This window comes from Passer domesticus, chromosome 1 (genome assembly GCF_036417665.1).
Source record: "Passer domesticus isolate bPasDom1 chromosome 1, bPasDom1.hap1, whole genome shotgun sequence".
NCBI lineage: Eukaryota > Metazoa > Chordata > Aves > Passeriformes > Passeridae > Passer > Passer domesticus.
Genome location: NC_087474.1, coordinates 97,933,819 through 98,005,907, shown reverse-complemented (window position 1 = coordinate 98,005,907; position 72,089 = coordinate 97,933,819). Strand labels below are relative to the sequence as shown.

General features: G+C 36.2%; 2 long non-coding RNA genes across 4 annotated transcripts; one reads left to right on the top strand and one right to left on the bottom strand.

Annotated features, from left to right (window-relative positions):
- Positions 1 to 12,654: 12,654 nt before the first annotated feature.
- On the bottom strand, positions 12,655 to 32,023 carry LOC135306534 (uncharacterized). The gene is made up of 3 exons (XR_010367339.1): positions 31,959 to 32,023; positions 23,766 to 23,854; positions 12,655 to 12,986 (listed from the first exon to the last, which is right to left on the bottom strand). It is a non-coding gene; the product is annotated as an uncharacterized LOC135306534 (long non-coding RNA).
- LOC135306522 (uncharacterized) lies at positions 31,429 to 52,982 on the top strand. 3 transcript variants are annotated; one of them, XR_010367336.1, is made up of 5 exons: positions 31,429 to 31,857; positions 36,158 to 36,457; positions 37,729 to 37,791; positions 39,044 to 39,188; positions 52,766 to 52,982. It is a non-coding gene; the product is annotated as an uncharacterized LOC135306522 (long non-coding RNA). The 3 variants fall into 3 exon arrangements; XR_010367334.1 differs by lacking the exon at positions 31,429 to 31,857 and adding an exon at positions 32,127 to 32,200; XR_010367333.1 differs by lacking the exon at positions 31,429 to 31,857 and having other exon boundaries at positions 32,465 to 36,457.
- The last annotated feature ends 19,107 nt before the right edge of the window (positions 52,983 to 72,089 follow it).

The window sequence follows — 72,089 nt, the reverse complement described above, 5'->3', positions numbered from 1 at the left end:
ATATGTGTAAATACAGATCCTAATTTTATGAGAACTTTTGCTCTTACATAGGTGCTTGCAGTTTTACCACAAACTTCTAAAACTTCTAGTTGTTCAAAATAATTTTTAAGTCCTGCTAGAAGCTTGCAGCTGATGGAGGATTAGAGGTTATGGCACTAAATTGTAACAAAAATCCAAATGTATACTTTCAAAGAGAAATGTGCTCAGCATTTGCTGCCATTACTTTCAGCATTAAGTTTTGGTATGAAGAGCCTCGTGTGCTTGCCAAGTTTTTATAGGCAACCTGTTGTTTGCAAACCAGAGAAATATCCCATTTCCTGACCTTTGCCTTTTTTTGTTCTCACACACAAAATATTTGATTGATGAGAGAAATTTTTAATATTCACGATTAGGCTCATATTCTTTTGCAGTTAAGGTATGACTTTCAACTTAAGCTTCTTGCTTTTCTTAATATTTGCTCTTGGTGTTTTTCTTGAAAATGCATTAAAGAGTAAGTCAGCTGACTTCCTTCATAGGTACTAAATAAAATAGTTGTATGAGTCTGAGTTTGAAAGAGATTTTACTCTTGTGCTATTTTCTGGTATTTTGTTTTTATAAGTAACTGAAATACTTATATTTCAGTTATTTCTAAATACAGATACTATGGTCAAACTAAACCACAATATTTTGAAGAGGAATTTACTCAGTACTCACATACATAAAATGTGATTCTAGTACACCACTCAGTGTTTTTAAAAGAAATTACTGACAAAATAGTAGTTTGTTCTGTTCCAGGTATTCCTTTGTGCTGGTGATTATGTTGCACATCACACTTGTTTATAATCAGGCTGCTGGAATAAAGGAACTGTACCCATTGCACAGTATTTACTCTTTGGGAGAACTGCAACACTTTGTTTTACTACTTGCTGGTTTGTTATTTACACAAAAATAATAAAAATTATTTAATAGCAGAGAGCTATGATAGGTAACTTGTAATAACCTTACTACTTTCATAGTATGTGCTGCAGAAAAATTGCATATAATATAATTAAATAAACACATTTCCTACTAAATTTGAGTATGTTTTGTCATGTAAAAAAGGCCCATTCCTTCACAGGTCAAATAAGTGGACTGATTTGATTTCCAAATGTTTCTTTTGAGTCTTTGTGCTTTCTCAGAAGATTGTCACTCTCTTTCTTACATACAGACCCTGATACGGTAATCCATCCCTTTGTCACACCAAGATGCAATGGTCATAGGATTTTGTGAGATGGTTTTGAATCTTGTATTTAATGTGGCTTGAGAGACCAGTGTTTCACCATCAGCTCATCTTTGCCTCTGATGCAAAGTGCAGTGTAAGGCTCTGGGTTTGACCTAAAAAATGCAGGGTAGAACACTAATTTCTTTCTCTCCATGGCTTTGTACATTGGACTTATTTTTTAACTTGGCCTACCTGCAGGTATTAGTGTTTGCTGAAAAGCTTGGCTTTTTCCCGTGGGGTTTTTGCAGGATGGTGTGGAATTTGACTACAGTTCAGTGTTGGTCATTACAGCATTTCTGTGCAAAAAAAGCATTTCTATTATGCATATTCCTTGGAGCAGTTCATTAGTATTTAAGCACACATATCTTTAGAATAGAAGTGTGACATTTAAATAGACTTAAGTAAGTTGTGGGAGTACGAATAAGTCTAATTTATATTACTGACACCTAGCATAGGAATTTTCTGTCATTTTTTCACATTTCACCATGTTGTTATCTCAAATAACTCATGGCAATGTCAAATGAAGAAAATATGATGTATTTTTGCAAACTCTGACACAGGGGGAAAATTGCTCAAATAATGTTTGATTTCAAAGATGCCCAGTCAGCTGTATGAGAACCTCCTAACACCTCTCAGTGATTATCCTTGGAGAAAAATACAACTGGCCTCAAGCTGAGTTCTGGTTTTGTAAAGGATCTTGTCCTGGGAATACTTGTACTTACCTGTAGAACACATTTTTAAGCCGTTGGCCTAGACCCAGTAAACATTCTGATATCCATTGGATTTTACAATGCAGTTTCCAAACACACACTGGATTGTTGTGGATTCAGACTTTGACCATAGTTAGTCTGAATCATAAATAATTTCACCTCAGTTCATACATTTCCTTTAAGCAGAGTCCCACTTCATCTGATTGATCTGTTTCCTAGGAGTCCTGGATCTTAAGTACAGTCATTGCAAAACCAGGCTTGTAAAAGCATGGTTAAGTATTTCCTGTGTACTAATTCCAAAATGCCTCTTCCATCCTCATTGTTCAGACAGACTATTCTGTTCTTTATTTATGGAAATCATCCCTACATCTGACATTGTAAGAAAAAATATTCACAATTATTAAAAAAATCAAATGGCAGTTTGAATTTGATGCACTTGTATCTCATATATTTGTTCTATGTGACTACTACTTTGAACTAAGACTTATTCCTTTAAATGTTCACTACAATTAGAGAAGAAATTAATTAAGGAAAGAAAGCTTAGTTTTATTTTAATGGAGATAGAAAGAATCTAGCAAGATTAGATGATCCAATTTGGGTACAGAAACAAGATCTTGGGGTGTGGGTGACTTCTCACTAACCCTTACTAACAGAAAAGTGGTTGTTGTGAGTATTCTATCAAATATTCAGTCTCAACACAACTCATAGGTCACACACATCGATACAAATGCCCATCTAGAAGTGACAGACAGAAAACCAGTCAGTCATGGTTACCTCCTTGCAGATGGTTCACTCTTTGAGAGTGCTCTGAAATTGGCAAGGTACAGGTACCCTCCACCATGGAGAACAGTTCTGAGTAGTTTGTCAGATTACGTAGCAGCACATTAAACTGATGATTATGTGAGACAGTCAGGTCTGAAGGGCTCACACAAGGTTTTAGAATACTTTAAACATATCATCCTATCATCCTCTTTTAGAGTAAAACACTGTTGACTAGTGTCTACTCACACTATTACTCTCTTAGGAGAAATAAATACCTGGATGAAAGCCAGGCAGTTTTAGTTTAGCCTGAGATCAGCAGAGCTGATGATCAAAGGAACAAGTGCAACTACATAATGCAGAAGATAGGAACGAGTTAAAGTTTTGTCTTTGTAATCTGGTTGCTTACATTTTGAACATAGTTCCTGGAAAGCAATGCAGATATGAAACTATTTCCCTCACTATCCCCTCCTCATGTCCCCATGGTCCAGCAGACCCTCACAGGTATTTGTGAATGAGGTCAGTTTTAAATGGCTGCAGGATTGCATTTTTGCCTTGTTAATTTTATTTTTGTACAGATTATACAGAAAAAATAGAACTATCTTAAATTTCATTGTTGATTTTTATGACACTTTCAAAATACGTTTATTCATAGAATGTGTGTATAAAGGTTATAAAAACTTTAAAAATAATAGTAGATCCAATTAGCTCAGTGTTTAAAAATCAGGTAAAATAGGTAAAAATGTATAAAATTTTATATGTATATATATGTATATGTATATGTGTATGTATATATACAGTAAACACTTGATAGAAAAATGCTCAGTTTTCTGAGGTTTTGATTCAACTACTAACGCATCAAATACAAACATATCCTGCTAATAAGCCAATGTCAATTTAGAAAAAACTTATGTGAGAAAATATTTCTTTTATTGCATTTAAACATTTTTATAGGATGTTAGAAATTAACATGTTCTTTATTTAGAGCTTCCAACCTTATCATGTTTCTTTGGAAGACTGTACTGCCAGAAAAAGGGAAAAGCATGGAATTATTTGTTTTCAAATATCTATATTGGTTTTTGTGTTTTCCACTATGGAACTTTCTTAAGATTTGAACAGTTCCTGATAGACAAAGGAATAATAAAAATATACAATATTATTTGTATGTTCATGAAATTTGAAAGGAAAAGAGAAAAAGAAAAAATATACAGAATTATAGAAAGGAAACAGGGATATAACTCTCAAAAGAGTTTTATAAACTTTATTATTTTTTGTTCTTGTAACAGGAAAAAATCTTTTCCAAAGAAAAGGAAAGGGTGCTTCACCTTCATCCAGTCATCTGGGAGTTCCTCACTCATTTGTGATTCCTGAATATTTAGTAGCTTCCTTGTATTTATATCATTTTGCTACAAGGCATCCCACTTTTTTTTTTCATTGCTTTTGAAAAGATTGTCTTCTCTTTGAACCTTCCTCTTTTTAGCTCCCAGTTGTTGCTCTGCAAGTGACAGCAAATTGGCCATTTCTGTCAACTCTTCCCATCCCAAACATGATTTTATCATACCTGCCATAGATTTTTTAAATTTTCTAAATTATGGAAACTGAATTAGTTCCTTAGTGATCCATATTCTTGGCAGTTCTCACCCTGCTCTGAACCCTTCCCAATTCAATGATCTCCATGAGAAAGAAGGACAAGAATGAGGGACCTTTTACTGTTCAAGATGTGAATCAGATGTGTTCATTGAGTGACACAGTAATATATATATTTTCCTTCTAATTAATAATGGTTGATTTGCCTTTTTTTTGATTACTAGAGAGTGTCAAGTGGATGTTTTCATAGATTTTTCCATCGCAACCTCAAGATCCCATACTTTAGTGACAGTGGTCAGCTCAGGGACCATATCTTTAAATGGAGAGGTAGGATTTATTTTGCCATAAGCATCAGTCCAGATTTATAAAAAACAAAATAATAATAATAATAATAATAATAATAATAATAATAATAATAATAATAATAATCATCTCATCATCATCATCATCATCATCATCATCATCATCATCATCATTATCATTATTATTATTACCACCAAGGTCCTGAATCAGGGTGAGATTTTTTGGATGTTCTTAAGAATTGGACATGATTTTACCATCCCTAGTAGTGTCATCAGAAAATTTATTGCCTAATTATCCTACTTCCAGGGATATGAAAAGAATGAATCCTAGGCTGACTATTCACAATTCCATCAAAAAACCTCCTTCCATCATAAGAATTGACCATCTCTTTCTGCCCTCTGTTTCCAGCACAGCAATACAGTATTTATCCATGCATAACCCCTTTTATCCCATGACTACATAACTGTCTTGAAAATATTTGGATGTTCATAGAAAATATATTTATTTTCCTATATCTAAATTCTATTGTTGAACTCTGAAGTGTCACATGACTAATTTTACAGTTCTAATAAGAACTAAATAATTCTAATAATAACTGAAAAGGTAAAAGAGTTGTCACCATGGTTGTGTGGAGGAAAACGTGATATTTCTTCAACAAGGTTCAATGTGTTTACTGAAAAAAATGGTTATATTTTGTTTTAAAAGCTTCTCATCATGCTTATGCAGGTACTGCCTCAAATTTAGACTTTTGAACATCAGTTATACTATCAGGTTGTTTCCTATCCTTTATGAAAATTCTGTTTGTTCTACTTAAATATTAATTACTTTATTTCTGGTCAGTTATTATCCCTTGAGAAACCCTGTACAGAATAATTTGATATAATTTTTTTCTGTGTAACAATTAAGGAAAGGAATTATGAATCTCTACTGGACAGGGTTCTCTAGCAGGAATAAATAGAAGAAACTTCATCTTAAAAATGGATGTGTCATAAAAAAACCAGAAAAGTGCAAGCTGGAATCTCTAAGTGTTAGAGACAGCTGCATATAAGTAGTGGGGAGAAGACTAATGTTAAATAGAAGTAAAAACAGCCAAGTATATTTAAAATTATAACTGGAGATAGTTAAAGGATTTTCTCTAGGTCATCACTCATTGACAATTTCTAGAAGAAAATCATACTTTATCATAGTAACAGTAACATGAGAATTCACTTCTTCCAACTTGACCATATCCAATTATGTTGTGCTTTCAGCATTCAGCTGTTTTTCTTTTTGCTTCACTTAAGACACAACATCTGGAGGGCCTCATTAAATGAAAGTTAGATAATCTACTAATGAACTATTTAATTAGGAATTCACCAGCGGGAAAAGCACTAAAGCTGTTATTTGTCTTTTCTCACACTTATTAGCAAGAGAAAAGAAACCACAGAAGTACCTAGAATATTTTTTCATATTTGAAACAAAAATACTTTAAAACAAAGGTACCACAGTGTTTCTAACTGAAGTAGGATTTAGAAAAGTATCCTTATACGGTATGATTTAAAATACTGTAATAGTGACATAAAAGAGTTTATTTAGCTTCCTTCTCATTTTAGATGATTTTGTCATTCTGTTATTCATCCTAAAAACTTAAGAAACAACAAAAGGCATTGCTTTTACACCTTGTCTTTCTGCACTCTTCATACAAGCATCAGTAAGTAAAATGCTTTCATAGCTTCTTTTACATGACTGTCAGATATTAAATATAATTTGACAGTGACCCTGTAGTGCACTCATCCTGGGCTGCTGTAGTATGTACTTCAATCATACTACCACCAGCCTAGTATGAAATACTCCTCTGTGTAATGACGGTATCTGCTTTGGTGAGAATGCTGAAAGAGAACCAATGCTGGATGTCTTCTGAGATGACTACTTCTGCTCAGTATCATCTGGGTTGAGACTCTCTTACCACGTTTCACTAGTGTTCTTTTAAAGTTGTCAGGATGGAATGATTTTCAGTCACTTTGCTGTGCAGTGGAATTAAAATCATGTCCCCATAATATCATATTAATACATTAAAAAGGCAAAGTATTAACCTAATTCTCTCTCTTGTCTCTGCACCCATAATTGTATGTATGACTATCACAATGTTATGGCAATTCTCCAAAACAAAGTACTTGTATTTTGTTCTCCATGAAGCATTTCACTAACTGCTGCATTTACTGTTTCAGTGAATTATTCTGTATGGAGCAGAATGCTCAACCAAACTGACTTTTAAATAATTAAACACCATATGAGCATTAATTTTGATTATTGTTATACTTTTAAGATTGACTTAATTATGTGAAGTAAATCTAAACATTAATTGGAAGAAATAATTTTCCTGGGAGGTTAAAATGTGCTCCTTGTACAGTGATAAGTCTCAAGAAGGTCAAGAGTGTTTTCATGTGAAACACTCTCAATTCGCTTCAGGTTTTTTTAATAGCTTATCTGGAGAGATGGCAGAAGCAAACCACTCTGTATGGGATAGGAAAATAATTCACCAATTGTGATGGAAGAGATTCTGTGTTCACTTGTTTGTTGGTGTGTCTATCTCGCAACTACAAAAATATTTATTTATGTCTTAAGTATCTCAACTAATCTCAGTTTATGTGTTTTATTTTCAGGTGTTTTGATTTATTTTTGTTTTGTTGGGGATTTTTTTGTTTTGTTTGTTTGGTTTTTTTTTTTTTTGTTTTTTAGCAAAGTAAAAATACTTTATGAGTTTGTTCTGTAAAATTACTTTTCTAGGCTAAGACCCAGGGTACTTTAGCTAAGGAGTTCCCAACCTTCTCCAAAATGAACAACTTCTACACTGAGTTTTAGGATTTTCTTAGAATGGTCTTTAAAAAGAAGACACTCATGCATCCACAGAGTTTCATGGTTCCTTCCCAGCATCATGAACAATCCCAGGAACCTGGTATTTTAGAAGAAAGTATTTAACTTTTTACACTCTGGAACAGCTTTTCGGGGTATTATGGCCAAACTGTGGAGCCTCTACTTGTTTAAAGCATTCATCTCATCTAAAAAGCAAAAACCCTATGAACAGAGTGTGCAGCACTGATTTTCTGTCAGTGGCTGAAATCTGTTGATATATGTGGTTGTATATTGTATTTGTGGGGTGCCCTCGTGGCAGGAAGGAATGATGAATCTGACTCCAAGTTCTCAGAAGGTTAATTTATTATTTTATGATACTATATTATATTAAAGAGTACTAAACTATACTATACTAAAGAATACAGAAAGGATACTTACAGAAAGATAAAAAAAGAAACTTATGACTCTCTCCAGAGGCCAGAAACAGCTTGACCCTGATTGGCCAATGAGTCAAAACAATTCACATCAGAAATCAATGAAACAATCACCTGTTGGATAAACAATCTCCAACCACATTCCAAAGCAGCAAAACAGGAGAACCAAATGAGATAATATTGTTTTCCTTTTTCTCTGAGGCTTCTCAGCTTCCCAGGAGAAAAATCCTGGGTGAAAGGGATTTTTCAGGAAATGTGAATGCCACACTTGTATGCATGTCAGCACAGTTTAACTTAAATGATTGAAACACAGACTGTGTACATCGAAACAAACGTAAGCTGGCCTAAATTTTGAGGTTTTGATAATACTCCTCCCTGAGCAAGCCATATTATTTCTTATATACTGGAGCATATTTATATATGCTTCCACTTTCCAGACTTAGGAAGTACAGATTTCATGCCAAACTTCTTCACTGGTGTCTTTCACGTTTAAGCCACCACTCTCAAAAGACATCAAGAAATCCATAGTTCTCATGTTTCAGTTTGCATTCCCAATGAGTATCCAAGAATTTACATCTCTCTGTGTTTGCACAGGCTGCTGTGCCTCCTCAGTAGAACAGAGCCAAAGCTTAATTCTTAAACAAAGGGAGAAATCAAAAGAAAACTTTATGATAATTATTGACTTGAACATGTAACAAAAGTCAAGAAAGACTCTAAGAAACAATTTACAGAAGTTATTAAAGTTACTAATAATTTTTCTGGAGTAGGAAGCTTGCCAGGAGATCTGAAGGGGCTTCAAAAAACATAATTTTATAGTGACAAAAGAATTTTTAATAAGATTTTTGAAAATTTGAAACAGAATTATTCATATTTATGGGTGAAACTTGTGATATCTATCTCAAAATTCAGATATAAATAGGCAGAATTAAGGAAAAAATCAGTAAATTGAACATTAAAATTTTAAAAAATCTTCCTCTCAGATTTTTTATGTTTACTTGGATGAAATATTAACTGTAGCATATAATTTCCCTTGTGACACAAACTGAAGAAGCAGGTTTTTTAGATAATTCAGGAACTATTTTAAATCTCTAAGTTATTGTTACAGAAAATCTGTAAAAATTACAATAAAGGATTAGATAAAACATGAAAAAATATATTAGGGATAAATAGAATAAGGACTATAAAATATGAAGAGTGAATCAACAAAACATCTCAGGAAAGAATCATTGAGTTGTTATAATAAGAATTCCAATCAATTCATGATCAGTGACTTCTTTGAAGAGGTAATCATGTACATAAGTAAGAAAAGCCATTTGATGTAGCCATCTGGTTTTCCAAAAGCATTTCTGTTTGGAGTTTCTTCTCCAAAATTCTTTAACTGACTTGTGAGATAAGAGAAAATCTTCTCACATGGAGCAAAAATTTGTATAGAAAAATCATGTAGAAATAAACTTTCACAGTGGAAGCAGATCACTAATGAAGACTTACATGCGACTAGAGGAAGGTGTCCCTGCACTTTGCAGGGGGCTTGGAACTATCTTTAGATCCCTTCCAACCCAGGATATTCTATGATTCTATGATATATATCTGCTGTTTATCATCCCAATGAATGATTTAAGAAGTGAGTAATAAGGTAAAAAAAACATAGGTTTTGACAAGTTAATAAAGGTTCTAAAATGAAAGAGATCTGCAAAGTACTACAGAGAGACATCATGATGAGGTAAGAGCCACACAACAAATAGCAAATAAAATTTTAGTTAGATGTGTTTGAGGTGATGTGTATTAGGGAACACTCCTCATTTTGCAGTTCAATGAAAAATATGCTCAATGCTAGCTAAAAACCAAAATAAAATATTATGAAGTATGATTGCAAGTGCTGCTCAAAATAGAAGATGTTCATGTTCTGCTTAAATCCTCCATCTACTTCATGAATATTGAATGTAGAATTGGTATCACTTTGAAAAGGAGCACAGGATCTGTAAAAGTCAACAGGGACAATCAGGGGTATGGAATGATTTCCATGCAAGTATATCTGGGACTTTTTGTAAAGGAGATGTCATAGGAGAGATGTGACACAGATCTGTACATTCATGATGGGAAGATGAGAAGAATACTTGCCACCATATTTTCTGCTGCAATAATATTAAAGTCATCAAATGAAGCAAGTCATTGGTAAGTTCCAAATAAGGAAGGCATTTATTTGTATAATGTGTGGTTTTTGTGGAGTTCCCTGCCAAAAGGAAGTTTTTAACATTAAAAATTTATCTGAGGTAAAAAGTGATTGGAAAAAATAATGAAAGAAAATTTATAAGTATGAAGATACTCTTTCTGGCTTAGAAATTTGAATTTTCACTGAGACATGCAGCTCTTCCAGCAGATACATCAGCATGAGATTTTCCTGTTTCCTACCTGTTCCAGGCATGTGTTCCAACTGTTATTGTTAGAGACATTATTACAGGGATCTTTGGTCTGACAAGGTGTTTCTTTCCCAGTTTTTCCACCTGTTTCTTTCCTTCTAGACTCAGGCTGCTCAGAAGCCCGTGGCTCAAAGAACACTATCTCTCACAGACACCAGAAAAATTGGTGTAAGAGCTGAGGTATGAAATTTGTATTTATTCTGTGTTCAAGGGAAATAGTTGAGCCATGTGAAGTCTTGCTTGCCATAAGATTCCATGCGTCAGCTGCTTGTTGAGTGAACCTGATATTTCTGCTGATTTTACTTTCCATTCACACTGTTAACATGAAGAGGAGGAGGTACAGGAAGACTGAGGACTCAGCACAAAGCCTGCTTTATGGGGAGTTGATGATAGGGAGACCCACACTGATGAGTGCGAGAAAAGAAATGCTACATCCAGAGCTGACTCCCCTTCGCATTGCATTGCTGAGACACAAACCAGGAGCGAACTCACAGCTCCAGCACGTAGGCAGTCATAAAGAGTGAGTTACAGTGCACCTCTTCAGGCTGTCAGCATAATTCTTTGTGAGTTTCCTCATGCAGCTTGCCCCATATCCCTTATTTCACTCATAGTGTTGTAAAAGCAGTAAAGGAAGAGGGACGAGAGTGGTGCGTGCTACTGAAAGATACCTGCTGTATTTTTCTTTCTTCTTTGCTATGAAAAACCTGAACACATACACAACAGCTTAAAACAGTAACAAATTGGAAATGAAGACAAATTCCTATTGCAGCATCTGAAGAGAGAAATGTGAGCGAGAGACCACAGCTAGAGCAATTTCCTGTACTGACTAATGAGAAATAAAATATAACAGGCGTGTTTGGAGATGCATCAATTAATGGAAAATGTAAACAGAGGCAAAAAAACCAAAGGGAGAGAAAGACAGGCAGGATAGCTGCCAGTGTAATGTACAGTTTACTGGGGAAATAACCTGGCTGAAGGTGAGGAAGGAAGAATTCTTCAAATGAAAGATTTTACAATATTTTCATGAGCTTTCTCAGTTGCCTGGAGCAAGAGCCCTCCAGGGCACTGTCAATTTCTAAAAGGAGCTTTTGGAAATCTCAGTTCAAAAGTTAAAAAAGCTTCTTGGTAACTCCAAATCAGCTAAAACATGTTACAGAAGGAAGAGGATGTGCCAGTCCATAAGAAAAGTAAGAAATGAATGGGAAGTCTATTGAAATGATTTTTTTTATTTGTCAAGGAAGACAGCAATAGGAAAAGATAAGAGTTATTATTTACTTTCTTAGCTAATAAATAGGGGTCCAAAAGATGGCAGAAAGCCAAGTTGTAGATCATTGTCTAGCTATGATCTCTGTCATGCTAAGTAAATTTATTTGATACAGCAGTAATCACTTGATATATTAACTATGACAAAACCCTATTTTTGAGCAGCTAAAGATTAAAACATTCCAAGTCCAAATTGAGTATAATCAAGACATAAGTAGTTCTCCCTTTATTAGGCCAGACATAAGTTACATAGCCAGAGGGGATATGCCATTGGAAAAAGAAGCATGATTGGTTTTTCTGGTGGCTATTCAGATCTTATCTGAAAATGAAAGGTGAGAGGTAGGTGAGACTGGAGAAGGTAGGCAAAACTGTCAAAGCTATTCAGCTGCCTTGTGGGTTACGGTGTTTTTTTAGATGCAGATCTGTTTTGCACTCCAAACAGACCATTTCAGGCAGGAGTCTAGGAGGTATCTTTGTAAGTGTTTGTGATATTGTGATATATAAAAAATATTCAGTAAAATATGCCTATTTTTTTTTTTTTTTTTTTAAATTTCTTCCCCCAATTTAAACATGGTTTAGAAAATAAGGGCCAGGAGTTGAAAGAATCAAAAAATGTGGGTGATGTCAAGTAACTTGAAGAATATTTAAATGATGGTGTGCTCTGGAAGAAGGAGGGCAGTTCATGCTTATGATTAAATCCAATAATTTTGTTGTAAGGAAAAATGACTACTGCATTTTTAAACTTGAAATACAATGGTATTGCATAACTGACAAGTCTTTAGAATGTATATAAGTCCATCTCTTTTTGCATTACCCTAATATTAACTTCCTTTCAGAACTTTGATGATAATATCAGTTTGTTGACAGAAAAAACAAAATAGATCCTTTCAGCAAACTGTTAAAAACTAGATTAGTTGGTGTTCAGTCACTATAGAAGTCTGCCCATGTGTGTCCACATAGTAAGACCACACCTTGGCAGACAGATCTGATTTTGTATTTCTGAAGAATCCGTATTAGATTTATTTGAAAACCCAGTTTTCCTAAGATAAATTCTCTCCAACTTCCTGGTAGCCTCATAAGATATCAGTTTGTAAGAATCTCCCCAACTTATCTTTTAGAGTGTTTTTGTCTGACAGTTTCCTTTTACATGTAAAAGTTGATGAGCCAGTGGTATTCCTTGTACCTTTCATTTGTCAGATGAGAGCCCTGAGCACAGGATCACAGAGGAAGGGAGGGAGCTGGGAAGGCAGTTGCAGACAGTTGCTTGCTATCACTCCAGATCACCTAGGTGTGGACTAGCTCCAGCAGGAAGACGTGCAATCATATTAGCACAGCTCTGTGCCTGAAGGAATGATCCCTGCTGGATTGAAGTACCTGCTCTGTCTGAAGATGTTTGGCTCCTTTTGTCTTGTAGTTCCCCAACATCTCTGAGGTACAAGGCCTACGGGAGAGGAGAATGAAATGGTCATACTGGCTGAAAAGAACTTTTCCCCTTCTCAGTTAGAAGACTAGCATTGTACCCCAAGAACTTTGGTTGCCATAGTCACTGAGTGGATGGAAAGCTTTGAACCTTGAAGCAAAATCTTCCTCAATTTTTCTACCCCATAAATCTCAGGCAAAATCACCTAATCTTTATGCTTTGATTTCTGAAATCTCTAATAAATCTTGCTGTTAGTGCTTATAATGCTGAACTTAAAATGATAATACTCCCTTATAACATTGATCTTAAAGATTAATATAAACTTCTTAATGACTGCTTACTTTGTTGATTTTGTAAAGCTTGGGAAGATGAAAACACTATGATCACAAATATGTTAATTTGAATGTAAGTGTGCAGTATCTCAGAATTTATTTGCTGTCTCTGACAGAAAAAAGTGCAATCTTGCTGCTACCATCCAGTAAAATTCCAAAATAATGAAATATTTTTTTTTAGAGAAAAAAAAAAATACAGGAATAGTGAGAAAGCACAACCTGCAAAGTGAAACCCATGAGTGAAATTTGCAATCAGAATTTTTGGTATGTTCCTTTTCATTAATGAAATCTGTACTGATGTATTCATATGCTGATGTGTTAATGCCAAAGGACCAGATTGTTAATTTCCTTTTTTTTTTTTGCATCTCAGATTTTTTTTCTAAGTATATAGTTATTTAAAAACATTTAGCAGCAATTAAAAATTTTAATTTGTTAACAATGGAACTGTGTATCCATTCAATAATTTACATAGCTATTTATGATAATATCAGTAAAAGATGGTATTTAATTTGTGACTAATTAATTTATTTTCCAGTCTTTTTGCTTTGCAATGGAAGGGATTTCCACAGGATTCACAACAGTTTGGCAGTGAGTAGCCTACAATTTCTTTTTTTACCTCTCTATGTGAATATTACACCAGGTTTAATTAATCTATTAACATTTTAAGCATAGTTGTTGACTTTCTATTGCTCTTAATAAACAGAAGTATTAAGTACTTCAGATGATGCAGTGATTATTGCTTACAAGATTTTACCATGATTTAAAAGTTTTTCATAATTCCAAATAAATATTTATCATCACCAGTCATAAAAGATAAAAGGAATTTTATCTAAGCTATTAAAATTTTTGGAAGAGCTGCTGTTTCTCTGTAGGTATTAAGCATAAAGTATTGTCCCTTTGGTGAAACAGGGACACCACACTACCCTCTGCCTTTATCTAGTGGCAAGTTCTTTCTCCTTGTACATTTGTTCTTACGAAGGTAAGTACTTTGGGATTTAGCATCATGAAGGACAAACAGCTGTTTTGTAACAAGTTCAAACTGTGCTAATAATTGACAAGACCAGTGTTACTGTGAATCCTGGACAGTGTTTCTTAGCATCAAGTGCAACATGGCTAGATCCATGTATTCCCATTTCAGAATATGAGCACCTGTTTAGACCTGCCCTGTCCCAAAGAAACTTTGTCTTAAAATGCTAGGGGCTCTGCAAGGTGAAGGTAACTGTTTATAGGAGGAATTTTATGGCTTTTCATCCACACCCACACCGACCTCCTTTCAGCTACTGCTCTGCCAGATGCATTTAATTATTGCCATAAACTGTAAACACTACTGCATGACCATTTCCCCTTTAGCAAGATTGTGTGTGTGAAAAAAGTAAACAGATTGTATAACAAAGTGTTCTCTAGCTGTCAGCAAGGGCTTTGAAAATAAAACACTTCCCTCCCGACTCACAATTGGCTGACAGTCGGCACATAATGAATAATAGCTCCTGGGGACCAGCAGAAAGATGTGTGGGAAAACTTTAATTAAAAGCTTGTCAGTACAATTTTACCTGGGTGACATCACCTGACTGAAATCCTGCTGCCGGGCTTTGTTGTCTATAGGATCGCAGGTAGCGCACTTGTTTTGCTGACAGCAAACAATTCAAAAAGTACTTCAAAACACTGGGGGGAAGATGCTATGCTGCCAGTAAAATATAATCTATTTGTGGTGTTCTAATTTTCTAATTAGCAGCTGTAGAAGGCTCTTCTCCATTGTGGGAGGAGGGTGACAAACAGGTTTTTGTAGCTCGTTATCTATGATGCCCTCTTGATTATGCATTTTCTTGACATTCCATTCCAGAAAATTGTGTTCCAAAATCAAATACATTTCCAAATGTAGACAGCTGGGCTTGAGCCAGAAGTAGAGACCTAGCACCAAATTCCCAGCTTGAAACTCTCTTATATATATGAAATCAGAGCACCAAATCCAAACAGACTAGAAGTTCACAGCAAAGGACTTTCTGGCTGTGCAAAATTCCTGAGGAATAGGAACTTCATGCTGGTCCAACACACTAAATCATGCAGTCCAAGGGATGGTAATGGGTTTGATACTGTCCATCTCAAGCTGCTGGTAGCAACGAGGTAGTATACATGCTTTTGTATACTTCTTAATGTAAAATGGGAATGGGAATCTGAAAGCCCAAACTTGGCCCTAAAGTTGCAATTAGTAATATTCATGAAAAGAAACTTTCATCTAACACTGCTGAAATCGTTAATGCTAGTAAAGCTTGGCTATTTTACAAGCAATTTGTAGTAATGGAGAGTAGTTTCTCATAACTTAATGCTAATTAATTCAGTTACATCATGATCTAGCTCAAGTCCTGAGCTGACTTTAATGTGAATAGGCTGGATCTGATCCAAAAGCCACTGAGGCCAAAGGGAGGCCCTTCCACTGATTTTGAGAGAAGTTAGTTTGGGTGTGTAGATGGATGGAATTTACTTACCTGACAGAGGAGAGACTCTCACTGAATTGTGTGTTTGCCTCCTTATGAACATTCTCTCAATTTCCTTAATTTTATGCAATTATGATTGGCCAAATGTTGAGGAATGTATTATATCTAATTAGTGGTGAACAAAAGTAAACAGGAGGTTTATTTTCTCATTACATGCTAAAATTAAATGCTATTCTTGGGCATGTATATGTGAGTAATAACACAAAGCAACTCCCACATAAGACTAAAGTGAAGGTTTCTAAAATCAAACACTTCTAGTACAACCTTTCTGTGCCATACACAGTCTGAAGATTGATCAAAATTTTCTTTTTTTTTTTTTTTTTTTTGTAGGAGAGACTCGAGTCAGGCAAGTGGGAAGGAAAACTGGAGCAATTAGCTACTAATTTTCCTTTTTTTTTTCTGCTCTGAAATGCTGTGCAATAACTCCAAATTCTTTAGTAAGAGATATGCCCATCTGGATAGTGAAAGAAGAGCAGCTGCTTTCATACTCCAAAGGACAAAGAAATGTTATAGTAAAATGTAAAATAGTTGGCATTTGCTTGTCAAAATGCCCATCACTTACTTGGTGACAAAAAATCTTTCTAAATTTCAGTTAGTAATGCCAGAGCTAGATTCATCAAGGCACCTTAAGAAGGAGTTTTGCAGCAACTGAGCATTAGGACTTTCAAGGGAGGCCTGGACTTGAAGTGCTGTGCATGAGCCAGGAGTTTCTGATTAGGCTAAATGATAGTTGGCATTTTGAGGAATTTCCCCAAAGGGGACTAAAATCAATGTGGCCAGGCAGTACCCTAAAGTCAGATCACTGAAAATTCATTGGCACCACGGCATTTCCCTTGTAATTTTTCTGTCTTGTGTAAATGCAAGAGTGAATGTGTAAGGAACTGTGTTTTGGGAACGAGGGGAATAAAAGACACAGCAGATTAGGCTTTCCTGCAAAGAAAGAGATACTACAGCTTTATGTACTTGATGGAGAAGCAGATGTAACTCACTGTTCAAATCCTGAACAGGGGAGCCTTTTCCTGCTTCAGTCACTATTTAATTGTGACATAAAAAGCAAAAAAAAAAGTGAAAAAATTCAAACAGTAGTGTAAAAAATGTGCATTGCACCTAGCCACTTCTTCCTTGAAACATCTCAGGAAATTCTGCATGTAAACTCATAACTCAAACCTAGTTTTCCATGAACTGAGAAGATAGAGACAAGGGCACTTGTGCTTTTAGAGTAGTACAGGCAAAATCCCTTAATGTAGTTCCTCAAATATGCCTGTGCCATGTGTTGAAAAGGATGGAATTTAAGGCATGATTCACTACCATTTATGTCATAATCCTCCTTGCCTTCTTTAGTACCTTTTTGGTTGAATCATCTGAGGAAGCCATGAGTTTTTGGAATTAGTTGAAATTAGTTGAAAACCAGAATTTTCTCACAGTGCAATATTAAATATTTCAGGTGCAGGCTCTTTCATTCATCTGTGTTTATTCTGGCTACCACAATATTGTCACTGTGTCGTTCTTGCCAGCCATTTATTCTTACATCATTATTCAAGAACTCAAGCTTCAGAAAAAAAAATGACCTTTGCTGGCTAACAGTAGTAAATTTGAGGATCAGAATAGAGCAATCTAGCAGGTGTGGAGAGCAGGAAGAGAATATCAGTTGTGTCATGAAACTAGTTTTATGATTTCTTCCCAGTTCTTGTAGTCAAGACTCTTCTTCACATACTCCACAATAACTGTGATTCTCAGCAGGGTTCATGGGGAATGTAGTGGATATTCTTTTCCCTTCAAGCAGTTTTCCTTCATATACACATATATTAGTGATACAGTACAGAGATGGCTGCAGTCTTTCTTGTGCATGTAAATCTAATGTGATATACCACAGTTTTGCATAGATGTAGTGATGTAAGTGAACTGTCTGCTGTTGCTTTTAGTAAGTAAATTCAGGGTCAGATAAACCACTAGGCTATGAGAAGAGAGGGTTTCAGTTACTGGCACAGATTTCCTGTGTGATCTTGAACAAGTAATTTATGATCTGATTCATTAAACTGTAAAGTATTAGATGACTACATTTTAAGCTATTAGCAACATTTTGGTGCATAATTGTAAAGAGTTTTTTAGCTCTTGTGTGTTTTTTCTGCTTTTTATGTTTTGTCTTTTTCTTTTGGTGGGTTCTTTTTTTGGGTTTTGGTTTTTGGTTTTTTTTGGGTGTTTTTGTCGGGGAAGGGGAGTTTTTGGACGGTTCAGGAACAGAAAAAAGCACATGTCAAAGGGACCACTTGGATTTCTAGGCTTGGCAACAAGAAAAGGTTGCATTGAGTGTACAGGCACCCTGTTTGAAATTCCCACAGCATCATGGAGGAAAGAGCCTTTGTCCTTTAGATTTTTGAGCTTAGACATCTCTTCCAAAAAAAGTGGGTTTAGTAGGTAAAAATACATAGTCATCAATAAAATATTAAACCTGTCTATTGCCTACTTTTTTAGTTGCTGGTTTATAATCCTTATGCTTTCTTTATGTAGATGATGGGTTTTTTTCTCTTCAATCCTGTATCTTCCATGAGGCCAAGGAAAAAGAACATGTTATATTTTTCCCTTCCAGCCTGACTGTCAGTAAGGTTAAGTAGGTAAGAAGCAGAATGCTTCTTTGGCTTCTGAAAGACACAGGTTTGGAGTCCTCTGAAAAGGAGTGGCAAAACAAAGTAGCAGTACCATGTTTTTCATAATAAATGGTTCATGTCTTTCTGTTTGCAGAGGCAGTAGCAATGGTTGCTGTGTGTTTTTGGGAGTATGTATGATGGTTCAAGAACAGATGCTTCAAATAACCAACAGGATCAGGCACATCAAGGGCAGCTGAGATTACTCAAGGAACCTCAACAGTGACCAACCTCATATTAGAGGGATCACACTTCTGTAGATGGATTGAATGACTAGGTAACTATGTAATTGTGTAACTTACAGACTTTGAGGTCATCCACTACAATCAAAGTGGTCTTAATGACATCTGAGAAGAAGTCTTCAGGTGGTGGCAAATTTATCCACAGATGAAGACATAACAGCTTCTTGCCTAAGTCCTGCTTTATGTATCTCAATTTTTCAAACTTTCTTCTTTCTTTTTTGATCTATTCATAGGAAGGCTGTGAATTTCTTGTCAATGAGAACAAATATACTCCAAGTATTTCTCCAATCAAAATTTATGAGCTTACTTGTGTAGGTGGGAAATATGTCTTTCTGTTGACATTTAGTTATGCCTTGAAGGAGGGTTTGAGAGTTCTTAAAACCATGCCAGTTATACAAGTAAGCAGATGATAGTTGTTTTCATCACCACAGGGTTGTTACAAAAGCTAGTAAGAAAAGTATAAGCAGACAGTTTTATTTATTATTTACATATTATCAAAGTGAAGGAAGCCTCCTTTAATTTAAGAGAGCTATGAAAAAACCTATAGAAACCAGCTTTGCTCTTGCTATTTGATGAACTGTAATCTTTGATTGTACTTGATGATAAATTAGGTGGCTGATCTCAGTGTTCAGTCTGATTTACAAGAGATTCTTTTGAAGTGATAAATGCCTATCAGCCTGCAGTCTTACACTGTAGAACAGAAGGATCTGAACATACTTGACCAAACAGCACTGTGTTTTGTTTCTAATAGATAATTCAAATGATGCAATATAGAGACATTTTAAATCAGTTGCAAGCAGTGAAACCACTGTGTTGGTACTTTATTTTCAGACTGACAAGTCTGAAAACAGAAGTTAACAGAAAGTCACAAGTCATTCTTGTGACAAGTGCGTGAAATCTAAAGAACAGATTCCATATGGTGTCATATTTCAAGTTGTATGTCAATGACTTCATCAGAATGTTATACCCTTCCAGTAGGAGAAATGATACCTTTGAAAACATGTGTGGCTGCATGTAAAAAGTAAGCTCTCCCTGTCTTCGGAGAGAGCCAAGACACTTTCTGCTGAACAGGCAGACAGAAGAGAAAGAACAGATGTAATTATCAATCATACACTGTCATTAGCCCTGCTCTTAGGATCTGCTGAAGAGCAGAGTACACACTGGTCAGTTACTGGTGCAGATTGTAGCTGTCTTCATTATAGATTTCTTGTCTGCTGGTTATACTCCAACATAGTGAAGGCAGGATTAATCTAAATGTCTGACAGTTTGAGCCTGAGGACGGCTGCCAAGTCTGTACGCATTTGTTGCCACTTGGACATCCTCTGCCAACTCCACAAGTGGGATGGTCTGATCCACAGAAATTACATGCACCAGTGTAAACTCTAATCAACATCCTGTCCATATATGTCTGGCTCCTTTTTGTCATGGTGGACAGTGTACAGTTCAGATCTTCAGAGTTCAGATCCACTCTATCTACCATCACAGAATGGTCGCCTATAGTGTGGAAATGAGGCTTCATACCACTCTTCAAAGGAATCCAAATCTCTGAGTTCCCAATGGAGTTTCCTAACACTGAGTTACACACAGCAAATATTTAGTTCATTGTTTCTCCCCCAAACTAGCTCCACCATAGAAAAATATTTGTGTCTATGCTCAAACACTGCAACATTGTGCATAATTATATATTGCCGAAGATAAAGATGTACCTAAAAAGATTAAGCTCAAAACGCTTTTCAGTAGTAGAAAAAGGAAAACCAGAGGTGCTTAAGTTAAGCATTTCTATTTATTTCCATTCTGGATGGCAGTGAGAGAAGCTGCTAATTAGGACTATTGAGACTAATTAGGTTACTGAGCTCTTTAAAGTGTATAAACAAAAATGGAGACATTAATCCTAAAGCACACATTAATGAAACTGAATTTTATACTCTGTATCTGAAAATACAGTCTAGAATCCCCTGTTTGAAGTGACCTTGTGTCTCTGTTTCTGTGTCTTTTGAATTCAGATGATTCCTTGTAGATGCTGTAGTTCCTGAACACATTATTTTTTAAAATTTAATTTTGTTTTAGTTGTGAGCAGCATCTTGCAGAATCATAGAATATGCTGAGTTGGAAGGTATCCACAAGGAGCCTGAAGTCCAGCTCCTGGTCCTGCACAGGACTCCCCAAGGGTCATACCATGTGCCTGGGAGTGTAATCCAAAGTGTAAGCCAACCTCCCAGCTCTTTGTGCATCACAAAAAGAAGCAGATCTGCCAGTCTAACTTCAGTTCCTTCAAGGAGACTTCAAAGAAACAAGCAATCAGATCAAAAAATCTGCACCTACATCCTAAGACTGGAGCAGTAGAAATAATAAACTATTACAGAAGAAAATAATTCTCTAAGATTAAAAAATAACAGGGGAAATATTTTTTAAAGCTCCTCATCTTGAATGACTTCGTGATATCCTGGGAAAAAACCCTAAGTAACACCTGAGAACATTATTAAGTCTCAGCGCTCTATGGATGAAACAATTGTTTGTGCAACTTTGCATTAACATTTCAGAAAAAAAAAAAAAAAATTACTTCATCTTGGGCTTTGTTCTTGCCCAGAAGTAAATGTGAAGGCCAAATATTCTGAAAAGTACACAGATACTCTTTCTCTTTGGAATTGTGAATGGACCAATTGCTAGACTGCCTGTTTCAAATTTATACTATCTGCTTAAGTCTGTGATGGGTAACCAGTATAAAACAATATGCAAGTAACCAGTGAAAAAATATCCACTGCATAGGTCATCATAGGTCAAAAGGGCCTGGATGATTACAAAAAACTCTGAATTCCCCTTTAAAAAAAAAAGAAAAAAAAAGAAAAAAAAGAGAATCTATTTGACAGTCCTTGAATTCAGAGCTTTAGGAATCAAAAAGGGGAAAAAAAGATTTCAAACATATTTCTATGAGATCATACATAAGCTACTGTCAGAATTGTAGAGATGGTTAAAATATTTGCACAACAAAAAAGAAGCTGTAATAGTTCTGCTTAACTAAAGAACCTCTTCTATGTTTGAAATAAGCGGTAAGTCGAGCTACTTATATAGTTTACTAACCAGAACAAACCTTAGTGCCAAAGGCCTAAATCCTATCTTGAGCGTTCTGCTTGAAGTATGAAGTATGTGAGGTTCTGACTTTCTTCTTTAACCACAAGGATACTTTCAAAGTTTAAATCCTGATAAAAATGAATAGTGAACACTGATCCTTGTTAGAACTCAATTCTTCCAGGGGACTCTTTATAACATAAACATATAATAGTTCCAGGGCACTCTTTATAACTGAAACCAACAAAGATATCTAATGCAAATAAAATAGACAAGGCTCTTCATTTCATTTCAAATTGGCCTTGCTTCATGGCATTCATTTCAGTGGTTTCCAAACCACAGCCTGAGAAGCCTCTTAAACTTATCATACAGGATTCTGTTCCAGTAATGTTTTCAATCCTCATGTATCAAACAGACAAATTCTCAGTACCAAAAGGCACTATGCACTGAACAAATATTGGCACTAGTGAATCTATGTTTTATTGCTGAATATTAATTTCAATATATAAAGCTATATAAAAATATACACGCATAATTTTATATATGCATAAATAACCACTTGTACTATAGATATAATTATATATAGTAAACACTGGGTTAATGTTGGTATGAATCATCATTTGCTTTTAAGAGTAGCTGCCTATGAATATCTAGGAATATGTAAATATCAAGGCATGATCTTCAGTAAAACAAAAATAAGGAAAATCTGTAATCATAAAAGTTTTCTTTACACCGTTGTGAGTTTTGTACTTTCCAGGTGTGACATGGCTGCTGTTGAAAAATGCTTCAATACTGCAGTGCTTTGTTCAGAAGGCATCTAGTGTCTCATATGAAGTTTTACAAGTACAGAAGAGAATTACCTAGAAGTTAAGTTCCTGAAGGTACAAATGCAGGTGGAAAAGCAGTTCCTTCCTACCATGTCCCTGAGTTGCAGGTCCCACCCGTTAACAACCTCTGACTTCTTTGATTGGAAAGGCTCCACATATTCCCTTGGTTGTGCTGAAACATTTTCTTCAGTCACTCCTGCTACTTATCTCTGTGCTCTTCACATCATGCCTCTTTCTTTGCACCCTTGCTGCAGATTTCCTGTTTGCTGTGTTTTTTTCCCCTATTACCAGTTTCACCAGTTGCCCCAAAAGCAATACTCAGCTGTGTGTATTTGATGAGACTATGGAGATCACAAGCTCCCTCAAGATTTGGGATGTGGGAGCTAAATCACAAGGGGGTCTATTCCCTGGATGCTTAGCTTCAGCTTCTCTGAAGATTCAGCGTATATGGCAAAATAGCAAAAATCAGACTTATGGTCCTTCTCAGCCCCCAGCCCCACATGCTACTGCACTTAGGGGTGAACCACTGTGTAGAAAAGAAATATCTTCTCTTTTCTTGTTATACTGCAAAGACATATTTTCACCATTTAAAAAAATACATTTACCATTAAAAAAAAATACATTATTTTTCATTTGTACTTTCATCATTATTTGGTCAGAACTGACAGGTTTAAAATGAAACTTATTTTAATTAAAAAAAAAATTAAAATCTTATCTTCTTTCCCCTGAGAGAAGAGAGAGGAAATGATTGTTTCAAATGATTTAATAAAAAAAAAAAAAATTATCTTAGTCTTCACTTTTCCCAGCAGAAAAAAGAAAACAAAACCAGAGAAAAGTGTTATGGGGTTTTTCTTCCCCTTTTTCTATTTCTAGTTTCTTTTGGAAATTTTTATATTTCACTACCACGATTCTTCCTTTGTTTTGGCTGGAATGTGCACAGTGCAGAGGTCCAGCAGTTTGAATATTTGATTATAACAGAAACCGACAAACAAATTAAAATTTGTGTAAAAAGTTCAAAAATTCTCAGACAACTAAAAAATATTTCTATAAACATGTTTATCTCATGTTTTAAAATATTTCTTTTTTTTTTTTAATTTTTGAGGATGCTCATTAGGGGATGGTTAAATCCAAGTTTATTAGTAGGGAAAGTTCTAGAGCATCCTTCAGTTCTACTTGTCTGAATTGATCTTTCCCAATACCTTTCAGAGGTGTTAGCTATGATTCCACATGAAGAAACATCATCCACTCTTACTTGTTCCTCCTTCTCCAAGGCAGAGGTTTTTCTTATCTGTACAAGACAGTTAACACACATCAGGAAAACACAATGTTTATGGTAGGTTTTAGTAAGTAGTAGTAGGGCTAGCTCAAAAAAACCAAATATTGGAGTTTTTTTTTATTTATCTGCTTTTTGTGCACCTAATCAAATGAATCTGATCAATGGGGTGTACAACTGAATTAGCACTGGAATTAAGTTGCTCTGTACAAGAGGATGATTCCAGGATTTTTTCTGGGATAGAAGGGTTCCCCTATCTAATGACTGGGTTTTCAGTGGAATCAAGTCAAGGAAAGCTGTCTCAGCCAAGAATCTCTTGATTCCTGCACTGAAGGAGTTTTGAGCACTAGAATCCCTTTGTGTGTTTTTCTCATCTGACACAGTGGCCAGAGTGTAGTTTAATGTAGTTAATGTTGCTATGCAGGAAAACTATATCTTGTAACAAATTTTGCAGAAAAAAAAGATGAAGCAACAAAGTTACACCCAGAATTAACTGACTATGTCAGACCATTTTTCATTCTTGTGGTCAGAATATGATAAATTTATTTAGAAAAAGCAGCAATTACTATGAAAAATTCAATTTATCAGACTAAGCTAATTTTAAACATACTGTATGTAAACTGATGCTGTACTGCTCATTAACCATACATAAACATGAATTGGGCACTTGTTAAAAAAGTGTCTTGTAAATTGGTAAATATATGCTAAATCTGTGGGACTAAGAAAATTCAATATCAGTATCAAATGAAAATGACTTTTGGTAATTTATTGAGACCAAGGAAATTATCCCCAGCAAGAAAGAGTGATTGATATTTAAAATGGGAATAAACCCAAGAATTCAGAAACAGGTTTCAATTGAATAATTTATTTTGTCTATGGAAAGATCTACTATTTGAAAAGAAGTTATTTCCTTCATTTACTTGATTGCTTTTGTGAAGTCTCATTAAGCAGTTCCCAGTGATGCATATGGTAATACGGAGCAATGTCTCCTTAGAACTTTATCATAGTGTAATCCAGCCCTTCTGGCATATATTTTACATGTGTAATTTCTACTAGGAAAATGTCTTATGGTGGATTGAAGAATGGGTGAAAACACATATACTGAGCACATTAACCCAGTAATCTACAAATGTCAAAGATTAAGTTGGTTTTACACTCTTGTATGTATTATTGTATGTCATTCCCAACCGAGTTTTCAGACACTTCCTTTTTGAAAAAAATAGAAGAAAAGAAAAAAGAAGAATAGTTGGAAATCAGATCATTGTCTGGTCTCCATTTAAGCAGCATGTTAAATATTCTGTAATACTTTTACACCTAAGTTTAGATTTTCTCCCTTTTTTTCCCCACATATTGCCTACTCCTATCTACTTTTGTAGTTATATGTCTCCTATTTTAGGGAAGCCAGAAATTTATGTAATGCAGTTTAGTTACAGCGGCATTTAAGAAATTGCCTCTCAGAAATTTGTACCACATCACAGATCTTTTAAATGAGACTGTAAGATTCTGATTGTGAAATAGTGCCACCCTTTAAAATAAAAACAAAAACTCAAACAAAAATTAAATTTTCCAATAAATCTCTATCACTTTAAAGGAGGTACATAGGATCTTTTTTGCCCTAAAATCTAACCCAATCAAGACAATAAAGAATTACTACATGTGTCAAATATTAAAATAGTGAGAGGCTTTTATATTGCAAATGCTATGGCCTAGATGTACATGTCAGCGTGAACTATCACGTATCTAAGACTATTCTTGGCTTTCTAAGTGCAAAATAGGGAACCCATTAAAGATTTTAAATTGCAAGCAAGCATAAATGTGAATGACCAGTAGCCAAATAAAGGAAGAACGACTACAAAATCAACAAGCAAGCATAAATGTGAATGACCAGTAGCCAAATAAAGGAAGAACGACTACAAAACCAACAGCTGTATTGACTTTTTCCTGAAAATATACCCTAGATATGCCCACTGTTTAGATTTCCAGGACTCTGTCTCTTTCTGTAAGATACCCACATTCTTCATGCTCAAAATGCCATTCAATACAGTGAATTGGTGTACTGTCTCTTTCTCCATTTTGAGGAGTGATCAAAGCAAAAAGACATTTTTGGGAATTTGGGAGCCTTTGGAGTTTCTTAGATAGCTAACATTTAGATCTTGACTTTACCTCTGTACAAGAAGCAAACGTCACAGATTATTTGATTATTTTAATTATTTTTTAATAATAGGTGTTCTTGTGAAAATCTAATTGTGGGTCATATAGATTTAACAGTGAAATAAATAAGTCTTGAAAGTAGAGGTTACATCTATAAGCGACCTAAATGCATTTCCAAGCATTTGTTATTTAACGTGTCATTTTTGTTCTATTAACTGTGCCTCCTGTGATGATTTATAGCATACTTGATTGGGCACAGTGTTATTAAAACAATCTCATCCTTAAATAATATGAGTATGCATATTCTCAGTAAAATTGAGACCTCTGCATATTACTTTAGATGTGTAGAGTAGCCTTAAAATGAGTTAAGCTTAAAAGAAAGGATTTGCAATTTGAAACCATACATTCTACATTTGTTTATTAAACAAGAAAACAAAACCAACAAAGCAACATCCTTTTTGATCTTAAAGAGAGAACTGAACAACCATAAAGAGTATATTAAAAAAGTCTCACAAAGCTGTGGCTTCTGGTGGAGGCTGGAAAATGGTAGCTCAGCCAGACTTCTCGTGTACTTCAGCAAAACAGAAATCACAACAGTAAAAGTCAAAAGAAAGAAAAATTGGACCATGGATGCATTGAAGTGCAGAAGTTAGTTTTTCTGCTAGGGTTGAGTAACTGCTTTATTTTTTTTTTTTTTTTTTTTTTTTTTGTGATTATGAACATGCAAAAAAAGTTATATGATGTGAATGAAAGAAAGAATTGTATTTCACTATATGGTTCACTACTGGGTAAAGCAGCTAATGAACAGATTTTTCAATAGGTGGACCCACAGAAAAATATCGTTGACAGATAACTGTTCCTAAGAAAGCTGGCTATAAATCATTTATTCAAAACAGTAACTGGAAGTTTTGCTTGTCAGATTTTTAAAAGGAGAGAAGTGTTTTCTTGAACTTTTGCCTGACTTTGGCTGCCAATATATTACTAGCACCTGGGAGAAGCCTCAGGCTCAAACAGTCAAAAACACATGAAGTTCCATTTTGATTTAATAAGGGTCCCCTTCCTGTAGTAGACTTTGTTGTATTACTTAATTTATTCTTCTATTAAAATGAAAAAAAAACCAACAAAAATCTGTCCTAATGTCTGAAGACACTTGAATGTCAGTTTAAAGTAAAAGTTGCTCTCATTATAAAAAGTATATCAGAATTTACTTGCTTTTCTAATTCTTGTTGACTCATCCTCAGCAAATACTGTGAGTAAAGCAGAAAAAAATCCTGCTTGTGTTAGGAAGAACCACATGTGTGAATGTCACTTGCAGAGACAGTTTGTATATCTTTCAGATTTGTAATAGACACCACTATTATTCCTGGCTACGCATGAGATCCTGGAGAAGAAAAGTCTCTTTTCAGCGCAGAGAGGACACAAAGACTGATGAACTCTCTCTACTTTGCTATATTCCTGACTTGAAAGAACAAAGAATTAAGGTAGTTCAGTCTTGACACTGGCTCAGACCATGGCCTTTCGCTATTCCAGTGTGATGGTGTCATAATATTCTATGTACTGGTGGTTTACAAAAGTGTTTTTGGACTAACAGAAAAGAAGAATAACACAGCACATCTGTGGCATGAATGCATGGAAGAGCTCAGCCCTGTATATAAAACCACAGAATGTCCCTGTATCTAAAACCACAGAAGTTTGCTAGAACATGTTTTTTATTACTTCCTTTGAGAACTTCAGGAAGGAATTGAAGCAGGAGGAAATAAAGGGATAAATATGATCTCATTACTGTGATGCTTCTGACATAAGGTTTGATTTAATTTCCCATTTAATTATCTTTCTGGCTTCTGTTTTATGTGAATAACTTCATGCACATTTTCAAATCATGAGTTCAAATTTGAAGACAAAATTCCTGAAGATCTCATTTTAAAATCTCTTGAACTTTTTGAACCATTCTACTCATAAGTGGCTCCTTTAAAACATTTTAACTGCTCCAAAAATTGGATCATTACTGTCTCACTAAATTTAAAATATATATTACAGTAAAAGAAATTGTGGCCATAAAATTTACTGTCTTTTGCTCATTTTTCCAATATTATGTCAATAACATTTTACCTATTTGGCCATTCTTTTCAATAATTCACAAGGGTATTTCAGCCAATCAGCAGAATGGAAATACTTATGTTCAGAGAGTTACAGCATCAGCGATGGCTTGACTGGCCATTGACTTCCCTTTTTCAATGACATTCAAGTTACAAGCTACTGCAGGGAAACACAATTCTTAAAATCTGCAATTATGTATTTGAAATTTCAGTTTTGCCAAAATATGTCAAAATCACTGTGTACTTTAAGTTCTTAGAATATATAACTGCACTTTCTTTTGTGATGGCCCATAGCTGAGAGATTGTAAAGGGTCCTTCCATTATAAAGTTTTTAAGAGACTTTTGTGTCATGTGAATATCACAAGCCTTTAAAGGAGGGAAAAAACCACCAATTAATGCTATTGTAGGCAGCCATAAGTATCACAGTGAGGTTGCTATTAGAATGTGAATTTTCTGTACTCTACTTCAGAATGCTAACAATTGAGTTACTTTTGGCCTTCATGCAGACCCAGCTGCATAAAAGGATGTTAAACATTTTCCTATCCATACAGATCAGCAATAAAATATCATCTGGGATGTATATACTCTCTTGCAGCAGGGAGGCAATACAGCAGCTATACTGTAATACAGCAGCAAATACGAATGTTTAGAAAGCAAGTATCTAATTTTCTTCCTATTTAGTACTTTGTATTCTACTGTTTGGAGCAAGAGGAGGTTGATTTCCAAGCCTCTAGTACTGTAGATGGTGGCGGGAAGAAGTGGTCTAGGAGATGAGGTATTTTGCAGGCTGCATAGTCAAGTTTGAAGATTTTCTTGTGCTGTATGCCCAACCATAGCCTAGTACAAACATACCAGTTCAGTTCTGGCTAAGTCTTAGTTGCAATATTAAACTAATTTAATATTAAATGAGGAGAGGAGAGGAGAGGAGAGGAGAGGAGAGGAGAGGAGAGGAGAGGAGAGGAGAGGAGAGGAGAGGAGAGGAGAGGAGAGGAGAGGAGAGGAGAGGAGAGGAGAGGAGAGGAGAGGAGAGGAGAGGAGAGGAGAGGAGAGGAGAGGAGAGGAGAGGAGAGGAGAGGAGAGGAGAGGAGAGGAGGATGCCCACATGATGACACTTATGCTAACAGCAGGACATTTATCCTGAAATGAGTAGTTCTATTGGTAGTATCTTCACTGCTTGCAAGAACAGCTTCACTGTTTCCTTGGGCTGGCTGCCACATGAATATATCCAGCTACACACTTCTGCTGATCCGGTCAGCTCTTCACAACCCTTTGTCCATGAGAAAAAAACACCAATAAGATTTGCCAGTGATCACAGTTCTGCACTTGAGATAAACCACTAATCTGTTTTGTCTTATTATTATTCATTAAAATGCCAATACAATAACTTTGTGGAGTACTAGACTGGAAGACTTTTAAATCTTTAAAGTGTTTTATGTTTTCTCTTGAACTTCCCAACCTGACATCTTGAAGGAATTTTACAGTAACCCGCCATGGTTCATGCTGGATAAAGCAATTGCTTCCATACACTAAGTTAGTTCTACATGTGAATGTCAGTAAAGGATAGTCATTCACATAGCTGTGCCTATGATAGCATGTGTAAAACCTGTGCTGCCATTTAAAATGGCAGTTCATTGATGTAGGGGCATGATAAAGCAAATGCCACAGTCACAAAAACGTCCCAATTTCTTCTGCACCCCAATGCAGTTGTAGTCAAACTCAAGAGCAGCAAAATTAAAAGTTCCAGGGATTTGATTTATTCATATGACCACCCAAGTAGGCCTGTTCTGCAGCATGCTTGCATGTAACAGTCTTAGCAATGACTGGTGTACCTGCCTGTTACACCCTTTTTTTGCAGTTTCCAGCCTAGGGCCCCAGGTGTGGGTGTATTGGATAGTAACGATTAAGCCTTTCATTATGTTGTTTCATTGTCAGATTTCTTTGCTCTCAGGAAGATCAGAAAAGACATGTAAGCTTCTCAAACTGAAGTGGTTTCTCAGTTGGATTTCTCAGTAGCCATCGTAGCAATTTCTTGTTCAAAAGAATACACAATTTTTACTTATAGGTCTAGCAATAGAGATGAGCAATATAACCGCTAAATATTTTCAAATATTATTCAATCAAAAAAAAAAAGGCTGAAATGTTAAAAGTTAAATTAAGTTCTGTGAAGAATGTTTTCTTAATTATAGCACCACTCTTCAGTAAAATTGTGTGTCCATTAGGCCTTTACCTTCATGCTCTGTAGACTAGTGTAAATCATAGCTTTATCCAGTTGAGGACTGACAGATAGTTGAAATAATATTTTATCTTTAGAATGGCATAAGTTAAGAAAATCAGAAAACTAAAGCAGGCTATCAATCCCACAGCAGTAACAATTGTCCACAAAGCCTTCTGGGGACCTTGCTGGATTGGTCAAAATGGGAGATCACTGCAAAGGTGGTAGAAAGTCCGACATGGTTCTTCTGGCAGACACTCTTTTCAAGTATGGAAAGTCTCAGGCTTGAGTGTTATGTATCAGGGCCAAACTCTTTTGTTCCAGAAGGGTTAAATATTGTGCCTCTTGGGTGCTGGTGGGAGTATCTCTGGAGCTAAACACCTTTTGATTCCAGTGCTCAACCACTCTCTGGGTGAAAAACAGTTTCCTGATATCTAACCTAAACTTTCCCTGACTCAGCTTCATGCTGCTTTCTCAAGTCCTGTCACTAGTCACAAGAGTGAAGATTTTTGCGAGTTAGTTTTCCCTTCACAGCTTCTTGGTCATGGGTCATATACCCATGTAGAAAACATGGTAGTCCTAGTGATTTGTTGGTGGTTATTCACAAGGAAACATATTGGACATTATAACTGTGGAGAATCTTTAACAGTAAAAGACATTGATAATCACTAAAGAAAGACAATACAAGGTGAATATATCTCCTGAGAAGTCAATCTGGAAGACACATTCTGAAGAAAAGGAGAGAGAGAAGCTGTGTCACATCATCCTGCAGAGAAACCCTGCAGAAGGAAAGGAGACCCTACAAGTAGGGCCAGAAGAACGATCCAGGAGCTGTTGGCCTGTCAGTCTAACATCAGTGCTGGGGGAGGTCATGGAGCAGATCACCTTGAGCAGAAGCACCTGGCACATACAAGGCAACCAGGGCATCAGGCCCAGCCAGCATGGACTTAGAAGTGGGTCATGCTTTATAACCTAATCTCCTTCTATGACAGGGTGACCCCTCTGGGGGTGAAGGAAAGGCTGTGAATATTCTTTATCTAGACTTTAGTAAAGACTTTGATACCACTTACGATGGCTGGTGGGTTTCCCAGTTGGCCATGGGTCACAAGTGTTTTTCCCCAAGGCTCAGTAATGGGGCCAGGACTGATAATTATCTTCATCAGTGATCTGGATGAGGGGATTGAGTGCACCCTTGGTAAATTTGCAGATGACACCAGCTTGGATGGGAGTGTTGATCTGTTGGAGGGCAGCAAGGCACTGCAGAGGGATCTGGACAGGCTGGATCCATGAGAAAAGGCCAGCGGTTTGAGGCTCAACAAGACAAAGTGCCAGGTCCTGCCCTTGGATCACATCAATCCTGTATAGCGCTACAAGCTGAGGACAGAGTGGTTGGAAAGCAGCCCAGCAGAAAAGGACCTCGGAAATCTGGTTGACAGCCAGATGAAAGTGAGCCAGTCATGCGCCAGGTGGCCGAGAAGGCCAATGGCATCCTGGCCTGCCTCAGAAATAGTGCGGACAGCAGGACTGGGACAGTGGTCATCACCCTGTTCTTGGCACTGGTGAGACATGCATATGTGGCACTTAGAGACATGATTTAGTGGTGGACTGTTGAGGTGTGTTGTTCCATTCCGTCAGAGTTCATTTGTTCTGTTACCTCTACCTGTTAAATGGTTCGGTCCTGGGATTCCCCTTCCTCCCCTGGTAATCCCTCCCCATATGTGAGAGTTGCCAGTTTGTTGTCTCCTCTCCTGTTTCCCTGGATACCTTCTGTTAACCCCTCCCTGAGTTCCTGTCCGTCACCCACTGACCCCTCCCCTTTTTCCAGAAAGTTCTCCCCTCGGCAGTGGGTGATTGGATCAGGGACAAGAGTCCCTCCTTACTATCTTCCCCATTCGTTAGCTGGTGTGTCCCTCACAAGTGTGTTCCCTCTTAAGTTCCCCCTCATTGGTTATTGTATTGTCCCCACCCTATTGTTCCACCCCCCTTTATATGCTATTGTATCCCCTTGCTCCTCATCTTTTCTCTATGGCTCCCCTGCAGACAGTAAATGTTCAGACTTTGTCCCTGGGAAAAGTCCCTCTTTTCCTTGTGTGCTTTGCCTTCCTGCTGCCCACCGCTGCCTCTTGCTAAGACGCTCCCTGGACGCCCCCGGCACATCTGGGAAGTGCCCCTCTGCTGTCAGCTGCTGTGCCACAGCTCGGCCGGTACAATCTCCTCCCTGGTCTGGGGAGTAGAGAACTTAGCAGCGCAGCAGTGGACTTGACAGTGCTAGGTTAACAACTGAACTTGATGACCTTGGAGGTATTTTCCAACCAAAATGATTCAATGATGTTATCAATTCTGTGTTAGCTGTAGGACTTGTCTGGTAACTCTTCTCTTGCCTTTTTGTACTCTGGGCATGGGAGTACAGCTCATGTATTAGGAAAACCATTATTGTGTCCATGCAATTTTGGTGCCGTATATGTGAGATTTTGCCAAGTGGCTGAAGCACAGCCAAGCAGCTGCAGATTATAGTGTCTGAGGTTTGAGAAATTTTCCACCTAAATTTATAGCAAGGAAGTGATTATACCTGCTATTCTTCAAGAAGGAGGGCTTTTCAGTCTGTGTGCATGGGTAACCTTTGTCACCCTTCTACCTTGAGTTTACTGAGAAGTAGTGATGTAGCACAGTGGAAAAGATCAGCATCTGAGGGGCTGGCTTTAGATCTCATGGAAGTCCACCTGCTGGGAATATAAATATCTTCTCTGCTTTCTGTCAAGACTATTGAAATTCAGGTCTGCTTTCTGCTTGGTTCCCCTTTGCCTTCACCATCCAGGAAGATGGGGCAACAGAGATCTATCTGAAGCCATCATGAAGGATGTCTCACATCTTACTAAAAAAATGGTGCCATGATTGTCAGTAGAGTAAATGACAGAGCCCTGTTTACACAAGAACCTATGTCTTGCACAGAATTTCAGATTTTATTTCTTTTTTTAAACATAGATGAATGAGGAAATTATTAAGAACTATTATGTACAACACGAAAAGATTCAGGCTTCTGTGAAAATAAATTACTCTAACCTTAGCTTTAGAAGATCATAAACATTTGAAGCTCTAGGAGCTGAACCCACATAACCGTATCTAATATGTCAAAGCATTCAAACATGGCATAGCCTTCTGGAAAGTTTATGATCTTGAGAGATTACAGGAGGGGAAGCAATATGAACTAAAAGAAGATATGCAATTTTTTCTTGCAGACTTACATTATGTTCTCTGCCTTCCCCTCATCACTACACATTTTGGAACTTGTTAAACTGTCCTTGCTCCACAATATGCCCCTGGGAGAGGCACTGGAGGCAGTAGACAGGCATCTTTGCCTTGGGGTGGCACCTGAGCCTGCTAGTTCCTCCAGAATATAGCCTCAGGCTGTGTCCCAGCTTTCCAGACCTCCACCAGTACTTCCATCTTTCCACAGATCTGGCACTGTGCAGCCGGTACACACACACACAACTGGGATGAGCTAAACCTGAGGTAGACCACATAACCATGAAGGGAGCTGGCTTCAGGCAGCAGGGTAGGAGAGCTGGAGGGAATGTGACCTGAATGGCTGGCTATGCCTAGACTAATTTAGAGCTGTCTGATGTGGATATGTTTGTAGAATTATAGAATGGTTTGGGTTGGAAGGGACCTTTAAAGATCACCTACTTCCAACCCCCCAGCCATGGGCAGGGACACCTTCCTAAACTAGGTTGCTCAGGACCCCGTCCAACCTGGCCTTGAACACTTCCAAGAACAGGGTGTTAACATCCTTTCTGGGCAACTTGTTCCAATGACTCACCGCCCTCAAAGTGAAAAGTTTCATCCTTATAACTAATCTAAATTTCCTCTCCTTCTGTTTAAAGCTATTCCTGCCTGTCCTATGACTACATGCCCTCATAAAAAGTTCCTTTTTAACTCTGTAAGCACCCCTTTAGGTACTGGAAGACTGCTTTAAGATCTCTCTCTGGAGCCTTCTCTTCTATGGACTGAACAGCCCCAACACTCTCAGCCTTTTGCCATGGAAGAAGTGCTGCAGGCCTCTCCTCATCTGTGTGATCCTACTCTGGATCTGGTACAACAGGCCCATGGCTTTCCTGTACTGTGGACCTCAGAGCTGGACTCAGTACTTAAAGAAGGCTCTAACAAGAGCAAGGAAGAGGAGGAAAATCATCTGTCTGCACCTGCTGGCCACACTTCTTTTGGTGTAGCCCAGGATCCTGTTGTCTTTCTGGATTGATAGTGTGTGTTGAGGGTCATGCTGAGTTTCTCTTCCACTGCCACTCCCAAGAATTTCTCCTAAGGGCTGCCCTCAGGCTGTTCCCAGGAAATAGCTGTGTAAGAGCAGATAGGGTTGAGTTTTCCCATTGCTTCTGCACCATCCTTTCTGCCCCTCCCTGCACTCATAAAATTAAACTGTGTTAGGCGACAGACAGAAGTGTGTCAGCCAGGAAAAAGTTGTATTCCTTCTGGGTGGGTGCCACAGTTCAATGTAGCTATGGGGGGAGCTCTTTACACGGTTAGGGAAGGCTCTTACTCTCTCCTCCCTCTTGGAGAGCCTCCATCACCCACCTCTGTAATGAAAACTCAAGGGTCAGGACCGTGTTGTTGGCTCTACCACGTTCTGTAAGCCACTTGGCACCCCATGACATGGATGCTGACTAGTGAGCTGACAGCAACTTCTAGGCTGACATACTGAATACTATTTTGGCACAAGACAAGAAAATTTGAATGTGTCCTCTCTGGTGTAGAATCAATGCCCCCCTTATGAGTTTTAATACATAACAGGAAACAAGGTTTTGGGAATTTTTGAAATTTTTCACTTTGGTGCTTAGGAAGAGTATTTGTGCACTTCAGCTGGCACTTCCCAGAACTATTATAGCTTGAACCAAATTCATTCTGGATCGTTCAATTAAAAAAAAAAAAAAAAAAGGCTTTATTTTGCAAAATTAAGTAATGCTTCAGATTAATACATTATTTATGTTGCCAATGATGGAACTTCTAGAAGGTCTTCATGCTAAACTTCTATAAATTTTTGAGTATTTTCTGAGATTCCTTGGTCACTTTTGCTTTTTCATTAATCTTGCTTTGTTTATCAATTCCCCTGAAGAGCACAACTCTCTTCCTGGAGGCAAAATTATCAAAGACTTGTATGGTATACAGATAAGACAAATCTAATGACCAGTATTTTTTATATTTAAAAATTTTTTCTTCTAGAAATTTTTAAGCTATAGATAAACTCAAATGGGAAAGTCCAAAGTAAAACTTTGTTTGAAAAAAAATCCCAGTGATAATTGGAAAGAAATTAAAAATAATTTTCAACCCTCAAATTTGCTTAAGCAGCCCAGAAACTAAAAGAATGCCAAGCATGAAAATGCAATTAAATGAAACCTTTTACTCCTTCAGCATTAGTTCTGTGTGTGATTGTTCTATGCACAGTGCTATTAAAACATCTTAGCACCACTCATAAACTAACATAAGTTTTAAGACAGATAAGTATTACTCACTTGAAATTTCTTTCCATTTAAGAATGAAATAAAACAATCATATGAAATAGACATTGTAAGGGTGTCACAGTGAGCTCTCATGCATCAACAATTTTTACATAACTATATACTCAAGTACGTACTGAAACTGAGTATTTGTTGCCACAACGGCTGTCACACCAAATGTGTCTTCTCAGTGAAAACAATCAAAAATCAAGCATTTGTGCTATTCTTGTACTACTTATACTGAGCCTGAAGCAATAGGTTTATCTTATGTTCTGTTTAATCAAAATTACCTATTGTGGAGATGAGCATTTTCTTTGGTGCATCATTTTTATTTTAATTTTATTTCCTTCAGCATATTACAGCAACAAAAATGAGTTTTCGGAGTGCCAAGTTGTATCAAGAGTTCACTCACATTGAACTGTGGCTGTTTAGGTTTATGTGCTGGATCTACAGATACCATGAACATGAGATAACACCTTGATTTGGAAATCCTACAACAAAAATCTATATTATTGATGTGATATTTTGGAAAGAAAATTATATTTCCAGTTGCATAGTAAAATAACATTGTCATCTAGTTCATTCTGAGGAATAAATGAAAATAAAGAAAATATGAGACGTATAATAACCAGTTATTCACACTCCAGCTCAGGTAAGAAAACTTGCCAACATTCCCTACATGTTTAAGTATCATTTTTCTAGTTTTGAAATAGCTAAAGGCATTGCTTTATTAAATTTCCTTTTTAAAAATAAGCTATTAATTTTCAACCTGTACTATCTTTACATATTTTATGTTCTGTTTGTTTTTATTTAATTCCCCTGGCTTTTGTTGGAACAAATAAACCCTACAAAGCTTTCTTCTTTTCTCTAATGACTTCTCATGTGACCATAACAAGGCACTTACTGTAAACTGGAAAAAAAACCAAATAAACATCAAACCAAATAGAAATAAACATTAAAGAGCATTAAAGAGGTTTGGTTTCTTTTCCTGAGAAATCTTGCTTTCAACTGCTCTCACGTTTCCCTCCTCTCTTAATTCTAAATAAAAGTTCCAAAATAATTAATTGTCTGCACTTCTGCTAATGAATAATAGAGTGTGGAATAGCTTACTAACTTACTGCCCCATTAAAAACAAACCAAATGAATGCTGCAAAGGGATGTTTGAAATAAAACCATATAAACCTATTAATTTAGCATTCCACTGGGAAAAATAGCATAATTCTGTTTAAACTATTTAATAAAAACTACTTTGTGTCTAGCTAGTCTTTAGAAATTATATTGGTCTATACTCAGCCCCAAGTTTTGTTGGATATTTTCTAAACAACAAGAAAGCAGGCTTCTATACAATTTTTAGGTATTATATGGAAGTAATAAAACATTATTAAATACTCATTATTATTGCCCCCATGGAAGCCAGTGCCACATTATTTGTGTTGCTGAAGTTCCAGGTGAAGGTGTAACATCAAGATGACTGGACTTCCATTCAGGCTATAGGTGGCTTTCCCACTTTCCTTGTGTGGCACTGACCAAGGGACAGCTGAAAACCTCAAAAGATCTGGCCAACATATGTGGCTCTGCTGCTGGTTTGTTGGGTTACCCCAGTTTCTCACGGCCTTTTATAAGATAAAAGTATAGAGATGATTGTGTCACATTTTGGTTGAGTTGTGGACTGTTTCATAGTGGCCCAAAGCTGTTTCCAGCATCAATGCATGATGCTAAAGCAAGAGAGCTCTTGGAATATGTTAGCTATATGGGAAAGTGGGAAGGAACAAGGTAAGTGGAGATTTTCATGGCAGTCACAGCATTGTACAAAAATAATGTGTGCTGAAAAGTAAGGATGTGTAATAATTTTTTGTAGTTGAGACGCTGCCTTATAACACTGTGTGCTTTATTCTCTCCTTCTCCGTCTTCTCAAACGTTTAGATTTTTTTTCTTATGACCCATGGGGAAAAGGAAGAAATAGAAGTATGAGAAGAGGAGAGAAAGGTGAAGTAATGAAATAAGGAAGGCTATCTTGTGAGTTAAGGAGTGTGTGCAGAAAAGAATGATTGGTGAACTGAATGGAGGTGAATGAAAAATGGCACTTGATGGGACAGGTGAGGAAATGGAGAAAGGCAGCCAAGTAGGGGGTACTTGTCAGTGCAGCAGCATCAATATAATGCTGATTCCCTGCACAAGCCAAGGAAAGGATAGCACTGAATTAATAATGTCTGACAACCAATTGTCAGGCAAGAGAGAAAACCCTTGAAATCTCCTGGCAATAAAGTAAGAGGTGAAGATTTCTGTGAGATTACATTTCTAGAAGTGGGATGGTTTTAGTGCACTTTCTTAAAGTGTTTTTAAACTAGTGAATAGACAGATTTCATGCACAGAAAGTAATAAATTTATCACTATTTTCTGCTTTACTCGTGTAGCCTTTAGATTTGTTAAAAGTCATTGACTGAGTTTAATACACTCTGTCAATGTTTCCAAATTTGCAAGTTTTCCTTCTTTGGTAATGAAAGTACGCGCAGTCAGTTCACACATGCATTTTATGATAATTCGGTGATTAAGATGAATGTCAGAAAAGATAAATGCATCTGACTAACAGGTCTCTGGTCAGAACCCAATTCTGCAGAGTTTGCAAAGCATCTAGCTAAGTAATTTTACATACCAGACATGAGCCAGTAATACATTAGGACATTCTTCTTCTTGTGATATTCTTTGCACGGCAGTTTTTAGAAATTATTAATTTTTAAGGAGAAAGAGGAGATAGAAAAAACTGCATGTGTGCCCAATGACATGCCTGTTTGTGCCTAATTCATTGGAAAAATTGCTCAAGAACTGTTCAGCCATGTTTGAATATGCTGCCAAGGTCAATGGGCTTTTTCCAAAAGTGCTGGTTGTGTGAGGTAAAAGTGCTTGGAAGCAGCTTCAACTTTAGCATTTTTGGATATTTACTTATTTTGTTTGGAAAGCAGATAATCTGACTGTTTTAGCAGTTCCATCTCTGAGCATTACTGATGGTATATCTTGGAAGGCTCAGATGGGGAGTTTGCTTTGACCAAGTGTCTGGCACCCAGCACTTTATTACAAGGGTACACAGCACAGATCACCTGAGGGTGCCAAAAGTGTATTCAGACACCACAGTTTTTCAAGTTAAATTCCATTTTTATGATAGTGGTAATTCAGAGACAGAAACGAAGCATGTAAGTGCATTAATTTCTTGTCCTATCATCATTATCTTGTATAATCCCAGAAGGCAGCTACAAAACATGGAGGAGCTGATCCCAAATCCAAAGTGGTCAATATGCATTTGCAATAAGGTGTTTTGAAAGCAAAGAGAGAGACCAGTATCATGTACCAGCTGCTGCTGTTCTGTGAGCCTCTGGAACAGTGGCAAGGTAAGAAAATGGACCTGGTTAAATACAGATTTTGTGCGTACACATGTGGGGCTAGCTGAGTTGGATTAGAAGGTTGTAGTGAGTGGGAAAATTGCTGAATGAAACCTGGCCACATCCAACTTAGTTGTCTGCTCTTCTAAAAATTACTTCTGCAAGGTGGTTTTGGTATGGCTCCTACCTGTTGCAGACAAAGAGAAGCTCCTTCAGCAGGGCCAAAAAAAGGTTAGAATTGAAAGAAATCCAGCATTTTGCTAAACTTTGAAGTTAAAACATAGTTCAAGAAGAGGGAACAGAGTGATCCTGCTCTCATGAGAGTGAAAAGTAGATATAAAATGCTTTGTATCCTGTTTTTCTCTTAATCATCAAGTTTGGAATAGGTAAATCATACATAAGCAAGGCTGCTTTAGGTGTGGTTTAGTTTCCAACCTGGTGGTCAAAAATCACCTCCAGCAAGATTTGCTGCCTTGGCCTTTGGGATTTGCTGTATCAATGCTTGGCTTAGCAGGAGTTTCCTTTGCCCACCACTTCTGACTCCTTGAGACTTGGACCCGGAAAGGCTGATGTGCAGGCCCACCTCTGTCCTTGGATGTTCTTGGAACTGGTTGATATTCCTTTGGCAGGAATATCCCTGCGGCAAGGCAGGGTGATGATACAAGTTCACCTAGTTTACTGGAATGTCACTTATACAATCCAGTACTTTTTGCATTGTAATTATTTCCTGGGGGTAATTGCATGCTTTTTTAGACTTTCTTTTGCGCTCCCATGCTCAGCTGAAAAAGTGCCAGAGGGCATTGCTGAACCGTTCCCAAGGAGAACAGTTATGTCTACTAGTCACTCTGACATTATTGTTATTTATAAATTCCAAACAAAAGAAAATAAAGGGCTAGATGTTGCTAACCCAAATCCATGTGTTTGGGGTATGAAGCTGATCTTATGGTTGACAACTCTTTTCCTGTTCATGTTATACCTAGACTGGTCATGTGCTCTAGTGTGAAAATGTGGTCTACTTGCTGGTGCTATTCCACCAATGGATGTGTTAGGTGTGTATCAAAGTCATAAAAAAAAGTTAAGCACTGCTAGACATCCTTCTTTACATGTATCAGCTGGAAAAGTTAACCAAAAGGAAAATTACGTACTCTATGCCCCCAAATTCTATTTGGGGTACCTCTATTTTGTCCAGAACAGGATTGGGGTTCAAGGAAGGAATTTTGAATCACAATTCTTAGATGGTGCTGCTCTCTGGTGCTGAAGCTCAGTACCACCATTTCCTCCTTCTGTTTCTAGCTGTAAAAGAAACATTTTGGGAAATTCTTAGTTATTGATTCTTTTCGTTACCTATCAGGATTAATGTATTGTGAAAAAAGCAAAATTGAGTGTACCCAAATATTTCTCATCTTAAAAAAAATTGTTTTAAGATGTGAGTAAAAGAAAAAAAAATGCACAAATACAGAACACTGAAATCTAATCTACCCTGAAGGGGTAAAAGACATTTTGCAGCAATGCAAAGCATCTTACACGCTCATATGGTACATAATAAACCACAGCTAGATATGACATCTAAGTGTCAACTAAAAATGTTAATTCATAGTTACTTTTCTAAGTGTTGTTTTCACATAATAAATTAATGACTTGTTTTTAGCTTCAAGAGATTATTAGATCATTTATCTCCCTTCAATTAACATAAAATAACATATTTACTCTTTAATAAGAAGTACCACAACTTGGAGATTTCTCTCCAATTCTTTTACTGTTCCTAAAAAAATTAAAACCATTTAGAGTAACCTGCTTACCTTGCTAAAAGACTCCACACTTAAGGGTAATTGCTACAAGAGAGTTAAACATGCAGAATCCTCCACAATGCTGCGAAGCTTCACTGTTTTCTGTGTTATGAAACTTGAAGTAAGCAATGGAGACTTCAGCTTAGTTGTGTGTTAGTAGTACAAGTTTACTGCCACGCTTAGAAACCTCAATACATCTACATTGTATAGCCATAGTCATTCAGTTTCTCTTTTTCTTCTTGAGGGAAGTTATTTTAAACATTCCCCAGAGTTTCAAATGATAACAGAATATTTTGTGCGGAAGAGCGTCTTTTCCTTTGAAAGAACAGGCTTTAAACATGTATGAGGAAACTCAGTTTCCAGTTCTGTTCAATTTGCAGTTTCATCCTGTTCAAGTCTTATACAGGAAATTGTCCTAAGTTGATAGTTAATTGTACCTTAAGAGTTTGTTAAATCACCTGTAATCTCTATAAACTGAGTTTACAGTGAGATTTGTTTATGACTTTCCTGAAAATTAGTTCAACAGGAAGGTTCCAGGGCAGTTAACTTCTGCTTCTGTATTTGTATGGGGACAGAGACGGACTGGGCTAAAAAGAAAGAACGGTTAATTAAAAAATAATTTAGAAAGCCAGGGTAAAATGAGAGAGAACTTAAGAGTGTCATAGAGGGAAATAATAGGAGAGGATTTTTTTCACTTTTGGGTGAGGCAGCCTCTCGTCATTTATGGAACCCCTGAAATATATATATATAGCCATATGGAAGCCTATCCATAAGCTTTAGTACCTTCTTGCAGCATAATGCTACCCCAAATGCTGCCACACTTGATTTAAAGACTGCAGACTCGGACAGAGATGGAGCGATGTATTTTGCAGGTAAGGAAAAACACTGAATTGAATGGCACTCAAGAACACACCCATGCACTTTGTTTAACTGGTGCCTGGATTTTCCTCCTAACTTCAAAATGGCTGAGAATGATAGCCTTTTCTTTGATTTATGATAGGCCAAAGCACACATTTCAGAGCTCCTAAGCAAAACGGAGGGTATTTTTTAGTTATATACTTTAATAAATAATGGAGAAGATAGCAAAATTAGAACTGTGTAAGACCGACTGAAAACAGTGGAAGAGGAACTACAGGTAAACCCAGCCACCCATCTGATGTACTCTGTTTCAGAACAGTTTGTTCACTGTATCCAAAATAGTACTATAATTTAAAAGCTGCCACATATGGAAGATGTTAGCAGTTTCCATTGCGTCGTTCCACTTGATAGACATACCCACTGAACCTACACAGAGTCTGTTCCAAAGTAGGTGATTTGTGAAAAGTTTTCATGCTTCTGGTTCTTATAAAAACTGCTATATAATCAGTGTATGACTTTCAGTTTGTTTTTGCTTTTATAACACAAGTATTTTATTTTAGAGAAAATCTGATTATAGCATTACTCTTCAGTCTTAATGTTAGTAGGTGGAGATCTTCTGATTAAAGTCTATTTAGTCATTAGTACTATCTGCATGACAAAATGAAAGCTTATTTCTAATACAGAGTATTTACATGATCTTTATCACTTGTAACTATTACTGAAAAATGATAAATTAGGCATACACTTTCAAAATAACACCTGGAACAGACTACCTCTATAAACTTGTTTAACCTTTTTTTTTTTAGTGACAGATTGGAATTTATTATTTTGAAAGGAGCACCTGGTCTGTGATTTTATCAGAGTTATAAGAAATGCCTTGGAGGCGAGGGTGGGGGAATGGTTTGAACAGGAACTGGGATTCTTTAAAAAAGTGCCTTTTATCTCAAGAGCAAATTTAGTTGAAAACTCAAAGCATTCTGGACTGCAATTCATTCTGACAAATCAGTTCTTAAAGTGTTACTTATATTGCAGTTAAATAATCCTAACATCCCTGCTGACTGTCTGAGTTTAACCTCTCACCCCGGGAAATCTGATTAAGAGAGAAATGGAGATGGAGAAATACAACAAGTATTTGTTGCATTTCTATCCCCTGTGAAACATTATTGGCATAATACTTCCTACATCAAAACCACAATGATGTGAATTTAACAAAAAATTTAAAATTATGTGCAAATTTAAAACAGTCTAATAGTGACTTATCCAGAACTTGCTTTTTAGGCAAATAGATTGTATGAGATTTGCAACCTTTTGGTTATCTCAGGATCAAACTGCAACACTTGCAGATGCAACGGAAGCATAATTTAACTCCTTCCTTCCTTCTTTGTCACCAGCACATAATGGTGCAAGTATCAAAGAGACTTCTTTTTGTTGTCAAGCTTTAAAAATGCCTAAGAGCCGATTTTTCTCAGATGTGCTGACGAAACCATGTTTGTCTCTGATTCTGCATGGTACTGGCTACAGTGCTTTTTCAGTGGGATTGTTGGTATCATCCCTGGTCTAGCTCCTGGGAAGCTTGCCTGCCTGTTAAATGTCTCTGTTGCTCTTTGACTGGCTCGTTAGTTGGACTTTCACAAAGCTAAGTTTGAGTGATCATTTCCATTTGAAACTTTTTTTGCTGTTAGAACCTCCTGTCTTCAGCTTTGGGTTAAGGCTGTTGTTAATGCAATTGCAGACACAATATTTTTGTGCTAACTTAGATAGACATTAGGCTTGCTGCTTAGCATGTCTAAAATTAGGCTGGCATGAAAATTCAAGAGTGCAAATCAACACTAAATCCAAGGTCAGTTCAAAAGGTTCAGATAATTCCATAAAGGAAAAAGAGGAAGAGTTGTATAATTTAAGAACACATTTCTGTGCCTCAAAAAAAAGAAAAAAAAAAAAAGAAAAAAAAAGGCAAATACACAATCTGGGTAGCAAAGAAAAGATGGATTTTTGCTCTAGCTCAGATCAACTAATTTTGTTTTCTTTCCCATCTGTCCTCCATGTGAGTCTGTCCACATGAAAAATCCCGCTTGGTGAAGCCCCACAGGGATGGCATCCATATCACAGCAAACGCTGGGACTATTCATCACTTTGGTGCCTGGGATAATTTTACAATAACCTTGGCAGGCACACTTCTACGAAAGATGATTTTCAGCTGTAGGCCTGAAACCAGATTAGATCTTGTTCTTTAATCACTAGCATAGTCATATTCCCGACGCTCTTAAGTGAAGTTTCTTTGTGCTATGCATTTCTTCATTTCAGCATTGCACTTTGGATGAATAAAGGGACCGTCTATAAACTCATCTGACACATTCCAGTATTAGTCTTGGACAAAAACAAAAGGGATAAAAAAAATTCATGTGATATAATTAGTCAAAATGTAATTGAGTTTGTAAAATATTTAAAGTTTCTGCCCTTCATAAAAGGGATAAACGATGGAAAGTGTGGGGTTGGGGTAATCCCAGACAGAATAGATGAGTAACAATGAAGCTTTCAAAAGAAAGCTCACATATGTCTGTATGACAGTGAGATTTATGATTATTCTGAGTTGTTCACTTCAAAGTATCTTTAAGAATGATTATTGTAAAATAGAACAAGGCAGAGCAAATTTCATCTTGTGAACAAAGAAAAATTATCACTGAAAATTATCCAAAAAAGCAGAGTGGAACAATGAGCTGAAGTCATTCAGTTTTGCTCCTGGTCTAAGACTAGTGGCATACAGAGATTTCTAGAAGAGGAAAGCAAAGGTAAAAGTTCTTCCTTTATGTAATTTATTTTTACTTGGATTTGTATTAACATACTAAAAGCAATGGCCCAAAGTCCAGTGTTCCCTGAGGTTGGTGAAAGCCTCTGATCAGGCTCTAATGTCTGTCCATGTGAGTGCACTGGAAGCCCATTTCAGATTGGGTTTAAGTCACAGGCTTGAAAAAAATCTCTGCAGTTTTCAAGAGACATTGAAAAGTAAGTGTGAAAGATACGCAAACAGAAACACAGATATTTTCCAGAGAATTTTATTGAGTACCACTCTGCAAAGTTTTCACTATAATGAAATCTGTAACCATTAAAAAACATGCTAAATGTCTGCTCACGTTTTGAAGTATTGATGAAATCATGGCCTATTCTTGCTGAATGTTGATTTATATGAGTGAAGACAAATGGTTCTCAGTAAGCAATCATCAAACTCAAAGTGAAACTCTAGAGTTTTGAACCCACATGACCTGAAGCAGAATTCAGTGTTCACACTAACCCTTGTAAGGCAAAACTGCTAAGTTTAGAAGAAACATCAGCCATTTATCTGAATAGTCAGGGAAGAGAAATAGTTTCATAAATGTTAGCAAAACAAACTCGTTTTTAATTTATGAAATTTATTGCTGTATCATTTGGCACCCTCTCATCCTTTGAAATAATTATGTATAATAAAATGTTTTGTGAGAAATAAATATATAGTGATGCCTATTTACCTAGGCAACAGGACCAAAATTTTAAAGAGTGCATGTGTGCTTACATTTTCTTACAGGAGTATATAAAAAAATATGATGGAATTCAAATATTCTTTCCTATAGACATATGTGGTAACACAATTCTTAATTTCCATGCATGAATTCTGTGAGAAAAATACTCCAAAACTAACCATGAAACCACATCTCCAGATACTGGAAACTTGGTGATGATCAGTGATCAGTCCTATCTATTGGAAGTAAACTGGTCAAATAAAATCGATGGTACCTTCCAGATGAACTAGAATTTTGCAGAGAGAGAGGTGTTTATGTACAGATTTGTGTAGGGCTCTTCAACCTGATAAAAGGTAGGATCAATTCTTGCTTCTCTAGGCCAGCTGTTAGAAGTCACTATATGCCTCTTTCCCCCCTCACCGTTCCTCAGACACTCCCATTTATCCTATTGTTACTTCCATTATTTCAGAGAGCCCATACCATCCAAAACTGCCTAAGTGGTAGCTTTATATTTTCATTTTTTCCACCAGTGCCTAATTTCCATTGATGTTTCTTTTCCTTTTGTCTGAGAAAAGGCATGATTCATGATATCTATATAGCAGCCTATACTGATGAGCTCATTTTGGCTCATAATTTTTGTTTGGTTTTTTTTTTTTAATTTTTTTCCTGTATGTTTTTTTTCTTTGTTTTTTTTTTCTGTTACAGAAAGGCTCTAACACATGTCACTTCACATAGCCAAAAATTAGTTCTGTGTGAAATCACTGAAGAAAAGTAAATGGATTAAAACCAGACAGACTTGAGTTTAAAATAGAACAGCTAAAAGGAATCGTCACTGTGTGCAGTCATTTACAAGGGAATTCAGAGATTTTTTTTACACTCTAGCCTTTGTGTAGGCTTGGAAGGATTATAGAATAACTTTTCTATGAATGTTTGTACATTGTTCAGAAACAGGTGGAGCTATTTAGCAGCCTAAATGTTTTGGTTAAATATGTGTCAGATGAAACAAGTCACTTTATGATGGGAGGACAAAGACTAGCAGGATCCTCTTAGTGAGTAAACTGAGTCACACTGGGTATTACCTGCACTCCTTCAGACAATGATCTTACTCCAGGAGAAAGTTTTAAGTCTGGCTGTTATTTATAAATTAGTTTCCAATGTTTAAGCTGTTATTTCCAGTTGAGCTGCTACCATTGCTAGCCACTGGAGTGACAGGTGTAGGGAATTGTCTTCTAGCCTATATGAACACTTGAGGAGATCCTGGAGTCACTACTTATAAACGTTGCTGCTGTTTCTACACCTATTTTTTTGAGAAACCAAAGCACTTTCTACTTTGGCTGTACCTTGACACTAGTGAGACAAGGGCTCTGTAGATACTTTTCCTAACAAATCATCCATTAATCACTTTTGTCTTTCTAACACCATTGTACCAAAGTGCAATCAACTCGCCACTCTGGTCAGCCTGTGCGGTCCAAAACCAGGGAGTGGAATAAAGTTCATAAAACTGTAGAAAGGTAACATGTATCTCAATAAAATTTGAGTGTGTATGGCCAGGAACAAGGAGGGAGAAGGTGTTTCTGTCCAGCTCTGGCAATACGTCAGTATTATGCACAACACTACGGGATGCTGAGTGAATGATAATGTTATTCAGTCTCCCAAGAATACTTCTAATTTTTCTAAGAGAGGAGAGTGCAAAAAAATTGGGAGAACTGCTTCTTTTAAAATAATCTGTTAAAATAAACCTAGGGCCTCTTTCCCTGGAACAAGATTTAGGAAAAATATAAATAAATATTTTGAATTTGATGTTATAAAATCTGAAATAAGGTGCACATTTTTACCTCTGACAATAATTAATTAATTATAGGAGTTGCTTATCAAAAGATGTGCTGGATTTTCCACCATCTGAAATCTTTCGGCAAATACTGGATGTGCTAGTGATTATCTCTTGTTCAGGCAGAGGTTATAGGCAAGGTTATGCAGAAAATCAGATTAGAAACTCATAATGGGCCCTTATGACCATAAAGGTACATGAAAGTCAGTGGCACAAATTTGCAACAGTCAGTGATTTGGTTCAAGGCTGAAACTTCTAAATGCAGATATTTCTGTTTTCCATTCTGAATGATGAAATGCTTAATGAGACAGGAACTGAATTCTGGCTGCAGTTAGATTGATGCAATTCTGGTGACTTCAGTGGAACCGCAGGATTTGATACAAGGACTTTTCAAACCTGTCTGTTTTGACAGAAGCATTATTGCCACTTAATCAAAAGCTTTTACCTTGAGAAGCTTGTTATCACCAGCATTTATTGTGGAGAGTGGGCATTTTCTTTTTATCTAGGGAGGAAATAAATGGAAATAAGCCTTTTAAAATTATAAACACATCTGACTGGTTTTATTGTGCCAAAGACAAGAATCTCTTATAAAAGGATATAAATAATATGTTTAAGTAATCAAAAATAAGTATCTGATTCCTAAAAATCAAGCCTAAATTCACTGGCTAAAGATCCTGGTAAGCTATGAGAAGTGCTTTGTTTGAGAAGGAGTTAGGATAACTAGATCTCATTCTTTCAAGTTGCTATCCAACATACCAAGCATAATCCCACTACTTTACAGGTGGAGCCACATTGCAGCTAGTGACACAGACAGATGACATATTTATTAGCTTGTCAAAGCTTCCTCTGTTTATGGAAGACTCACCCAGCTAAACAAAACAGTCTGCTTCCCATTGGCTAATTGAGCTGGCCCCTGTTGAGAGCCTCAGCAAAGTGCTTGATGAGGCATAAAATGATGATTAATTAATTTACTGCTCAGTTGATCATCAAACTGAGAGGTTTATGATTCTCACAGCGGTCAACACTCTCTCTTCAATGTGCAACAGCATGAGCAGCCTTCACTCTGGCCTGCTGCTGCCTTTGCTATGACCTGAGATATGGTGGCTTAATTCAGGGGAAGTGGGGAAAAATTAAGAGAAAAGTTTCAAAAGGGATGTACACAGCAGCCTCTTTTAGAGAGGCTTGTGAGTGCCAGAATGTTTCTCACAAAGGGGCTTTTCATATCTCAGCATTAATAAAAGCTACTTTGCTGGAGTTGGTTGTGTGGTTGGTTGGTTGTTTTGGTTTAATGAATTAGATAAGAAACCCTCTAAAATTAAGTTTCTTCTCTGATTACATGACTAAAATTCAGAATTAGAATGAAGTTATGTAGAGACTACAGGGCTCTATAAAGGGCATAACAATTGCAGGTATAGGTGTGCTAGAAGGGAACAAAATGCCAGTAGAAAAACTGAGTGAAGCTCTTTTTTATTAATATAGAAGAATTTTAGTAATTTAAAACTCCTTAAAAAGGATTCTTAAGATTTATAGGTTTAACATGAGAAATTCTGTGTATTGTGGATTAAAAACATTATTCAAAAAGCACATTTTTCCATTCGTATGCAGTTGCAGCTTGTGTGCACTCACCAAGCATTTTGCATATGTTTATATGTGTAAACTTTTAAATATTTGCACTTAGGCTAATATCCTGGCTAACTTTTCCCTGAAATGTTGATGCAGTATCCAGTTTATTCCTAATGCAAAGACAACTAAATTCTGCTTAGTTACAGTAATTTAATTCCAGAGTAATGGCAGGTAAATCAATATACGTGTAAGAAATTAATTTAATCCTGTGGAGAGGCAGGTTTTATAATGACCATTTGGTTTGATTTTACATATGATCTAGGTGGTGGGATATGTATATTGGCATGTATGTGACAATGCAGACACATTTAGAAGTTTCTTTTCTCTCTGTTCTGTAAGACTTATTAGGGTTGCCAGATGGACTGCAAGACCCCCGGAAACATGCCCAAAATGTCTGAAGGTCTGAGTGTTTCCCTGATTGGGGAATAAATTGTATAATGGGAAGAGAGGGTCAGTTTGCATATTAAACTTTCCACCAAGTATGTAGAACTCATCCTTAGATAGCATTCTGGCTGGGAAGAACCAAGAGAGAAAATGAAGATCTTTAGTATAACTTCAGTCCTTTTATTATCTCAAAAGAACAATGAGAACAATAGGCAAGCACAAAGAGGAATTGAGTTAGTACAGTCGCTACATCTTTTGGTAATGAACTATGTTTCATTAACTCAGGCTTTAGAAAACTTCCTCTAGTTTAGATAAACCACTGGAAGCAGCCTCTTTTTCTCAGAAAAGTAGTGTGCAGAAACTTTAATTTGCACCTTTACGCAGAACATGCTCTAGTGTAGGGCAAAACCTCAGAATGAAATAGAGCTACAAAGCCAGTAATTCTGATAGATTAATTTGATGACAATGAGAAAAGGAAAGGAAAACAGTGAAAGATAAGATGAAACATCGTGTTCCAAGAACTTGCACCTTTGTCAAGGAATGGTAGAAGTCTCACTAAGCAATGTAAATTACAAGATTACAGGGACTTATTTAAATAAAACAATTTTTAAAATACAAAACACCATTCGGAAAAAGACATGTTTAAAAAATGTATAGATGAGAAAATGTCAAAATATTTAGGAGCAGAAATGGAAAAGTATTTAGTGTCAACATTTGTGACAATTTGACAGAGCAGGCTTATGTTGACTCTTGGGTAAATAAATGATGCATCTGTTGTGAGTCTTTAGAAGTTGAAGGCCTTTTGCCTCTGAGAATGGGACTACTGGTATTGCACAGCTTGTAGAAGGAGGAGCTCTGACAGCAACTTTCAAAATCATTATCCAGTCAAAGAGATAGTTCACTGCTGAAGAGATCTCATAAGAATGAGATGGAACTTAGTAACTTGCCCAGACAAGAATGTAGGCAACAGAAAAGGTAGACTTAACTCTGCCATGATTAGATATTTGTTGTTGCCTGGTTATGGTTCTTCTAGGCATCTTATGTTCTACTTTATGTTGCTACTCTGAGTTAGAGTAACCACAGAATGGAAGCTCTACAGCTCTATCTGCAATGGACATTTTTTGCATAAAAACTTGTCCTGCTCTGATCTTTCTGATTTTCCCCACTGTTCTATGTCCTATCATGATCTAAAATTCATCATTCTGTACCAATGTCTGCTTTCTCTCATACCTCTTTTTACGATCCCCTTTTGAGGCTCTGTATAAAGATGCATAGTGCTTCATTTTTTATAGCTTCATAAAATGTAATGGCAAAAAACCCATTAGCTAATCTGGTTGACTACCTTTGAAACATGGGCTGTAGAATTTCACCTGGTTATCCTTGCACTGAGCTGAATAATGTGTACTTGACTGAAGCGTATCTTCCAGATGGATATCTAGTTTTGATTTGAAGACATCAAAGGCCACTTCCCTGACAGTTTTGAAAACATCAAAGAGTACTGAGCTTATGGAAGATAAAAGAAAAATGAGCTAATTGCCTGGATGCTAAAGGGAAATTTACAGCAAATATTTTGGTCCTATTCTGGCTTTTAAAAATCTGGCTTTCTGGAAAGGCTACAAGCCATTTTTACACACATATTTTAAAATTACTTTCTTCTTTTTTTTTTTTGGTTTGAAGCCTCACATGGTAGAAAAACTGCTCTTGAGGAAAAAAAAAGGAAACAATTCAAGATCTACCATAGTTCAACACTGGCAGCCTTTGTAAAGGATAGGCTGAACTAGAAAAAAAATAATATGCATGAATTTGAGAAAAGAATATAAAATAATCTCTTAGTTTAACTGTAAGATAAGGGGAAGGGGATGGGAAGGGCAAGGGAAGAGATGAAATCATAATCCAGCCATCACAAAGGGATGGATAATGTGCCTTTAAATACTGTTTTCTCTTCCATTTTCATTCTGTCATAGCAAAATAAATGTTTATATAATTTACTAATAAGTATTTTCTTTTCCTGTCCTTTACATTTATTTACTTTTTAATGTAAATTATACTTTTTTTAATATATCACATGTTCTACTTTCCCACTAGAAGAAATTAATAATGCTAAGAATACCTTTCTGACTAATTTTATTAGTTAGTAATATTGTAGGTCAGACACTTTTCCATGTAGAAAGATTTAAATTACATTTAAATTAAGAATTTGCATCTTATTTTTGGCCCTTTTTGAGAGCATTCAGTTTTGTGCTTGGGTAATCTATTAACAATTTTTGTATATTTCATGACTGAAGTGTTCATCAGAACTAACCGTCTTCAGTAGCAGTTGAACAATCATCTGTTCGTTGGCATAGGCACCAGGACCTAGTTTGTGCTAGGTATATCAAATATCATGTATTTCCTAGCTTGGAAATATTTGATAAAAATAATTTTAGTAACAGATTAAATTCCACCATTGAAAGAATTAAACAATTATCAATACTGTTGAAACCATAATCAAGAATATTATAAAAATTATGTTTCACCAAGTGAAAATACATGGCACTTAAAACAGTATGAAACTTTCTTAACATGACTGAGAACAGTGTAAGACGTCTCTTACACACTTATTTCATAGATTGGCCTCGATGATTCACTGTAGCAGTTACGAAATACATTAAAATAAAGATTTTTAATTGGTTTCACACTGGAACATTTTATCTTCCCAGAATATCATGATTCTTCCACAAGGAAATACTCATGATAATCGAATAGTTCATAGTTTATGATAATGATCTAGGGAGAGCTCACATTAATTACAAATAACCATTGTTAAATCACATTTTTGTGGCAGTAGGTTCAGCCATGGACTATGGACAGCTCCTGGAAGAACAAACTCTCTCATAACCTTTCCCAGGCTATGATCCTATAACAAAGCCATGTGGACGTGGCAAAACCTCAAAAATTTATCAGATAGCTTTATCAATTGATGGATTTGCCATTAAATATCTGTTCTGGTACATCCTCCTGCCTTCCAAGTTTGCAATGTTCAAAAGGCCATTGTTGATGATAAGACCTAATCTGATACTCCCTGTCCACACACATTTATCAAGGTGCCTGTTGAGAAACACAAGGGACTTTGACATATTTTTCTGAAGCTGAGAATTTTTGCTAGGCACACATGTGAATACAGGCTTATGTGTGCGTAAATAGATTATAGCATAAATATTGTTGTCTTGGATCTGTAATTAAGTAATTGTTGTAGTTGTAGTTAATGCTATTGAATCACTTTATAAACGTTAAGTGCCACCATAGCCTTTTGCTTCCTTATCTTTTTGCATCCCTGGTGTCCATGTGAATAATCCCAAATTGATTCTAGTCCAGTTTTTCTTTGCATGTTTCATCCATGTAGTAAGTAAAAGAGTGAACCTTTACATTGAACCTGGTAAAACTGTTCCTTTGCAAATCTTGCATTTTACCAAGACATTTTATGGTGATTGTTTAAGCAGCCAAAACCCTCATTCATGACAACATCCTCTTCAAATATAACATTTAGTGGGTTGGAAAAAGTTTTCCTCAGTCACTGAATACAACTACTTATCCCTTAAGAAATTTATCCCATTGTTAATTGTTTTGTTGCAGCTGATACTGGAAGAAGTGACAGTGAAGAAAGGGTAGAAAAGACACAGCTCAGTCTGACTTGGGAAGAACTTCAATTAAATCCACAAGGACAGATCACACATTCTGTTGGGAAGGAATGAGTAGGATGAGCAAAATGTGAAAAATATTATTACTATTATAAAGGACTATTCTTATGCTGTTCTGAAAAAAAAAACAACAACCAAAAAAATGTTTGGTATAGAAGTGATCCTGCATGGAGTTTACAAAAAAAAGGCTATTTTGCATATATTCATGAACTGCATTATTAAACCTTCCACACTTCTTTCTATTCCTGTATTAATATGGAATCTGTAAGAAATAATTGCATGAAAATAAAATCAAGGCATGCAAAGAGTGATGTAAAAATCTATTAATTGAAGTAAAGTTTATACAATCAGCTGACATACCTAGTTGCTCAAAGCATATCTACTGCACAGAGTTTCCCAATCTTCTTACTCCCTTTCTGTACGATTTTCAGGTTAAGGATGACACCTGATGACTACTACAAGACCGCTTTCCAAATTTCTTCCCTATTTTTCTCAAACAATACCAGTCCATGAACCAGGACTACACTTCAAAAGGCACAATGCAGTAAAAATTTTGTTTCAGAAGCTGTAAAATCCATACACATTATAGACAGAATATAACAGTTCTTTCCAGCCATTAATGCAGAACTGGTTTAATAAATAAATATCTTAGACTGATGAACACGTTGCTGGAACAGGTCAAGACAGCCACCCTAATAGTCCTTGAAAGATTTTCATTATATGATCCTGATGATCAATTTGTAATTTCAAGAAAATTGGATTAGTTTTTTTTGCCTGTCATTTCATTAACTACCTGGTACCTCTTTTTCTTTTTTCTTTTCTTTTTCTTTTTCTTTCTTTTTCTTTTATTCTTTCTTTTTATTTTTTCTCTTTTTCCTTTTATTTTTCTTTCTCTTTTTCCTTTTATTTTTTATTTTTTTTATTTTTCTTTTTATTTTTTCACTTTTTCTCTTTTTTCCTTTTATTTTTAGTTTTTCTTTTTTCTTTTTTTTTCTCTTTTTTTTTTCCCCATTTTTATTTTCCTTTTTTTCCTTTTACTTTTTGTAGGATGAAAATCTCATTTCCCCAACAGAGAATCACAAATCTTTATTTTGTTCTTGCTGTTGTCAGTGTTTAAATACACCAAGATGCATTTATTTTCAGCAAAAGAAGAAAATGTATATAATTACAAAATTAAGTTTCAGAAAATAATCAAGTTTCCTCACACAACCGGAATATGAATTAGATATGTTTAGCTCTAAATCGCTCCTCCCCCATTATCTAGCATCAGATTGAAAACTTTTATTTTGAAGACAAATTTGTTCCTCGCAACTTAACATCGCCTCAAGTGTAAATTTCAGTGTGGATTTTTGTTTTTCTTTGTTTCACGCTTTCTCCATTTCTTTTAACAACAGCTGAAATTATAATGAATGCAATTTTGTTAAAGTCACTGTCTTTGGGAACCATCTTGGAAGGTGTTTACTAAGACTAGACCTCCATATTTGTCACAAAATAAATTAATATAAAATCTAAATCAACTGCCATGAATTCAGTTAGATACCAAATTAGATTACCAAGGTTTTTTAAAAAATTAAAAGATCAAAATACTACATTTAAGCTTAACAATTTTGTTCAATATATTTTTCCCAACCATAAATACTTACATGCTTTCATTCTTCTTTTCCATGACCCTTTTAAATAGGAAAAAACCCAACCTAAATAATCCTAATTAAAATAAATCAGGTACCAAAAATCTTCTCAGCTTCAAATTAATTTTTATCTGCATATATTTTGATCATTGATCACCATAGGTTTCAAGAGAGTGGGTAGCAGTTGAGAATTACAGCTTCAGGTAGCAGAGCTTGGCTATGCTCTGTTGTCAGAGGCGTGGATACTTTCACAAAAGTAAGTCTTAAAAGACCTATCAAAGCCAATGAAATAAGAAAACAAATAACACTGTAAATTGAAAAGAATAAGTGTTGTGTTTAATGAGCACTTATAGACCAATAACCTGCAACTAATGTAACTATAGATTTTTGCTTTGGCTATTCATAGCTCTAAAAAGCAGTCATTTGAAGCTGTACGGAAAATAAGGTGAAATGATGGCTAACAGAAATGCATTTTATTAAAAACTAAATTAAATAAGACTAAATTGGAAGTAGATGAAAATATCTGCTTAGTTTAATGCACTCTTGGCTGTGTATCGTTCAGTCTTGATGGTCTTTTAGCGTGTAACATTGTGAGGTCAAAATATCAGAGCATTTTTTTTGCCATTGCCAGCATTTCTACCAGAAACCACAATTTAGTTTGATACTCCTTACAAATAACCTGTAAGCTAGAAATGCCCTTTAATGAGTAAGCACCTGACCTTCTAAAGCCATCCAATAACAACTGTACATTGCAAATTGTATACTCTCTATGTGGGACTGAACTGAAAAAATTCTTTATTTGTAATGGGTACTAGCTCACCAAGGATAAGGCACTTCCTGTTTTAAATAAGAGGTCTCTCTTTAAATAAATTGTCTCATGCCTTTTATACCAGAATAGAAATAAATTTTCAGCAGCTTGTTTTCTACCAGAATTAAGGGGAGCTTAGAATCTCAAGATGTAGCCATAGGAAAGATCTATTGGACCACAAAGGCCAAACAGATTTTCTATGATGCAAACTGCTGATCATAAACACAAGACATGCTGCACATTTACGAGATCAAATTGCATTGTTTATATCTGTTAATGTATTGATTCAGACATTGTAGGGCTGACTAACTCTCTGTTATAAATTTGTGCAAACCATGAAGTAAAACCAGGTATCATATCTGTTACCAAGTATCTGTGTCAGATGTGATACGGGCAAATAAATACATGGGATAACAAGGCAAAAGGTGATGGAGTCACATGTTGGAAAAGGTATTTTTAATGCAACTTACATTCATTTTGGTGAACTTTTAAGTAAAATTTTAAGCAAATAAAAGCCAAAACCTCAAGAAAGATTTTATACAATCAGCTATTAAAATGATTAAACCCAGATATTTTTTGGGAGTGAGAACTCTTCTTATTAACTTTCTGTGCATATTTATTGCTCTGGAGAATATCTGTGTGGGCCTGCCAGGTGTAGATGGATGCCACATCAATAATCCTTTTACACAGAAGGTATGGTCTACATACCATATATATGTATACGTAGTATACATAGGAGGGCATACATAGAAGGGCATGGTCTGGAGGGTGTTTTCCCACTGAAGTTGCAAAACTGCAACATGGAAAGCTGCTTGAGTTTCTTAAATCATAAAAAGTTTATCTTTGCTATGTGAAAGAGAAGTTAAGCATCTCTGATGAGTTCAACAAATCAGGAATGCAAGAATGTGTGGAATATATAGAGTGCTTCAACCTGCTGATGGGAGAATCAAGTTATGACCTAGCAGCAACAGAGCAATTGATTTGACCACCTTGCTTTGGACTCCTGGGACTTGTGGTTTGGAATTTGCTCTCTTGATGAATAATTAAAAAAAAAAAATCCTTTTCCCTCCTTACTAACACTCTGAAACAATCAAACAAAAAAGGGATGCAGGACAGGCAAATCTCTGCTGGGAGTTCCCTTCTTATTTGTGCTACTCTAAGGATTCAGAGTTAAATGTTAATCTGTGTTCATGCAGCACATCAAGATACAAAAAAGCACATTTTCACACCAATCCTCTCGTCCTCTTGAGAACATACAGAAATGTTAGAAGATGTAGGATTTGGGTGCACCATTGCTCTGACAGCAAGGTTTGTTGTCTGGCAAACAAGGTTTGTTGTCTGACATCACTTTGGAGTAGCCAAGGACAATGAACACCTGACCAAGGTTCTTCAGGGATAGTGCTCAGAGAAACACAATCAAAGCCAGAATTCCTGGGGCAGGTTGCCACTGCAGCTGTGTTAGAAGAGATCATCACCACTTTACCTCCCTCTGCTGTAACTACCATAGTTTGTTTGCATTTTCGGAGGGTGAAGAATGAGGCAGGATTTCAGAAGTACTTAAAGAGGTTGACCACCCATGCCATGAAAGAAAGGAAGACAGCTGCTTCTGAGATTCCCATAAGGCTCTTCATTGTTTCTTGGAATTTTATCCGTGGAAACCATATGTAAAGAAACCATTTGCAAACTGCACTAAATAATTCCATTAAAAAAATACATCAACATTTTAATAAAAGTATTATTTGCCTTTTTTCTTTTTTTTTTTTTTTTTTTTTTTTACAATAGATCACAGTTTAGCTATGAAAATAATGCAGTAATTCTGAATTTGCACGCTTTTAATTCAATCATGCCTTTCATCTCAGAGTTGCTTAGTATGAATCCTGGGGGGAAAGAGAAGAAGAAACAAAAACCCTATAAAATGGGCCATGCCTAGTGCACTAATGCAAAAATTAAGAATCAGAATGCATTTTAAGCTATATAGCCACATGAACAAAAATAAATTGGAATATTTTAAAAAAACTCTGAAAATTTTTAAAAAAGTGATGAAAAAGGGACAAAAAATTGAAATTAAAACAACCCCAAAGAATAGTGGGTATATTGCTCCTTGTCCAGAGGACAATGCAGGACTTTGGAATTTGAGTTCAATTTAGCTGCCCCTGGAGCTGGGTAACTTCAAGCTCCAGGGTACAGTGTAATTCAAGAAGAGTCGAATCAGGAATAAAACTCAAACTACTTCTTTTTCTAGAAGTCTGTTGTCCAGTAGGTTACAGTCATTCATTTTTCCCCCTCCAGTTCCAATAATGAAAACATAGCTTCCAACACAATGACAGAATACTTACCCCAGCAAATCCTGTAAGTGAGTAATTACAGTTTTCGCTTTGAGAAATCTGTATTGTGAGATGAAAAGTGCTTGGGCAGAGACTGGCAGCCAAAGCAGCAATAAGCTGACTTTTGTGTCCTGTTGCATAGGAGGAAGTGACTGGTACTTCTATATCTGTAAAACCTTGTGTGAATGAATTATCTAATTAGCTTAAGGGTATAAGAAGATTCAGGGCAGTGACTTCTGATCTACCAAAACCCAGAGGAGGATCCCACAGTTATTCATAGTTTGATCCTGCTGCATTATAGGTTCCTTGTTCAGTATCTAGTATAACCAACATGTGATGCAGGGGAAGGTGGACAGAAATGTTCATAAATAACACCCCTCCTCAGAAAACAAATTCTGTTGAGGAGAGAAATAGTTTCCTAAACCCACAAGTAAAAGGAGAGAAATAGTTTCCTAAACCCACAAGTAAAGTGGAGAAAAGCTTATAAAAAACATATATAAATTTACTCAGGCCCTGAGACTGATCTTGTCCCCAAAGCACATCCTGAGTTATTCTTTCCAAATCTGTTCAGCTATAATTTGGCCAGGTGCTACAAACTCCTCTCTTGCTTTGGTATCTGTAAGTAGTTTTATCAGCTGTTCAAATAAAATATTAGTGCCTAGGGTCTATTTCTTTAGCACCTATTTATTCATTTTTAACCACATCAAAATTCAGGAAGCTGAATTTTAAAAATCTTTGGCATTCCTGTTGTCAGAAGACATAGAATACTTATCATTGCAGCCAAATGTGTCAGAGCAATTCCTAAGGTGATGAAGCTTGAAATAGCTCCCAACAAAGCCACATCCAGTAGACATAACTGACTTCAAAAGCAGGCAGATGAGAGAAATGTAATAAACATTTAATGAAATTGAATTTTTTTAATGTACAGACTACTTTCTTGGTTTATTTTCCTGCAGTGGAATCTAATTCAACAGTAACACACTGACAGAAGGATATTTCAAGAAAAAAGAAAAAACAAACAACTATTAAAATTTTATGATATCAGGTGATATCAGTGAAACAGGCTCCCTGGAGAAATGGTTGCAGCACCAAGCCTGACAGAGTTGAGAAAAGTTTGGAAAATACCCTCAGGGATGTGATGGGACTCTTGGGGATGTCCTGTGCAAGACCAGGAGCTGAACTCAGTGATACTTCTGGGTTCCTTCCAATTCAGCTTATTCTGTGGTTCTGTGGCATAGGGAAATTAAAACTCAAAGTGAGCATCAAGGTGCTGGGGGTTGGAATTGAGGGAAGTGGAGCAGTGAGCTGTGATAGTGATTAGAGAAGGGAAGCTGAAAGGAATCACAAGACTTCCACACAAGCTTCTCCATAAGGCTGCACAGAATGGGTGTTGTCCTGCTCCCTCCTCAGCTACCCTCCTCAGCAATATCAAGTCATCAGAGCTAAATCCACCATCATAATGCCATTTCTATAGATGCAGATGTTGTAAGGGCATTAAATATAGGGTTTGTCAGTATTTTAAACCTGACTTGAAGAAAACATTAAGCCATAGCTTGTAAAGGCTTAGCTTTGTTTTAATGTAAATAATGGAGTTTTGCATGCCTGTGAATATACACCTGCTCTGTTTTTTCCATGTGCTCACAAAGGAGTTGATCGAACACCATCCTCACTGTATAAATTTTTCACAATGAGTTTATTCACAATTCATAAATAATTTTACATTCCTATTATTCAAAGTATGCACTTAATATTCAGAACAATAAAAGGAGCAATAAAATCTATTCAAGATAAACTTTATTCTAATTCTTAGAATTCCAAAGAACTGCTTGATTTCTGAAATCTGCCTTATGCTTAATAATCAAAGTCAAAAATGGCTTTCCACCACAGACTGGTGTTGTCATTGTGCCATAAACCCAAAAAACTTTATTATGACAAAGAATATGGGAAGGTATATGAAAAAAACCTAGACCAAACAAACAAAAAATCCCCAAGCAAGCAAACTTGCAACCCAGTAAGACTTTTAATGGAGAACACCCCAGTAGTGCTTCTTTGTTTTCTCTTCCAAAGAGATATCAACTTTAAACGCCTTCAAATAATAGATTTAATCTAATGCAATATATTTAGAAGAGAGGCACTTAGCCCATACCAAACCACTCAGGACTTCATGGGTCAGTTCTGTCTTAAGTTCCACCAGGGAGGCAAAAGGTGCAGATTTCGGCATTATATTTGCAGTTTGTATTTACTTTTCAGAAAGAGAGACCAGGTATTTTATCCTTTAAATATTATTAAGGTGCATAAGGTTCACTAAGAAATGCAATCAAAATAGGGACATAGTTTACAGGTTTCTCCAAAACAAGCTTCACTTATGGCCCCAACTAGAAGAGAAATTTTTATACCACTGGCTCTTCTGCTTCTCTGATGCTACAATGCGGCAATCAATAATTTATTCTTCAAGATGGCAGAAACATTTAATTTTTATGCTGTATAGGTATCTGTAGTGACATTTTGTAATATATTGACTTTTTGAAATTGTTTTCAAAAATAAGTCTTGTTTGTATACATGTATGTGTGTGCGTATGAATGTATTTTAAATTTTAACTATCAGAAGCATAGTAAGATGTATTGTATTCTATGAATAAAATCCAAATTCTGGTGCAAACTAAGCCAACAAAATGCATTTCTATTGTGTATACTATGCAGTTATTATCCATTTATTTATTATTATTTTTGCAATCTGTGACTTTTTCCTTACTCTTTCCTTAAAAAATGAAAATATTGGTTTTTTAAATGAGGATGATACAGAAAAACATTGGTCATTCTTGTGATTCCAGGTTTATCATTAGGATATCCATAAATATCTTAATATTTAAATTTTCTTGTGTACAAAAAAAATTTAAATATTTCTTGCTTGAATTAAACTTCCTAACAAGGGAATTTCAGATTTTTTTTTTCTGTAGATTCCCAGCAGAAAAGACAAAGAGATTTACCCTAAGAATTGACTGACACAGCTCATAGCAAGAATGAAGAGCAGGTAAAGAATTTCTCAAACATTTAAATAATCAGAGAAGGATTAATGTGCAAAGCACCCTGCATCTATTGAAATTACTGTTTCACTATGCACTTTTAAAACATCACAAAAGCTTTTACGTGTCCTTTGTGCACAAGTGTTTACTCTTATGTCTGTGTGCACATGAATGGAAGTATAGTAACTGACACATTTTTTTGCTTCCTGCAAACACTTCAGAAAGTAAATCAACTAGCAGGAGTGTTTACTAGTTCAAAAACTCCACATGAGAACTGCTGAATATGGAGACTGGCTTCTTAATTGCAGTTATGCAGCATGACAGTCTGATTCTAACTTTTACATATGCACAATTAACTAACAGCAGGATCATCCCATCCTTCAGCCAGTCTGGTCAGCTGCCCAGAGATGCTAAATCAGAGGGGTGGTGTGCCTGGAGCACTTTCCAACACAGTCTCTGTTGCATTGGTTGTTAGCTACTCACATACAAGGGAGAGGATTAACAGCATTGTTTTTTCCACAGTAACAATCAAAACAACTTGGGACAGGGATGGGTAACTATCCTGGCACATTGGGGTGGTTTGTGTCAGATATTCAATGTTGACAAAAAACAAACTTCATATCAACGAACAACAGGCCTAATAATCAGAAAACACAAGGAAATTGTTGGAAGGGTAGAAAGGGATGATTATGGTTTGGAACTGCAGATCTAATGCAGAAAGCAGCCTTAGGACGCATCACAAAAGCTTCTATAGACATTCTTGGAGGTTTTTTGTGGCAGGCCAAAAGCCATGGCACAGTATTTTGCAGCAAGACTAAGCAGAATTCAGTTTTTCTAATAACTAATCTTAGAAAATATTCACTAGGTTATCATTGTGATGTTGTTTTAGAAGTCTAGAAAAATATGTTCAGCTAATTGCTCAAGTAGACATTGGTTCTTATTAAGTGACAGAGTCAAAGAAAAGTAGACTAACCCATTTGTGAATTATGATGAGGCTTGCATCCAAAAGGCTTTGGAAGGGAATAATTATGAAACGTCTGTCATTTCATCATAGCAGTCTGTCTTCAATCAAAGCATGTTGTAAATAGAAGTGTTCAGAAATTATCAAAGGAAACAAAGTTTTGTCAAAAAATGCTACTTCATGCAGTCTGAAGTCTTTCATTTAAAACATCTTGGGTTCAATGAGGTTTTAGCAAACTCAAGACAGAGTTCAAAGAGAACCCTGCCTGGATCCCTGCAGAGTCTGCCTGGGCTACGGACATTGGAAACAGCCACCACAGGTCAGATCAAAACTAAATTAAAAAAAAAACTTCCAGTGAATTTGGAATCCCAGTTTTGGGCCAACTTTGTTTATGAGGTATTTTTACTGCTATTTAAAAAGATACCTAGCAGCTACAGCTCAGGAGAGAATTTTATAGAATAGATTTTAATCTTCAAGGAGAGACACATAAAATATTTAAAATTAGAAGAATATGACTGAAATGCATGTTGTTCTTCTCCTATAATCTCAAAAGAGTCTCTGAAAATAAAACAAATTAGCCTACAACTGACGTTTAAAGAATGTGTGCATTAAATACATATATGTAAAAATAAATTTCCTAGTGTTACAGATTCCTGCCTCACAGCATTTCATGTGCTATATTTGGTGAATTTTGAAAAAAGAATTACATACTTAGTGCTCATGATAAAAATGTAAAGGGAAAACATAAATTCTTGCACACGTAAAGTATGAGTGCAGAGATTTTACATAAATATGTTCAGGGTAATTTTCTATTCAGGAGATAAATGCATAAAATCTTAGAAGATAATTTTTCCATACCTTGGTTTCATTAGAATGGTTTCAGGTATCTCTTGATACCACTAATAAAGTAGTTTAAGGTTGTAATATATATGGACTATGTATATAACATACGTAAGTATGGAAATTGGAGTATCCAAATTAGTAGGTACATTTTCAGAAATACAGAGCACTTGGTGGTGGTAAAAGCATTGAAATATTCCTAGAATAAAATTACATTTGTTTTTTTCTGCACCAAAGTGACTGGCACACATATCAGTATAAAGGATTTGTGTATCTTCTTGGAATGTTTCCTGCCTCAGATCATGCTGGCATAGCACATCATGCTAACACAGGAAGAGTCAGTAGACTAACTGAAGGGTACTCATCCAGGCAAATGTTTCAGCATTACCTTCTTGTGCAACATACATAACACAACACTGTCTTCAAAGCTCATAAGTTTTCAAATAGTTTTTGAAATCTAGATTTTTTTTTTTCTGAGCCCTTCTGTCTGCACTAAAAATAAGAACAGTGGTGTGTTTCTTATCAACTTATTTGAAAGAAGAATCCTATTGGAAACTAAACTCATTTCAGTTACATGCTGAAATGACTGTGCTAAAGGGCCTTACTGTATAAATGGAGCACACAAGCCAAAAACAATACAAACGTTTAGCTGCTGGCTTTAGCCAGTCTCTTTCAGTGCAAATCATAATTGCTTTAGGACTTTCTGAATCCACTTTTGAATTCAAAGCTTCAGACAAATAATTGGATTTCCTGAAAACATGCTGAGCTATGTTGCTCTCCCTGTCTTGCTTCATGTCCTCAGGGCTCCAGTCTCTGCTTTATATCAAGCTGCACCTAGTAGGCTAATTGGAGGGATGGGTAGATCACTCTGCATTAACATGTCCATCTGTATTAAATAAAATCTCTTCAACAGTCTTTGTCATCTTCACCAGAATTATCACTTCAGAGCTGAAAAAACAGGAAATCAAGTAAAAGTGTCTGTGTAATTTAGCAATGGCTCTGGTGTCTTAGACCTATGATCCAAGCCAATTATATACTAGCTGACTTATTTTTACAGTACTTTGACATTGTATACTCACTTCATGTGTCTCACGGACTGCAGGGCAGCTCAAAATATGCTCTGGGCTATCTGCCTAGACATTTCTTGCTCTAGGTAAAGTACAGTTGAAACACAGTTGAGTTTGATCTGTGAGGCTTGTAAATATGTAATATCAAAGATTAAGCCCTTCAGTTTCCCAGTATTGTGACAGGTGTACAAAAGGTATCATATTAACAAATGAGGTGTGGCCTTTTTCATTGTCGTTGTTTAACATTAATAGCATATAATAAGCTGGTGACACTTTTTTCCCCACATTTGTAAAAAAAAAAATGAATAACCAATCTACAGTGGCTGCTGAGACAAAAAAAACAACAAAAAACCCCCCAACAAAACCAAACCCAAAAACCCCACCCCTCATTAATCGCTGATGATATGTTTGGGATAAAGTTTGAATTAAGGGTTCCCCTGGCATAGCTGTGTTCAGATTCTGAAAATATTTGCACCTTATTGCTGATCTCACTGTGTTAGAAAACAGTAAACCCCAGTACTATGAGAACACAATATTCCTCTAAGGGAGGTTTGAATGGCTTCACTTAAGACATTCAAATAAATGGTGTAAGAATGCTGACAAACATTCTTGTCTTGTGTCTCGCAGTTTGATGTACTGCTCTTCCTTAACATGTTACTTGCTGCCCCATTTGCCACTGTTAGCATGTTACCATCTTTTTTTTCTCTCCTTTCTGTTCCAAGTATTACAGACAATGGCAACACGTCTTTCTAGCCTTCACAGAAAGCAGCTGTCTTCTGCAACCTCTGTCTATTAGCTTGATGGTGTTTGGCTTTCAGTTCTGCTTCTTTGAGGGCTTCTTCTTTTCTTTTTTTCTTTTTTTTTTTTTAATGAGTTGTTTATAAACGTTTCTGTGTTCTTGGATTCCAACATCTTTACTTCCAAAATGGCAGGAGCCACTTTGCGTAGCTGCAGCAGAACAGTTTTCAACACTGCAAAAAAACCATACATTAAAATATTATACTGCAAAAAAGAGCATACATTAAAATATTAATGTGAAGAAGCATATGTACCTGAGCATCTTTTCCATTTTATTTCTCTTCTGGTCTTGGTCTGCAATAGCTTATGGTTGTTTTTGTCTCCTTCAATTTATATTCCATGATATATCCTTAGAGTCTTACTGGATAAGACCAGAGAACCAGTGCCAAAATTCTGTCTTCTGTCAGTGGCTAGGAGGGGGAGCAGGGATACTGCCACCCATGAGACAGTATGCATCAGCAAACTACAAGTCACTTCAGGGCTTTCCCTCTCCCCTGTGCCAAATCTGAACACAACATAGTCCCCTTACCGACCCTTTTGAACTCCACAAACTACTTTTCTCCACATTGAAAAGTGACTATACATTCTTAGTTTCTCTGTCATGTTTCTTAATCAGTTTTTATTTATGGAAAATTTATTTCGCTAAGGCTACTCAGTTTCCTTCACATCCTGCCTAATGCAGGACTTCCTCCTCTGAGAGAAGATCCTCAGCAAGCTTTTCTTTTGGCACTGTGGATGTTTCTTACTCTTGGTTTGGCACAGCTGGGGCATTGTTACAGTCTCTGCCAATTATGGATGGATCTTATTACTGAGGTTAAGTTTTAACCCACCCATTCTCACCATCATTTGAAGATGTGTAATAATTTTGACAAACCTTAATGGCCATTCCAGATGCCCATTTATTGTGGAGTGACCCACAAACTATCACATCACAAATGGTCACAAAAACATACTCACCATCTGTGATGATGCTTGAGTTTTACATACAACTCCTGATATATAAACCAGGAATTTAGTTGTGCTTTGTAGTAGAAAAGTTGGCTAAACCTGAAATTAAATCAGAATAATGAACAGAATATAGCATTTTACATCTTTAAGAACTAATATCTTTCTTTCAGGAACCAAATTTAGTCTGATGAAGAAACCCTCTGCAAAAAAGTTAGCTATAACCATTTGATCAGACTACAGTTTCACATGTAATTATTCAATTTTTGTACAGATAAAAGCTATTATGATGAAACTGAGAAAAAATAAATATAAATCTCAACACAGGATAGTAGGTTCACAGGATACGGCCAGTAGAAAGGTATCTCAGGGGGGCTCTAGTCTCACCTCCTGGTCAAAGCAAAGTCAGCTGGTTGGCTCAGTGCTTTAGTGGTCTTACAAATCTTGAAATGCTCAATGATTTGTCTTGCACAATCTTTGCTTGACTGAATCTCTCATGTTTCAACCTATGCCTTTGACTCTCATCTATCCATTGTGCATCACTGAGGAAAGTCTGGCTTGATCACCTCCAAAAGCTGCTCTTAAATGGTGGAGATACAATTATTATTGAGTCCCCTTAGAGCTGTGTCCTCCCTCACTCAAAAATCCTATTACCCCAGCCTCTCCTTAAAGGGTGAATGCTCCAACTTCTGATCATCTTGGTGGTTCCCATGCTGTACCTGAAGAGAAGTGAAGAGAAAAAATAACTTACCTAGGCCTACTGGCTGTCGTCCTGTTGCTGCAACCCAGGATGCAGATGGATAGATGTATAGATAACAGCTCAGAATAGTGGAAGTGTTTGAGCTACGAATTCAAAGACTTCTTCCTTTATGGCATGAACGCTTTGGGGCAGGGCAAATACTGCTTAGCTGTTTCAGAAACAACGGTATGACTGTACCACTTGCAGCGGCTTTAATTTCCAGTCAGTAAAATCATTTCAGTCTGTAAAGATCTCCAAGTCATACTCTTTGATGACTACCTTGTGCTAAAAGACATTCCCTGCACAAACAATTGTTTGTGACTAACGTCTAAAGGCTAAATCAGTAAAACATAACTTGACCTGAAAAGGTGTGTGCTGAACTTTGACTAATGACAGCCTGGTTAATGTGGAATTCTCGTCAAAAAAAGTGAATCAGTTATAATATCTCTCCACACCCATTTTGTCCTGGATCAAATTTTTCTCCTCATGGGATTTGTATTGAAAGAAAACAGGTACAAGTTTTATCCACAAGTTGATGTTCACCTTGTTGTGAAACTGAAGTGACTTGACATACAGAAAGGGTTTTCTGTGCTGTTTATAATATCATCATCCCTCAAATGATGAGTGGACCATGCCAGTGCCAAATACTTAATTTGCATAATTCTTTATAGAAGTATTTGGTTTTACTCTGGAGTGTGGCTGGGTTAAGGCAAAAACCTACACCGAAGACACTACCTCTTGGACCTTGGATTATGTTTAAGTTTTCATTTAAGACATTGCTTTTAGACCTCATATTTTGATGTTAAAGATGGAAATGCAAACATTTTCTCAACACTGCAAACATGTCAGCAAGGCTGCAGTCAGGAAGAAACCCTCAAACTTCATGCTTCTGTTAGAACAAATCAAGCTCAGTGGCACTTAAGGAGGAGGCTGCTTGCTTTAGGGAAAAGACTGGATAGTCCTTATTGGAATGACTTGGAAGCCCACAGGGTTCTGCTCTTCTGCTTTCTCATGACCTTGTGTAAATTAGCATTTTATGACTATTCTAGGCAGAGGGAATTTAACTCTTTCATTAAGAGAAGGATGACTTTCTCCTAGATTAAAAAAAAACATTGCTGACTTTGCATCAGAATAAACATGTTGCAGATTCCAGATGCCTGCAGCCTCTTAGTATTTAAGCAATAAAATCCTTATAGACTCTTGGCATCAAGCCTTATAGTTTTTGTGGGAAAGGAAGAAATTGTATTGCATTCTTTCTTGCTATTTCATTTATATCACAGAAATGGAATGTCTTTCACAATTGAATGTATGTACTTCTGTATTTTTTAGATGTAAAGCCAAAAGACCCCTGTGATTCCTAAATGTTCTGCAGTCAAACTTCTCTCAAAACTCTTCCAAAATCTACTAGTACACTCTTCAGGCCAGAAAGCAATGGATAGCTCTGCTTAAATCCCTCTGCCCAATACCTTAGAGAAAATATGACTGTACTGTTGGAGTAAGGAGACGTTACCTTTGTTGTGCTAACAGGAATGTATTTTGTAAATCTTTCTTTAATATCTTTGTAAAAAGATTTTTTTTCAATCTTACATCTTTTAGTTGCTGAAACTAACCAGAGTTGGCAACCATGAACTATCTACTTTTGACAAGAGGATAGAGAGAGGAATGTTAGAAAATATAGTTGGTTTGAAAGACATAGACCATATACCTGAAGGAAAAAACATTCAAGACCTGATTTAGCAGACAATTCTTTAAATGGAGCAATAAAATATCAACCTATTGTGTTTTTTCAAAGATGCAGGTGGGAGGTAACCTTGGCAGATGCATGAAGCAATGGTTTTCAGTTCTTTAACCTCTCTGAAAAATATGTAACAAGTGACAGTCATTAGAAGATGAACCTAAATTTAAGTTGGAAGTCTATTTTTTTTTAAATAGGAAAGGTAATTAATTGCTTGAGAAGCCCTCCTCAATACATATTTGTTCAGTTGCTCAGTTACACAAAGCTTCTAAAGGATGCTCCTGGAACCCTGGCCACAGTTCAGTAATTACAGTGGTAGATCAAACTGCATAAAATCTCATAATCTAATATTAGGTGGGAAAATTAAATGGGCTTCCCTCACCACCATTCAGGTTAGAGTCTGAACTCTAGCTTTTGGAAGCAGGCAATGCAATATTAGGAATGATAGAGGGGCAGGTGAAGGACTAAGGTGTAATCTATAGAACTGAAGATACTGCACAGATAGGCAAGAGAAGTCAGATCAACTCCTGCAGGGCACTGGCAAAGGTGACATCACCCCACCTATAGAATACTGTTGGGTTGGAGTGAAGGGGAGCCTAGAAACTGGGATAGGGAATTCTGAGCAAGAGCAGAGGCTCCCTGCTAAGGAACTTGCAAGACTTAGATGCACAATGCTGTGGCTGATCTGCTCCATTATTGGTTGTTAGCCATGTTTCAAGAAGGAAACAGTTTTGGGGACTCAGAGAGACCTCTCCCCACTGAGGTGTATGTAGCTCTGTTATTCTGTGATCCAAACTGCCTCAGCAGAAACAGGGGGATAATTGGGATTCTGAAAACATTGTGAGATTTAAAAATCTTCCGAACTGTATTCGTCATGTACAAGGTTGTTAGGTGCTTTTAGCAATGTTTTCCTTGTCACATTGCTAACTGTTCCCCTGTTAGCACAGGGTGCAAGGAAGCTTATGGAAGTCTAATTTCAGACATTGTGCTCCTCACAGAGATGAAACACACATACACACATATTAGCTTAGCCGTGAGAATTTGTGACATCATATATTAAGTCTTCAGCAGAGATCACAGATGAACTGTAAGATTTACTTTGCTTAATGCGTGTTTTAAAGCTACAGTTTAACTGTACATCACTGTCAGATTTAAATATTCAATAAACAACTCTTAACAGTATATTTTTTTCCTTAGTGTAGACTCTTAGCAGCACTGAGCAGGAAAAAAGTAAGGATTCAGCTGGTTGAATCTTCCTAACATCTGGGTTTTCTCAGAAGTAAATATGTATATATATTTAAGTTTAGCATACTTAATGCAATGCAATAAATAGTAGATCAAGTGATTATAACAAGTATTTAAATAATTTTGTTAATGTGTATCCATTTTTAACAACTTAGATATTTTATTCTTGATTTCCTGAAAAAAAATTCTTATTTGTGTTGTAATGAGAAAAGTATATACATCTTTTAATGAATATGTGTTTTACACTCATCTTTGGTTTTCCTTGAGGCTTTTTGTAATTTATGTCAAACTAAGGTTTTACTGTAGATCTGAAATGAATCTTCAACATCTTCTTCGCTTTGGCACATATGTCAAAACACATGGGCTAGATGTTGGATAAATCAGATGTTGGATAACTGCAGGCACAACTACTCAATAGTCATAGATTTATCTGTATCTGTGTAAGAATATCATGTAGGTCATTCTTCAGCAAAGATTTTTTTGTTCAACAGGTTTACATCTATAGTGCTGGACTCTTTCCTAGTGTAGGTGAGCCTTAGATCATTAGGACATATAAAACTCTAACAGAGACAAAAGTAGAGAATAACTTTTTTCCCAAGCTGAGATCCTTCCTTTGTATGTAGCTTGCAAAAATTACACAGCCTCCTGTGTTCTAACAGTATTTCTTATGATTCATTAGACTGTACAAGGTTTTATGCATCATTGCTATCCATGTATGAAGTAGTCTCATAATATGCAATTAAATACAATATGTGAAAAAGGGCGCAGATATTTTCTTTCTGCATTAATGTGGAAACCACACCTGAAGAGACAGGGGAATTATTCCAGTTCAGATGGTTCACTGACTTGGTTTAAGATAGTGTAACAAAGGTGATAGTAGGAGCACAGAAAAAATGTCTAGCCAGATATTGGCAAGAAGAAAGTTTTAGTAGCTCTTCTTTCCCACCCTAGAAAACAACAGGTAACAGCTATGACATACGTGATTGCACTTTCAACGTAAATTGAATATAATTCCCTTAATCTCTACACAGTAATGTGATAGTCCACGACAGACTGGAGGTGTTTATATGTCTCTAAATTAATCACTTTCAAATCTCATTACCCTAACAAATCTCTTGAAAAATATTCCAGGTATTAGTCTTTTAACAAGCTAGGTAATATTATTTAATTAAGTGTAACTTAGTTCAAAAAAGGCATATTTAGAGAGAAAAGAATTATTGATCTGGAAGTGGCTCGCAACAAAATTTTTCATTGTGATGGAATAGTTTCATTATATATAAGAAAATTTCAATTTATTTTACCTAAAGAAAATTTTATGAATCAAAGTTCAGTTGCTATAAAATGCAGTTTGTCTAATTGATGTTACATGAGGTCCAGAAATTAGCAATTCTGTGTTTTGTACTCATGTTTTCATAATCTCAGTCTAGTGCACTGTGCTCTATACAGCTTGCATTCATTGACAGAATAGGATGGAAAAAGCATACATTCACAACTAAGTGGAATTTGATTAGTTGGTGCCAAATTTAAACGACATGCACATTTTTTAATTTTGATTTTTCACTCACAGTGAGATGCTGATGCAAAACACAACTCAGTGAGTTTTGCATATTTTTTTAAAAAAACAAAACATCAACTACAAAAACACAAACAATCAAACAAAAACCCAAAACCAACCAACAGAACAAACAAAAAGTCCAGCAAAATAAGGAAGAGGAAAAAATAATAGCTTGTTTTTCTGCTCAAGAAAAAGATGATATACTTTTCTCTCCTATATGAAAGGCAGTTCTGAATCATAGCCTTATTCTGGGAGATAAAGGCATGGATTTTCTATAGGACATGCTCACAAGGGCTGGAGTCTGAGATGAGAGGATGAAAGCAGTGGTACTATCCCAAGTTTTGTCCGCCAACTAAATTCTGGCTGTTTGAGATGTCACCAGTTACTGTTAGAAATATGATGCTATGCTCTTTTCTATGCTCCTGAGACTTGCTCCTGCTCAGCAGGTATGGTTCAGGATATGAGACACATACACATATGGGCTCCGACCATTTCCAATCTCTCTATAAAGAAAAAAATATAAACAATGATTCAGCAATGACTATTCTATAGGTCTGAATGTCACTTATAAAATGCTGATCTGGGGGACATTTGTGTTAGCTTATATACACCAGTGAGCTCTGCAAAGTAATTCCTGTGGTTTTCTCTTCCTATAGGCTTTTCCAAGGGATTGGGAGATGAAGGAAGTGCTGACGTTCTTCAGAACATCATCCACAAGTGGCCCAGGCTGAGCACTGCATATCATATGAGTCCTTCATAACACAATCTGTTCTCTTCCTTCTATGTACAATCAGTAGATATACATTTATGATGTAGCTTTTTTAAAAAGATACTTTTTTAGAATCTACTAAACACAAAGGAGACAGTAACTCAAGGTCTTAAAGATTTTCTTTAAGATTTCAGGCTCAGATGCCTCTACATTCAGTTAATGTCTTTTCTTCATAACCATCAGGGCCAGAGACAGACTATTTCACCAGATGTAAATGGAAAATTTGGATAGAAACCCTTAGATATATTATCAGGTCACAGACCTAATATGGGTGGGACAATTTTGAGCTTTAAAATTAAAGAATTCTTAAAGGACTGGTAAGACAAAATTAATTATTTAAAGAACAAAAAAATGGCAAAATGAAGGAAAAGGCATCAGAGCTTCATAACGACACTGAGAAGAAGTCTTTGAGAAAACTTGAGATTTATTGATTCACCGCAGTAGATACATAGAATAAAAAAGAAGAACCTTTGAAGCTGAAGGGAGTTCATTTAACCACAGATTTGTTGAATGTTTTTATTATGAAGCAAAATATGTTAAAAGGAGAAAATATGCTGATGGTATATTGTGCTGTCAACATGATGAAGGATTAAACTGGCCTACAGGGAGAACTCAAATACCTTCAGACTGGAAGCAATGGAAATAGAAAGAAATAATATTACAGAAAGTAACCTAATGCTTTAAGAGTAATAATATAAAGAATTTCTAAAAACTTTTAATTCTGCAACAGGAAATAACAGAGAAAATGAAAAATATGAGTTCAAAATTTGTTCACATTATTAACTTTCAAGCATGAGGTACACTTGCAAAAGGTTCCCTACA